General features: G+C 44.2%; 2 protein-coding genes and 1 pseudogene across 4 annotated transcripts in view; all 3 read right to left on the minus strand.

The window, feature by feature from the left end:
- Positions 1–22,443, minus strand: part of cracr2aa (calcium release activated channel regulator 2Aa) — a 106,304-nt gene extending 83,861 nt beyond the window's left edge. The window contains exon 1 of the mRNA XM_078567715.1: positions 22,325–22,443. The gene's annotated coding sequence lies outside the window, so the exon portion shown is untranslated. The remainder of the gene's footprint in view (positions 1–22,324) is intronic.
- LOC144696442 (small ribosomal subunit protein eS7 pseudogene) lies at positions 11,204–11,862 on the minus strand (annotated as a pseudogene).
- Positions 22,444–35,408: 12,965 nt separating the features above from the next.
- parp11 (poly(ADP-ribose) polymerase family member 11) lies at positions 35,409–54,462 on the minus strand. Of its 3 annotated transcripts, XM_078567706.1 has the most exons (8): positions 54,211–54,462; positions 50,089–50,234; positions 45,766–45,886; positions 42,160–42,235; positions 37,821–37,893; positions 37,610–37,740; positions 35,917–36,068; positions 35,409–35,796 (listed from the first exon to the last, which is right to left on the minus strand). In XM_078567706.1, the coding sequence occupies exons 2-8, from the start codon at positions 50,206–50,208 to the stop codon at positions 35,471–35,473; spliced, it is 999 nt and encodes a 332-aa protein (XP_078423832.1). In that variant the 5' UTR covers positions 50,209–50,234; positions 54,211–54,462; the 3' UTR covers positions 35,409–35,470. The 3 variants fall into 3 exon arrangements, with proteins under 3 accessions (XP_078423832.1, XP_078423835.1, XP_078423833.1); XM_078567709.1 differs by lacking the exon at positions 45,766–45,886 and having other exon boundaries at positions 54,211–54,301; XM_078567707.1 differs by lacking the exon at positions 54,211–54,462 and having other exon boundaries at positions 50,129–50,234.
- Positions 54,463–60,948: the final 6,486 nt, after the last annotated feature.

Genomic DNA, 60,948 nt, shown 5'->3' on the forward strand with positions numbered 1-60,948 from the left:
CATTGGGAGCAGCGAATGCAGTAGACTAAATTGAGGGAAGTGCAAATGAAATGCTGCTTCACTTGAAAGGAGTGTTTGGGCCCTTGGACGGTGAGGAGGGGGGAAGTGAAGGGGCAGGTGTTGCATCTTCTGCGGTTGCATGGGAAGGTGCCGAGGGAGGGGGTTGAGGTGTAGGGGGTGATGGAGGAGTGGACCAGGGTGTCCCGGAGGGAACGATCCCTGCGGAATGCCGCCAGGGGGGTGAAGGGAAGATGTGTTTGGTGGTGGCATCATGCTGGAGTTGGTGGAAATGGTGGAGGATGATCCTTTGAATGCGGAGGCTGGTAGAGTGATAAGTGAGGACAAGGGGGACCCTATCATGGTTCTGGGAGGGAGAGGAAGGTGTGAGGGCGGATGCGCGGGAGATGGGCCGGACACGGTTGAGGGCCCTGTCAACCACCATGGGTGGAAAACCTCGGTGGTTGATAGGGCCCTCAACCGAGTTTTTGGAATGCATATTTGGAAATCCCAATCAAAACTTTAGTTTGAACACTATAGAATTCACTAAAACCTCAAATCAGAAGTTACATTCGTGCCAGGCAATGACCATCTCCAACAAGAGAGAATCTAACCATTGCCTCTTGATATTCAATAGCATTACCATCACTGAATCCCCCACGTTCAACATCCTGGGGGTTACCATTGACCAGAAACTGAACTGGCCTAGCCATGTAAATACTGTGGCTACAAGAGCAGGTCAGAGGCTAGGAATCCAGTGGCAAATAACTCACTTCCTGACTCCCCAAAGTCTATCCACCATCCACAAGGCACAAGTCAGGAGTGTGATGGAATACTCTCCACTTGCCTGGATGAGTGCAGCTCCAACAACACTCGAAACTTGACACCATCCAGGACAAAGCAGTCCATTTGGCATCAGTCGATTATGGAGTGTTTGCCAGTTGTGAAATGGATTTAATGAAAATTAGCGTGTCAAAAGAATTTCTGGCACATCAGGTGAAGTCACGACTGAATCTCCTCTTGAACGATGGCAGCTGTGCAGTCAGAGAAGGGCCAAAATACTACATGTTCACGATCGCTGAACGGCAGGCTTACTGTGGAGGGGAACTCCTGGTAAGAAAGAAAAACTTCCAAAACCATTTTGAGAGATATGTGATATGATTATCAAGACTGATCTAATTAAATTTTGTAATAGCTTGAGTTGGATATGGTTTTTTAATTATTTGTTTATGGGATTTATTGCCCATCCTTAATTGCCCTTGTTCAGAGGGTATTTAAGAATGCTGGTGGACATGTAGACAGATTCCCTTCCCTAAGGGGCATTAGTTTTTATGACAATCAGCAATGGTTTTGTGGGCATCATCAGACTTTTAATTCCAGATTTTTATTGAATTTAAATTTCACCGTGTGCTGTGGTGGGATTCGAACCCTGGTACCCAGAGCAATACCCAGGTCTCTGGAACACTTACTGAGGTTTTCCACCCACGGTGGTTGACAGGGCCCTCAACCGTGACCGGCCCATCTCCTGCGCCTCTGCCCTCACACCTTCCTCTCCCTCCCAGAACCATGATAGGGTCCCCCTTGTCCTCACTTATCACCCCACCAGCCTCTGCATTCAAAGGATCATCCTCCGCCATTTCCACCAACTCCAGCATGATGCCACCACCAAACACATCTTCCCTTCACCCCCCCGGCGGCATTCCGCAGGGATCGTTCCCTCCGGGACACCCTGGTCCACTCCTCCATCACCCCCTACACCTCAACCCCCTCCCACAGCACCTTCCCATGCAATTGCAGAAGGTGCAACACCTGCCCCTTTACTTCCCCCCTCCTCACCGTCCAAGGGCCCAAACATTCCTTTCAAGTGAAGCAGCATTTCACTTGCACTTCCCTCAATTTAGTCTACTGCATTCGTTGCTCCCATTGTGGTTTCCTCTACATTGGAGGGACCAAACGCAGACTGGGTGACCGCTTTGCGGAACACCTTCGGTCTGTCCGCAAGCATTACCCAGACCTCCCTGTCGCTTGCCATTTCAACACTCCACCCTGCTCTCATGCCCACATGTCCGTCCTTGGCCTGCTGCATTGTTCCAGTGAAGCTCAACACAAACTGGAGGAACAGCACCTCATCTTCCGACTAGGCACTTTACAGCCTTCTGGACTGAATATTGAGTTCAACAACTTTAGATCATGAACTCTCTCCTCCATCCCCACCCCCTTTCCGATCCCCCTTTTTCCAATAATTTATATATATTTTTCTTTTCCCTCCTATTTCCATTATTTTTAAATGTATTTCCATCCATTGTTTTATCTCTACCTTTTAGCCCATTTCGATCCCTTCCCCCCACCCCACCCCCACTAGGGCTATCTGTACCTTGCTCGTCCTGCTTTCTACCCTTAATGTCACCATTAGCACATTCCTTAGCTAATACCACCACTGTCAACACCTCTTTGTCCTTTTGTCTATGACATCTTTTGGTTATCTCCACCTATCACTGGCCCTCTATCCAGCTCTACTGGTCTCACCCCCCCTTAAACCAGCTTATATTTCACCTCTTTTCTATTTTTCCTTAGTTCTGGTGCAGAGTCATATGGACTCGAAACATTAACTGTATTCCTCTCCGCAGATGCTGTCAGACCTGCTGAGTTTTTCCAGGTATTTTTGTTTTTGTTTCGAATTTCCAGCATCCGCAGTTTTTTGCTTTTATCCAGGGATTTAACACTCTCCTCGTTCTGAATTAGAATGTCGTGGGTTCAATCCCATTCCGGAGGCTTTGGTACAAATTCTAGGTTGACTCAGAGAGTGCTGCACTGTCGGAGGCGCTGTGGATCAGATGTTAAAGGCGAGGCGAGGCCTCATCTGCCCTCTCCGGTGGATGTAAACGATCCCCTGGCATCGTCAAAGAAAAGCAGGCAAGTTCTCCTCCATGTCAATTTATCCAGAGTCTCTAGTTGTTATCACATTGCTGCTTGTGGGAGCTTGCTATGTGCAAATTGGCAGCTGTGTTTCCTATATTACAAGAGTGACTATGGGTGGAATCGTGTGCCATCCCCCCTGGCGAGTTTGGCAAGGGGGGGCATTAAATCAGGCATGAGGGGACCCCACTGCCTTCCACCTCCACCCGGATTAAATGAGTGGCAGGAAGGCCCACAGACAGCCTTCCTGCCCTGCCGCCAATTGAGACAAGTGGGCAATAAATGCCCCACTTAAGGGTCTCATCCTGCCGCTGCTGGTATTAACCCAGTGGTTGGCGGGGGACGCGCTATGCAGGAAGCATGACAAGCAAACTCCCGTTGGAGTTCCTACCAAGCTCCCGGTGTTGGGGTGTGGGGACATAGGCACTCAGTGGCTGATCGAGGGACCCAGCATAGGAAAGGGAGGAGGGGGGGTCACTGAGAACCATCCCCTGCCCTTGCTGCCAAACACTCTCCCCCACAACCCCCACCCCATGACCACCCTCTCGTCATCACTCACCTCTGGCCTGGGGTCCAGTGATGATCCTAGGCCTCAGGGTCGGGGGTGAGTGGGCCATCACCTACAGCAGCCTCGGCTTCCCTGGTGGTTCAACAGAGCTGCCGGCCTCTGATTCCCTGACAGCTCTCAGCAGGCGGGTCCTGCCCCCGTGCTCCATGGTCCCGGGTGAAGGTCCACTGCTGTCCAGTTAAGTGCCTGAGTGTAAAAAAGGTGCAGCGGGCCATCCTGAAACAAGGCCACCCTGGGCTCTCACAGGCTCCAGCCGACAGCCGGGGCCCTCGATGTCCCCACAAGGCTCCGGCCTACACTCCAAAAGTACTTTATTGGCTGTAATGCACTTTGGGATGTCTTCAGGGCTTTCTTTCTGCATGTCGCTGGGTATGTTTTTAAAAATTCAATCAGGGTGCCACATGCCCAGTACAGGCATTTAAATATTACACATTTTTTAAAAGCTATTTTTAAAATCCTCATTTTTAAAAGACTGCAAAAGATGGAGTTCAGGGATCATCAAAATTCTCCTGTGGATTGAAATTACCCTGTTGCCAGTGAGAACAAAAGGGGTACATTACTGACGGATGTGACATGTTGTAGGTCAGACCAAAAGGTATTAAAAGCCCTTAGACACCTCATTGTAATATGGCCTTCCCTTCAAACACAGAGGCCTTTGGCTGTCTGAAACCACAAACGTTAAAAACCACAGCCCAAAATGCTTTTCGAACTGACTCACCACCTTATTTGGACAATGACTCTACACTTCACAAAAGGTCACATAGCTAAGGGTGGTCATCTTTACTCCCTGCGGTTGAAACCTAACAGCAGACATCAACTAAGCAGCCAAGGTACCCAACAGCAATACCTTGAAAGAGAAAGAAGGCTTCTCTTTTATCCTGTTCCAACTTCAAGTTCACCAAAGAGATCAACCACCTGGCAGATCAACTACAGGAACCTTCACAGCTTCTGAGAAACCTCTGCCCATCAAGACTCCAGCCAAAGCATCAACTCAACTAACATCAGGCCTGCAACAAAAGAAAGACTGAGATAAATTTCATTTTTATAACTACTGTTTTTACCTTCATCAGTATCTAACTTGTGTGTGATAATCAAGTGAGAGAGAGAGATGGCATTTTTGTTAACCTCCAGGGCAAGTGTGTGAGAAATAAAACAACCTTCCTCATGTTTAAATGCACAATACCTTGCGGCTGGAAACCATTTAAAATGGGGCAAATCACTCTAAGGGTAAGAAAATTCACACACCTCACACATTAAACAAAAGCTTTAATCACGGGACAACAATAAAATGCACAAACCCTGTCCATGACAATGGGATGCGGGCGCAACTGGCAAGGCCAGAACTTATTGTCGATCGCTAGGTGCTCTTGAGAAGATGGTTGTGAGCTCCTCCCCTTGAACCTCTGCAGTCCATGATCCAGCAACAGTGAAGGAATGGCCGATATAGTTCCAAATCAGGATGGTGTGTGACTGGGAGGGTAACTTGCAGGTGGTGTCCCCGTGCATCTTCTGCCCTTGTCCTGCTAGATAGTGAAGATTGCAGATTTGGACTGTGCTATCGATGAAGGCCTTGGAAAGGTCCCTGCTGTGCATCTTGTAGATGGGTCACACTGATGCCACTCTGCCCCTGTAGTGGAGGGAGTGAATTTTAAGGTGGGGGGCATGAAGTGCTTTATCCTGGATGGTTTCGAACTTCTTGAGCGTTGTTGGAGCTGCATCCAGGCAAGTGGTAATGTCGCTGAACTAGTAATCCAGAGACTCAGGCTAATGCTCTGGGAACATGGGTTCAAATCCCACCAAGGTAGCTGGTGGGATTTGAGTTCAGTTAATAAATTTGGAATATAAGACTCCTCAGCAATGGCAAACATGAAACTATCACTATCATGAAAATCCATCTGGTTCACTACCTTTAGGGAAGGAAATCTGTCAACCTTACCTGGTCTGGCCTACATGTAACTCCAGGCTCATAGCAATGTGGGTCTGAAATGGCCAACCATGCCACTCAGCTCAAGGGAAATTAGGGATGGGCAAAAAATGATGGCCCTGCCAACAATGCCCACATCCCATGAAAAAAAAAATTCCATCACACTCCTGACTTGTGCCTTGTAGATGGGGAGTCAGGAGCTGAGTTACTCACCAGGAATCCCAGCCTCTGGCCTGCTCTCGTAGCCACAGTGTTTATAAGACTGGTCATGTTCAGTTTCTGGTTGATGGTGGGGGATTCAGCGATGGCAATGCTGTTGAATAGCAAGGGGAGGTGGTGAGCTGCTTTCATTGGAGATGGCCATTGCCTGCCACTTCTGTGGCATAAATGTTACCTGCCTCTTATCCTAGGCTTGGATGTTATCCAAGTCTTTCTTCATGCAGGCATGGTTAAGGGATTACAAATCGAATTAAACACTGTGCAATCAGTGAACATCCCCACTTCTGACCTTAATGAAGGAATGAAATAGTAGAAGTTACATTTTGGAGACAGATCATTTAGCCCAACATGTCTGCCTGTGTTTATCCACCATGCAATGCTCAAATGAGTACTTTATCTTGAGTTTTTTACTAAAAAGCATGGCATGGAAATGAAAGCGTAGGGTAAATAAAGATAAGGAAACAATGCTGGGGACCAATGTGGACAGGGCATTGTGTACTGACAGTGCTTTCAGGCAAACAGTATCAAAGTTTGGCAGATGACACAAGATAGGAAGCATTGGGTAATTATGACGAGGGTTAAAAGAGACTTCAGGGCAAATAGATGTCAGATGAAATTTCATGTGGAGAATATATTGAGGTAATAAATTTCAGGAGGTAGTGCAATGGAGGTAGACACTACGGACTAGTGACATTAAGTTTCATAAATAACAGCAGTGTACAAAAGCAAAGCAGTAACGTTCAACTTGTCTACATCATTGGCTAAACCCCAGTTAGACTATTATAATTTGCATTGAACATCCTATTCTAGAAGGAGGCTTTATGGTGCAGTGGGTAGCGTCCCTGTCTGAGCCAGAACCTTCGGTTCAAGCCCCACTCCAGGGCTTGATGGTCAAGGAAAGTGCAGTTATAATGTGGCCAAACAGGTTGAGTATCAACCTGAAAACCCTTTCGATGGCAGGCGATAAGAGTAGGAGAGATTCCTGGTCAGACATGTCATGGGAAGAATGTTGGAGCCTCTACCATCACTATCCATAGCTCCAGATTACAACATGCATGTAAAAAGTGCACATTACGACAGCAACTTGGACTCCACAAGTGAACTATAACACACCACCCTATTTTAGGAGGACATCAAGGCTATGGGGAGAATGTAGAAAACATTCTCTGAGATGAAACAGGGTTTTGTTATGTAGAGAGATTAGAGGAACTAAGGGAACAAAAAAGAGGAGGCCTGACAGAGGTCAAACAGACCCATTGACTCATGGGAGTCCCTGGCTTGTGACTGACCAAAATGGAGAAGGATCATCTGGGAAGGCACCAAACACATCAAGAGACTTGGTCAGGAACATGCTGAGGGGAAGTCAAGGCATCGGAGGGACTTCACAAACCTCCAAATAACCCATCTGCCCAACCCTCCCAGCACCACCTTCCCCATATTGACAGAATCTGCAGATCACCCATTGGACTTATCAGCCATTTCAGAACCCATCGAACCCAGATCAAAACACGTCATCTTCAATCCCAAGGGACTGCCTAAGAAGAGGAGGAGAATTTATACCAGCTTCTCAAAGGGAAGAGGAAAAGCATTTGGTGAAAAAGATTTACAGGGCTTGAAAACGGGAGTAAAGGGATTGCTTTTCAGAGACCTGGGACAGGCAAGATGGACCGAATGTCTTGGAAAATTCCATGAGTCTATGGATACAGTACAAATGATATATACTACATACATTCACTATGCTTGTGTAATCCAAGCAACAATGCTACACACCCTAAAAAGATACAAAGATCATTAGTTTTAGACGTATTTGGTGCCCTTTTTGTTCACACAAGTTTGGTAATAAAAATCAGATACCGTTCTGCATGTTACCAGTGTCAGCTTTCAAGTTAATGACACCCAAGGCTTTTGTGGTGGAAGATCATCTCATTATGCTATTATTGTTCTCTTTTGTCTGATAATCTACATCCTGTTTGTTTTTTAATTATGCCTGTTGTACTATTGAAATAGTATTTGCCAGATGGCTTATTCATGAATTTATTATAATCCCAGCCAATTCTTATTAACATAGTAAACATTTGCAGAATGAAAGAAGTGTACAATTGGACTACTGGAACAAGTATGCTGTCACCAAGGCAACGCATCTTTCTGTTCGCCTGACTTGACCAGCAAGTTTCTCGAGGAGTTTCTAACAGATGGTTTGGACTTTGAACCACTGTGCTACTTTATTCATTGGCATCACTGGCTAGGCCAGCATTTATTGCCCATCCCTAATAAGAGTCAACCACATTGTTTGTGGGTCTGGAGTCACATGTAGGCCAGACCAGGTAAGGACAGCAGATTTCCTTCCCTAAAGGCCATTACTGAACCAGGTGGGCTTTTACAACAATCAGACTTTTAAGTCCAGATTTTTATTGAATTCAAATTTCACCATCTGCTGTGGTGGGGTTTGAACCCAGGTTCCCAGAGCATTACCCAGGGTCCCTGGAACACTAGCCCAGTGATAATACCACTACGCCTCCCTCAACCTAAACAAAGAGAAACCTACTGAATTACCAATAAATACATCACTAAAGCAAGGCAGCAGATTTTTCTTTTTACTCGTTCATTGGATGTGGGCGTCACTTGCTCGCCAGCATTTATTGGCCATCCCTAATTGCCCTTGAGAAGGTGGTGCTGAGCCACCTTCTTGAACCGCTGCAGTCTATGTGATGTAGGTACACCCACAGTGCTGTTAGGGAGGGAGTTCCAGGATTTTGACCCAGCGACAGTGAAGGAACAGCGATGTAGTTCCAAATCAGGATGGTATGTGACTTGGAGGGGAAACTTCCAGGTGGCGGTGTTCCTATGTATCTGCTGTCCTTGTCCTGCTAGGTGGTAGGTGTCATGAGTTTGGAAAGTGCTGTCAAAGGAGCCTTAGCGAGTTGCTGCAGTGCATCTTGTAGGTGGTACACACTGCTGCCACTGTCTCAGCGGTGGAGGGAGTGAATGTTTAAGGTGATGGGTGCGGTGCCAATCAAGCGGACTGCTTTGCCCTAGATGTGTCAATCTTCTTGAGTGTTGTTGCAGCCACCCTCATCCAGGGAAGTGGAGAGTATTCCATGACACTCCTGACTCATGCCTTTAGATGGTAGACAGGCTTTGGGGAGTGTTTTTTAAGATAGTTAAAGGAGAAAGTTAAAGCTGAGCAGACAAACAGGCGGCATGGGGAGGGTGGTGGGGAGCGGAGCGAGTGGTCAAACGAGACAGTGGAGAAGTCAAACTGGAGGTTGTCACCATACATGTGAAAACTTACTCCATCTCTCCAATTTACTAGGGGTGGGGGTGGAGTGGAGGGAGATATGGTGTAGAGGGGCTCAAGGGTTGGTTCTTGGAGTACTCCGGAGATAATGGTGCATGGGTAAGATGATGTTTTCTTGATGATTGTCTTCAATGGAAAGTGGAAATCAATGCCAAGACATCATTATATAATAAATCAATGCCAAGACATCATTCCCAGCTTGTAACACAGGAACATGGCCTGATCAGCCATCTGTTTATGCAATTCTTGAATAGCTACTTGAAGGCAAGCAATAATGCTCTATGAAGTTTCCTATCCCTGTGATGTATTCCCAAATTACACTCTGCATCTGCTCAATAGTAGCACCAAAATTTGGGTTCAGCTCATTGGCAGTGGCAGGGTTACACTCCCATTGAAGACTCAACACTCAAATTTCAACATTCATAGATCATTTGATCTTTTCTTGACAACAAGCTCAGCTGTTCCCCACTCTGCATCTCCCGTTCTGAGAAACTCAGTATGAACCCATCTGGTTCACTAATTTCCTTTAGAGAAGGAAATCTGTCGTCCTTACCTGGTCTGGCCTATATGTGACCCTAGACCCACAGCAATGTGGTTGACTCTTAAATGCCCTCTGAACAAGGGCATTTAGGAATGGACAATAAATGCTGGCCTAGCCAGCGACACTCACATCCCATGAATGAATTAAAAAAAAACTTCCACCCTGTGATTTATTTCTCACATATTTCAACTAAACTTATTCTTGTTGGAGTGAAACTACTTCTTCCAAGCACATGAATTGGAGGCAACCTATTGGCATGGGTAAGGAATTAGTTAGGAGGAAAGAGACAGATAGTAGGGATAATGTACATAATTTGGTAGGATGTGACTAGTTATGTCCCCCAGGGATCTGAATTAGAGCCTGCGATTTTCACTAGGTTGATAAATGATTCAGATGAAGGAATGGGGAGCCTTATTCCCAAGTTTGCTGACAATACTAAGTTAGGTAGTGTAAGAATGGGAGTAGAAGGTTTCAAACTGAGTTAAGTGATTGGACAAAACTATGGCAGACCGAGTTCAAATGTGGAGAAGTGTGAGGTCATTCACTATGGACCTAAGCAAGGTAGATCAGAAAATTTCCTAAAACATGAGGACCCAGGAACCATGGAGGGAAAGAGAGATTTAGGGCTCCTTTTACAGAAATCATTAAAAACTAGTGGGCAGATGTAAATGGCTAATGGAATGTTGGTCTTTCTCTCCAGGGGGCTGAAAATCACAGGGGAAGAAGTTATGTTCCAGGTGTACTTTCTGGTTAGACCACACCCAGAGTACATTCTCCATTCAGTTCTGGGCACCACATCTCAGGAAGGATAAAAATACCTGGCAAAACTCAGCAGGTCTGGCAGCATCTGCGGAGAGGAACACAGTTAACGTTTCGAGTCTGAATGACCCTTCAACAGAACTAAGTAAAAATAGAAGAGAGGTGAAATATAAGCTGGTTTAAGGCGGGGGGTGGGGTGTGTGTGTGGAAATGATCAGGAAGGACATACTGGTCTTGAAGGGGTTGCAGCGCAGATTCACTAGAATAATACCAGGGGCTAAAAGGGTTAAATTATGAGGACAGATTACATACCTGGGTTGTATTCCTTTGACTATAGAAGATTAAGGGGTGTGGGGAAGCACCAAGGGAAGTGAGAATCTGGAACATTCTCCCTCCCCAAAAAAACTGCTGAGGTTTGGATCAATTTCATTATTGAAAAATCCTGGAACTCCCTCTCTAACAGCACTGTGGGTGTACCTACACCACATGGACTGCAGCGGTTCAAGAAGGCGGCTCAGCACCACCTTCTCAAGGGCAATTAGGGAGGGGGGGCAATAAATGCTGGCCTAGCCAGTGACACCCACGTCCCGTAAATAAATAATTTTTTTTTAATGGATTGAACTGAATGATAGAACAGGCTTGAGGGAAGAAGCCACCTTCATCCTGTACCAATGATTCATTGAAACATACTTTTACAAAAATACTTTTAATTACTTAAACTAAAATAGCCAACATCGGGATCACAACACAAAGGTAGGAGTTTCTTCAAGTCAAAGGTTCGCTATTTGATATTAATTCAAAATATAACTAAAATGAAATGTATTTTTTCTCCATTTTATCAATTAATTGATCAGTAATGCTCAGTTAACAAACATGCCAACAGTTGTAAATGGCTCTACTGCAAGAAACGATCCACTGTCCTTTGTAATAAACGTTAACAATTAAAATTAGGAACTGCGTCCTAGGTCCATGTAAAAGCATCAATTTTTTTTTCATTTAAGCCATTCTGTACAATTTACAGTTGGAACTCTGGGAATTCGTATACAACATCTTTGCCAGTTAGTTTCTTGTAGACAGCAGAAAATGTATCCACTTTGTGTTCTACATTGTTCTGTTGTGCTTTGTCTAAATGAACTTTGATGAGCCTTGTACCATCCAGTTTCACACGAATTCTCTTGCCCACAGTTTCACTAGGGAAAACCAAGTCTTCAAGAATAGCATCGTGCAGTCAACGTGCGGCTTCTGGGACGCTTCTGCTTGTTCTTGTTTCTACTTTTTCTGGTTGGTTTTGGCAGAATTCTCCTCTGTGCAATGAAGACAACATGTTTACCACTGAATTTCTCTTCAAGCTCTCGCACAAGTCGCACTTGGATCTTCTGAAAACTCTTCAGTTGGGGTACTGGCACAAAGATAATGATTGCTTTTCTGCCACTGCCGACTTCAATTTCCTTAGCAGCTGTAATGTTCAGCTCCCGTAACTGAGCCTTCAGGTCAGAGTTCATTTCAAGTTCCAGAAGAGCCTGGGAGATGCCAGACTCAAATTCGTCTGGCTTTTCGCCATTAGGCTTCACGATTTTGGCGCTGCTACTAAACATGGCCCATCTCTGAATGAAGAGCGGCCGAGAAATGAGCACTCAGCAGGAGCACAGTATCATCTTTCAGTTCACACATTGTGTCCATTAATCAATGATCATGGGTAGTTTCACTATATTGGATATTGCTCCAAAAGAACATCCACAGTCTATGTGACTTGGAACAAATGATAACCATCTCAAGATCACCCTAAGTTACACATCTTACAAAAGTCATGTATTAATGATGTAACTATTCTCTGAAAGCCAACATTCTGATCATTTTCAGTGTCAATAATACACAAGGTTTTACAGATTCCGTTGCCAATATATTTGATCACTACTGATTACTTAAGTAATGAACAAAGATTTGGCTTTCGATATTTTATTTTCTTCACACTGATTGCACACAAGTACCAACTGTCAAGAAATGTGGCAATCTTCAAACATTGTTAGATGCACACACGTTAACTATGTTTTATTTTGGGTGGGAGAAAGTGCACAAATGGTCCCAGTGCCGCCATTATCTTTCTCACACGAATTTTCTCCCCTCTTTGCACTGAACCTGTTGGCTTTCTATGTTCCACACGCGCTTCATGTCTTCCAGAACCTCATTTCAATAGACATCATTCATCTGCGATCCTTAACAGTGGCAATAAAGCTATATATGTTATGCCCACTTCTATCCTTTGCCCACAGGCACTCAGGGGTTGCTGTACAGTGATAAGAGTGAAGCCTGGATAATTTTCCCTGCCTCAAGCCCAAGGGTGCAAAGGTCAATAGCGCCCTAACCTTCAAGACCAGCTAATCTTGGACCTAACCCTAATATCACAAAATCTGTGAATGGACCCAAGAATTCCTCACCTATATAATGTTAGCTGCTCAAAGCATAAAGCTTTGCATCATTGAGGAATCCCACAATACAGAATTTTAGAACTATCCCCTAACTATTCTACAATTTCTGCCTCATTTTACTAAATTAATGGGTTTGTATATCACTGTTCAGGAGAATGTATTTAACCTCTCTCTCCCAGAAAATGATATTTTGAGATCCAGTAATTTGAGACATGACGTGTGCTTGGGAGGAATGTTTGGGAGGAACAGATGACTTTCAGCCCATGGCTCCCAAAACTCTACTACACGGTTGCCTTGTGTAATTTTTGGGTGTTGTAGACTAATTGATAATGGTTAATTGCAATGATTAGTTAACAACTCCATTATGGTATCATGTGACTACCAGGATGGTGGAGAGTGAACTATATGGGCCTTGGTCTGCGTTCAACGAATCCTGTCTCCCTTCTCATGCCACCGTTCATTGTATTATCCATAGAAATTCCATCAGCCTTGTGCCATCCCGCTCTATTTTACCGCCACCCTTGACAGCCTACTTATCCACCACATCATGAGAAATTTCAATGAGGGGAAACAAGGAGTCACCTTATCCGTTTTCTGCCAAAAGACTCTTGATCTCCAACTCTGTCCTTCCCAGTTGCTTGTTCAGGCTGAACTAGAGATTCCTGTTTGACCCTGAACTCAGCTTCAAATTCCACATCCTTCCAATCACTAAATTCCATCGCTAGATCACTGTTAACCTTCATGCTGCCTTGCCCTAACTGCACATGCAAGCATCAGCAACACTTTTGTTACCTCAAGACTCAAATCACCAATCCTGCCACCCCCAGCTCCATATAACAAACTTCTTGCGAAACTCAAGGTGTCATTATGCGCTGTAGTCAAACTTGGCATTCCTATCCACAAAAACCCCTCCATACCACTGCAACCTCTCCAACCCTACAGGCCAGACCAAACTTCAGTCCTCTGAATCGAATATCCTTTTAATTTCCTTATCCCCCATCCTTTTGCTCTCAGAATGAGCCTTCGGTCACCTAACCCTACTCTCTGGAATTCCTTTCCCAAACCTCTCAATGTCGTTTCATCTTTAAAAGTCTCGTGAAAACCTATCTTTTCCACCTTGTTCTGGTCAATCCCCAACTTTTCAGCTCCCTCTCAATATTCATGCTTCCTTATGTAAAGTGGCTGAGGACATTTCTTACAATAAAGTCATTATATGAGTGCGAGTTGTTTGCATTTAATGGTAAGTCACTAACAGCCCAATCACTCTGGATTTGGTTTGCTTCGTCCCAGTTATTTGCAGCTGGACACACTTTTGTATTGTTAACAAACTTTAAACTGCGAACTCTCTGCCCCTTCTCTAATTTACAGCGTGAAGTGCAAAATCTTTCGTGAAAATCTAAAACCAGCATCCATTCAGTCTCACTCATCCACTGGGTTCATAATCTCCTCAAAAAAATCAAATGTATTTCTAGATGAGTGACAAAAAGACATGGTAATTCTTCCAAATTATTCGATATTACTTGGAATTGTACACACCAAAGTGGGTTAGGAAGCCCATTTGGTCAATGCCTCATGTGAACCTCCTTTTGCCCTATTTCACCTCAGCCTATATCTTCTCCTTCCTGCTTAACTCGCTACACCTTCAATGTATCTATTCCTCTTGAAGTTTCCCTCCTTCAGACGGCCTCCAACTTTGACACGATGTAGATGTCGGATCTGGATGTGCTCCCCACAGGTATCCCTAACCCTCTTTTTATGAATTATTGTAATGTCTGTCCTTCACCAATCTTTGAGCAATATTTCAGTTTCTAACAAATTCCTAAATGTGTCTGATAGTTTGCGACTGATGTCCGATGTAATTTGCTCGCCTCGCACCCGCGTCCGTCTGCATTGTGTTCCCCCTCCTTCGAGTGCTCGCAACATGTCACCTTCTGAATTGTCATTTTTAACATTATTAATATTTGCCTGCCCCAGAATTGCTATCTCTGCGATGGAATGGCCGATAGTGGTTTCCTCTGTGGAGACACCCACATTCAGGTCTAGAAATAGTTTAGGATAAGGGCCCTTTTTAACACTATGTCATTCACTTCAGGGGGAGAATTTTCTGCCTGTCGGGCGGGCCAGTTGGGAGCAGGCGCGGGCGGGCGGGGAGCCAATCGCCGCCCGTGATTGGCTGCACGCCGCCATTTTACGTGGGCGGGCCAATTAAGGCCCGCCCAGCGTGACGCACAGCCGGTAGTGCTCAGCACAACCTGTGCAGGTGGCGGGGGAGGAGGGAGAGTCGGGGCCTGCGCTTTTTCGCGAAAGAGCGCAGAAATCTCCCTGAGGCACAGCGCTGCCTCAGGGAAATTAAGTTCAGATTGAAGGTTTCGAATAAAGAAAGATTAAAAATGACCTCGACATGTCCCCTCCAGTGAGAGTGTTGCATGAGCTGGGACATGTTTATGAATTGGGGAAAAAATATTTATTTATTTAATAAACCTTTCATGAAACCTCGTCCCGCCCGTGGTTGGATGGGCAGTGTTGATAATGAGTTTAATTGGTTTATTAATGGCCTTAACAGGCCTTTGACAGTTGTGCCCGCGCGCAGCCGCCTCTGGGGGCGCACCTGCAAAACGAAATGTCTGAATGACCCGCGGTGACATCGGGACGCACGCCCGATATCACCGCACGCCATGTTATATGCCCGCCAACATTAAAATTCTGGCCCAGGTGTCCTTCTGCTTCCCCCCCCACCCCCACCCCCACAGTTTGTTCCAAATATATATTTGTAAAAGCCTTTCAGCATGGACTTGATGGGTTGAATGGCCTCCTTCATTGTGTCTCTATGACAATGCACTTTATCCTCCCACAATCTTAGCCTCATTTTCTATTTTAGCTTTTCTGAACAGTCTCATTAACTTCTTCATATTCCATTGAATTGTACTTCATGTCTCCTTGTTTTAAGAAGATCCTTTTACCTCAGGGTGCAGCACCTGCATCTCCATCTGAACGTTGCTGCGTTTAACTCAGAGACCAAGGTTCACGCTCTGTTAAACCCTGTCAGGATTGGAGGCAAAGAACTTGCAGAAGCAAGAAGGTTGAAGAGGAACAGCAGGTTGTAAAACACATGGGGGGGAAAAAAACGGCAACAACCGCATTGTGCAGGAAGGTAGAAAGAAAGAAGAGCAATAAATTAAAAACAAAACCACAAGCAGAATTATGTGCTGGCTTTCAGAGATTCATGGCCAATCAACTGCATGCAACTAACAGGTCATCTGATTCATCACCTTCGTTTAACTGCATTCTCTTTCATGGTTGCTCATAAAACAATAGTGTGGGCCAGGCGGTCGCCCTCCTTTCTTAAAATAACTGTGGTGACTGAGCTGGAAACCAACTCATTCTCTGTGAAGCATTGGATGAAGGTGTGAATAATGTGATAAAACACTTCATAAAGGAAAAACCTTTTTTTTTCTGTCTACCGGTCAGTGGCGCAACAATTTTAAGTGTTTGAGTATTGCTGAGAAAGGAGACATGTCGAAGGTTTTTGTCTTACACTCATCAGGACACTTTTCAAGAATATGAATATAAGGGGAGAAACAACAGTTTGTACTGCGTGAGAAGAGAGTGCTGATTGGTTGACAAGCGGACTCTGATTGCCATGGAGAGATGCCTCTACAAATCAGAGTCCACTTGCCAACCAATCAGCACGCTCTTCTCGTGCAGTACAAATTGTTGTTTCTCCCCTTATATTCATATTCTTGCAAAGTGTCCTGATGAGCACAAGACGAAAAGCTTAGATACATCTCTTCTTTCAGCAATACTCAAGTTCTGTACTACCAAATGATTAATTTAAGTATTGTTAAGGGTAAGGGGATAGCCATTAAAAGCAGATAAAGCAGCACAGCATAGTTTATTACAGTTTGATTTTATCACAGGATATATTCAGGTCATCAATCTGAAAACGTTAACTCTTGTTTCCCTCGCCACAGATACTGCCTGACCTGCTGAGTATTTCTAGCATTTTCTGTTTTATCCAAAAGAACATAATTGTTTTCAAACAAAAAAAATAGAGAAAGCAAACTTTGGCTTGCCAATAGAAATGAATTATTATAACATGAAACATTGAAAAGGTAAAATAATTTAGCTCTGGCACCCAGGCAATATTTACTTCAGCATTCCATCAATACAGCACAGGCCCAAAATAGGGCAGAAGGTCACCACAGGAAACTGGACAGTGCTTGGATATATCACATGTAACATCGAATCATACAACACAAAAGGAGGCCATTCAGCCCTGTGCTGGCTGTTTGAAAGAGGTATCCCATTAGCCCCAACCCCTGCTCTTTTCCCTTAGCCCTGTTATATTCTCCAATTCACTATTTATCCAATTTATCTGCTTGCATCTGAACCAACCTTTTAGGCAGTACAATCCAGATCAACTGTGCGTGTGGATAAAATTCTCATCTCTCCCCTTGTACTCGTGTCAATTATTTTAAATCTGTTTCCTCTGACTACTGATCCACCTATCAGTGGAAACAGTTTCTTTGTATTTAGTCGATCAAAACCTATCATTACCATGAACACCTCAATTAAATCTTTCCTCAGTTTTCACTTAAATTTCTGTGGTGTTAAGGGGTGCGACCCCAGTGTCTCTAATCTCTGCACTTAATTGTAATCCTTCATCCTTGGTGCCAAATCTCCTCTGCACCTTAGCCAAGGCTTTGTCACACGTTCCAAAACATGGTGTGCGGAATTGGAGAACAAGACTCCAGCTGAGGCCTAGCCAGCGTTTTATGAATGTTTAGCATAACTTCCATGCTTTTGTATAAAAATTCTATTTATAAACATCAAGAATTTAATTTGCGTTTTCAACCTGTCCTGTCACCTTCAAGTTTGTTTATGTGAAGCTCCAGTTCTCTCCACTCTTGAATCCCTTTTGGTTAACTTTGCTGCCCTTAGCCTGACCCACACCAAGGGTGGGATTTTCCATACCTGCCCACCATCACGATCTTCCAGTCCCGCCGCTAGTCAATGGGCTTCTGGCTGGGGCACCACCTCGCCCACGGTGGGTCCTGCCCATGACAGGGTCCGGAAAATCCCAGCCTTAGTCCTGTTCACCCATCACCCTCTGAGCTCACTGACCTACACTGGATCCTGTTCAGGCAGCGCTTCAAGTTCAAAATTCCCATCTTTTGTCTTCAAATCCCTCCATGGCCTCACCCCTCCCCGTCTCTGTAATCTCCTCCAACCCCAAAACCCTGCCAGATCTCTCTGCGCTCCTCTACTTCCAGTTTCTCGAGCCTGCCTGAATTTAATTCCTCCTCCATTGGTCAACGTGCCTTCAGCTGCTGGGGTCCTAAGCTCTGGAATTCCCTCCCTAGACCTCCCACCTCTACCTTCCTTTAAGACACTCCTTAAAATCTCTCTCTGTCACCAAGCTTTTGGTAATCTGCCCTAATATCATCTTGTGTGGCTTGGTGTCATATTTTGAATGATATTGCTCCTGTGAAAAACCTTTAAGTTTCTATATCAATGCAAGTTGCTGCTGATGGATGAAATCTAACACACAAGAAAACATGGAAGACTCGCATTTATGTAGCACCTTTCATGACCACCAGGCATTTTAGAGCACTTTACAGTCAATGTAGGTAGGCGATGGCTCAGTGGTATTGTCCCTGGACTGGCAATCCAGAGGCCCAGGGTAAAGCTCTGGGGACCCGAGCATCTATGAGGCGCTGTGGGCCATCAGCAGCAGCAGAACTGTACTTGAAAACAATCTGTAACCCCATGGCCCAGCATATCCCCCAGTCTACCATTACCATCAAGCCAGGGGATCAACCCTGGTTCAATGAAGAGTGCAGGAGGGCATGCCAGGAGCAGCACCAGGCATACCTAAAAATGAGGTGTCAATCTGGTGAAGCTATAACACAGAACTACTTGTGTGCCAAATAGCATAAGCAGCAAGTGATAGACAGAGCTAAGTGATCCCACAATCACAGAATCACAGTGCAGAAGAGGCCCTTCGGCCCATCGAGTCTGCACCAACCAACAGGTCAGATCCAAGCTCTGCAGTCCTGCCACATCCAGTCATGAATGGTGGTGGACAATTAAACAACTCACTAATACCTCCATCCTCAATGATGGAGGAGCTCAACACATCAGTGCAAAAGGTAAGGCTGAAGCATTCACAACAATCTTCAGCCAGAAGTGCTGAATGGATGATCCATCTCAGCCTCCTCTGGAGGTCCCCAGCTTCACTAATGCCAATTCAGCCAATTCGATTCACTCCACATGATATCAAGAAACGGCTGAAGGCACTGGATACTGCAAAGGCTGTGGGCCTTGACAATATTCCAGCAATAGTACAGAAGACGTGCTCCAGAACGTGCTGCACCCCTAGCCAAGCTGTCCCAGTACAGCTACAACACTGGCATCTACCCGGCTATGTGCTCAGGTATGTCCTGTACATAAAAAGCAGGACAAATCAAACCCGGCCAATTACCGCCCCATCTCCATCCTCAGTAAAGCAACTTGCTTAGCAATAACCTGCTCACTGACACCCTGGGCCACTCAGTTCCTGACCTCATTACAGCCTTGGTTCAAACATGGACATAAGAACTGAACTCCAGAGATGAGGCGACAGTGACTACCCTTGACATCAAGGCAGCATTTGACCGTGTGTGGCATCAACAAGCCCTAGTAAAACCGGAGTCAATCGGAATTGGGGGAAAACTCTCCACTGGTTGGAGTCATACCAAGCACAAAGGAAGATGGTTGTGGTTGTTGGAGGTCAGTCATCTCAGCTCCAGGACATCACTGCAGGAATTCCTCAGGTTAGTGTCCTCGGCCCAACCATCTTCAGCTGCTTCATAAATGACCTTTCTTCCATCATAAGATGAAGTGTGGATGTTCGCTGATGATTGCTTTAAGGGGAGGTGATGGCACAGTGGTATTGTTGCTGGACTAGTAATCCAGAGACCCAGGGTAATGCTCTGGGAACCTGGGTTGGATTTGAATTCAATATAACTCTGGATGTAAAAGATGACCATGAAACCATCGTTGATTGTTGTAAAAACCCGTCTCGTTCACTAATGTCCTTTAAGGAAGGAAATCTGCCGTCCTTACCTGGTCTGGCCTAGATGTGATGTTTAACTGCCCTCTGAACAACAGCAATTAGGGGTGGGCAATAAATGCTGGGCTAGCCAGTGACGCCCATGTCCCATGAATGAATTAAAAAAAATGTTCAGCGCCATTCACGATTTCTCAGATACTGAAGCCGTCCATGTCCAAATGCAGCAAGACCTGAACAGTATCCAGGGTTGGGTTGACAAGTGGCAACTGCCAGGCAATGACCATCTCCAACAAGAGAGAATCTAACCATCGACCCTTGACGTTCAGCAGCATTACCATCACTGAATTCCCCCACTATCAGCATTCTGGGGGGGTTACCATTGGCCAGAAACTAAACTGAACTAGCCATACAAATACTGTGGCTACAAGACCAGGTCAGAGGTTAGGAATCCTGTGACGAGTAACTCACCTCCTGACTCCCCAAAGCCTGTCCACCATCTACATGGCACAAGTCAGGAGTGTGATGGAATACTCTCCACTTGCCTGGATGAGTGCAGCTCCCAGAACACTCAAGAAGCTTGACACCATTCAGGACAAAGCAGCCCACTTGATTGGCACCCCATCCACAAACATTCACTCCCTCCACCACCAATGCACAATGGCAGCAGCGTGTATCATCTACAAGATGCCCTGCCAGGAATTCACCAAGGCTCCTTCGACAGCACCTTCCAAACCCACGACCATTACCACCTAGAAGGACAAGGGCAGCAGATAGTTGGGAACACCACCACCTGAAATCCCCCCTCCAAGTCACTCACCATCCTGACTTGGAAATATATCGCCGTTCCTTCACTGTTGCTGGGTCAAAATCCTGGAACTCCCTAACGGCACTGTGGGTGTACCTACACCACATGGCCTGCAGCGGTTCAAGGCGGCAGCTCACCACCACCTTTTCAAGGGCAACTAGGGATGGGCAATAAATGCTGGACCAGCAATTGACCTCCCCCACATCCCTTGAATGAATAAAAAATAAATACACATGTTTCATTGCTGACTGGATGCCGATGTAAATTGGAGAGCATGGGGTGATGTGTGAATGGGACTTGGTAAGAGTTGAGATACGGGCAGCAGAGTTAACGAAAAGTGATGCAAGAGCAGGGAGACCTGGGGCTTCACACAAAAAATTTTGAACTTGGCAGGACAAGTTGAAAAAGAGCTGTCAGTGCATCGAAATCCTCGAACTCCCTTCCCACTGAGGGCAACTAGGGATGGGCAACAAATGCTGGCCTAGTCAGTGACGCCCACATCCCATAAAATAATTTAAAAAAGCAAATTAAATACTTACTTTTATTTTAAAACGTTTTTAAATCATATCATACAAAAGCAATTAAGTACACTGTAAGGCTCAACTTTCATGTCAAACCTGGAATATAAATGATGAGTTATATATTGAAACCCAGCTTGAGGTCATTTTCTGAAAAGGATTTCTCACCTTGTTTAAATTTTGACTCTATTTTAAGAAATAAAGGAAAGAACAACTATGTAAACAGTTCTCACCGTCTCGCTGCCCTCCTACCCTTTAAGACACTCCTTAAAATCAACAAATTGCCACATGAAGATAATTGAGGAATTCTTTGTCCAATTTAGTTAATTCAGTGCATTCGTTGCAATGTTTTGTGTTTCTATAGACTGAGGATAGTTAAATCAAGATCAGTATAACTTTTCTTCAGTTTTAATGATCCAGTTACTGATTAATAAATGTCAGTTTATAAAATAACCCATGGCTTACGTTATGTATTTACCCAACTGTTTTCTGAAGATCATGTGAACTGACAAGTGCAATAGATTTTTTTTTTAAACAAATGACCGATTTTATGCTGGGAATTCAACATAGTGCGTGTGAGTTTTCCAAAGACAAGTGATAAGTTGTCAGAACAGAGGCTTGTATCCAAAATTTGAGACTTAAGGATTGTAGCAAGATGCTCCGACTGGGGGATTGGAGACTAGTTGAAAGTGTGCTGAGGTGTTACAAAAGTAAAGGGAAGGTGTGACACAAGAGCAAAAGCGACAAAGGCAGCGCACATAATGGCAAGAAGATTCATCTGTCACAATAGTCGATCAATCCTAACCATGCACACAGAGGAGAGATGCAGAGTAGATTCAGACAGAGTTAAAAAAACAAAAAAGACTTGTATATAACAACGCATTTCCCAAGAACTCTCACAGCGCTTTACAGCCAGTGACGTACTTTTGAAGTATAGTCACTGTTTTAATACAGGTGTAGGCTGGAGGACTGGGGATAAATCGGACCGAGGTGCCCAGAATTAATTCAGTCACCGTTGTACAGTCACACAAACTGTCCTTTAATATAATTTAAGCTTAAAATAAGCAAACATTAAACTTGCTACAAAGTTTCTTTCCTTTGTATTTCCCACATTAGAAATGTGCAATAAAAAACTTGTTTTTGAACAATGTTGTAGGCAAGAAAAGATCGTGTGGGCTTCGATCTGTAAAACTTCAATAGTGTAACTTCGTCAATTTAAACAGACCTCCCGCCCTCGGGGTTATTCACCTAATTTGCATCAAATTTATAAGAAACTGAACTAAACTTAAAGAAACTTACCACCGCGCGCCGCGGGTAAACGCAACGAGTCTCAAGAAACTGACAGACAGTCTGATCCCGCGGAGCCTCCTCCTTCCACCACCGCACAGTCCGATCCCACGGAGCCTCCTCCTTCCACCACCGCACAGTCCGATCCCATGGAGAGTCTCGGAACTTCCTCCTTCAGCTCGAGGTGCAGAAACTCTCAGCCCCGAACCCGATACTTCCGCTCTCAGGAAATCACAAGGTTGTGGGGGGGAAAGACTCCGGGCTCCCGCGGGGGGGGGGGGGTTCCAAGGGGGGGAGGGGGAGGTCCAGGAGGGGGGGAGGGGGAGGTCCAAGGGGGGGGGAGTTCCAAGGGGGGGGGGAGGGGGAGTTCCAAGGGGGGGGGGAGGGGGAGTTCCAAGGGGGGAGGGGGAGTTCCAAGGGGGGGGGGGGGAGCTCCAAGGGGGTGGGGGGGGGGGAGGTCCAAGGGGGTGGGGGGGGGGGTTCAAGGGGGTGGGGGGGGGTCCAAGGGGTGGGGGGTCCAAGGGGTGGGGGGGGGGTCCAAGGGGTGGGGGGGGGGGTCCAAGGGGTGGGGTGGGGGTGGGGTCCAAGGGGTGGGGGGGGGGGTCCAAGGGGTGGGGGGGGGGTCCAAGGGGTGGGGGGGGGTCCAAGGGGTGGGGGGGGGGACCAAGGGGTGGGGGGGGACCAAGGGGTGGGGTGGGGGGGGGGACCAAGGGGTGGGGTGGGGGGGGGGACCAAGGGGTGGGGTGGGGGGGGGGGACCAAGGGGTGGGGTGGGGGGGGGTGACCAAGGGGTGGGGTGGGGGGGGGGGACCAAGGGGTGGGGTGGGGGGGGGTGACCAAGGGGTGGGGTGGGGGGGGGTGACCAAGGGGTGGGGTGGGGGGGGGTGACCAAGGGGTGGGGTGGGGGGGGGTGACCAAGGGGTGGGGTGGGGGGGGGTGACCAAGGGGTGGGGTGGGGGGGGGTGACCAAGGGGTGGGGTGGGGGGGGGTGACCAAGGGGTGGGGTGGGGGGGGGTGACCAAGGGGTGGGGTGGGGGGGGGTGACCAAGGGGTGGGGTGGGGGGGTGACCAAGGGGTGGGGGGGGGGGTCCAAGGGGTGGAGGAGGGGGGTCCAAGGGGTGGGGGGGGTCCGGGGGGGAGGGGGGGGGAGGGGGAGGAGGGGTGGAGGGGGGGGAGGGGGTGTCCGTGGGGGGCGAGGGGGGTGTCCGAGGGGGGCGAGGGGGGAAGGGGGAGGGGGGGGTCCGAGGGGGGAAGGGGGAGGGGGGGGTCCGAGGGGGGAGGGGGGGTCCGAGGGGGGGAGGGGGAGGGGGGGTCCGAGGGGGGGAGGGGGAGGGGGGGTCCGAGGGGGGGAGGGGGAGGGGGGGTCCGAGGGGGGAGGGGGAGGGGGGGTCCGAGGGGGAGGGGGGTCCGAGGGGTAGTGGGGAGAGGTCCGATGGGGAGGGGGAGGGGGGGGTCCGAGGGGGAGGGGGGGGTCCAAGGGTGGTGTTATAGACCCCGGATCTGGGAATGGGGTCCAGACTCTTGGGCGGGGGCGAAAGAACCGCCCACTCCTGATTCCTGGGAATTGCTCCATTTTCACCCGAACTCTTTATTGACCAAAGGCTCTGCCCTGGTCGCCAGCCAACATTCAGCTTTTTATTCCGTAGCTGCTGAGGTGGAATGAGAAATCTGGGAGGCAATAACCCAGAGAAAGAAGCTGCTCTGGGTATCTCCTGCGGGCAGATTGAAGTTAATGCCACGTCAGGGTCTAATACTGACTGAGGGTTCACTCACAAATCGGAAACAGTGAATAGAAGCTGGCCATTCTTCTGGGACAAGGTTAGGGTTTTGGGGCCACGGTTAGTTCTGGTCCCCAGAGCCAGTTCCTTTGCTGACAAATCCATAATGTTATCCGGCACAACACCCTGTTCAACAAAACCTTCAACCCACCATGAGTAATGACATGGGAAAACTTATAGAATCACAGAAGAGCCAAAAGGAGAGCATTTGCCCTATTGAACCCCCATGCCAGTTCTCTGCAAGAGCAGTTTAGCTGGTCCCACTACCCTGACATTTATTAATAATCCTGAAAATTTTGTTTTACTTTCAGTTGCTTGTCCGATACTGAAAGCCATGGTTGGGACTGCCTCCGGGCAGTGCATTGCAGGTTGTACCGCTCGCTGCACAAAAAGGATTTTCCTTGTGTTGCTGTTAAATCTTTTGCCAATCATCTTGAATCCGTGCCCTCTGGTTCTCGACCCTTCTGCCAAGGCGAGAAGTTTCTCTCTATCCACTCTGTCTAGGCCTCTTGTGTTTTCTATTTATTTACACTTAAATTATACACTTTGTTTAAAATTGTGTCTACATCGTGCTAACATACATCTTGTAACACTTCTCGATCACATTTAATCAAAGTTAAAGCTTTTCATAACCACATCCTCATTTGATGGATTTCTAGTCTCCACCACATCGACTACAGCAGTTCAAGGAGAATGCCCATCATCAGCTTCTCATAGGCCACGAGGGATGGGTAATAACACCGGTCTCGTCAGTGACGCCGACATCCTGGGCATGAAAAAAAATCAAGGCAGAAAACACATCTTCAGATTAGCAGCAGAATACTATATTGTGCATCATCCAATTCATGCGAGCAATGCCACAGGAGATCCCATGTGATCTGAGAAAGGAAGATATTTTGATTTATGTAGCACTTCCTAAAAACATTACATCTAGCATGTCTTACATCAATGTTTGTTATAAAATTAAGACAAATTGGGTCTCAGTTACTATAAATAAAACTGGACCGAATGCTGAATTTCAAGGATTAATTTCAAGAATACAGAGAATTGGACCTGGTAGTCTTAAAGGGATACGCTTTTACACTTTAGTTGCAAAATAATACCTTGGTGGGGATCTTACGGTCCCTCCCGCCCGCCCGGCAGGACATTACGGTCCCACCAACTGAATGGAGATTTAAATGGCTCAGCACGTCCACGAGGGGGGGGATACACACCATGGTGGGGTCATAAAATCCTGGCCCTTGTATATTTAAGGGGAAGCAGTGGTACTTTCACCAGACTAGTATTCCAGAGACCCATGGTAATGCTCTGGGGACCTGGGCTCAAATCCCACCACAGCAGATAGTGAAATTTGAATTCAATATAAACCTGGAATTAAAAGTCTGATGATAACCACAAAACCATTGTCGATTGTTGTAAAAACCCACCTGGTTCACTAATGTCCTCATGTCTACATGTGACTCCAGACCCCACAGCATTGTGGTTAACTCTTAAATTCCCTCTGAACAAGGGTAATTAGGGATGGGCAATAAATGCTGGCCCAGCCAGTGACACCCACATCCTATGAACGAATAAAACAAAACATAATGACTGCATTCTTGACTCACCATTAGCAAGACAATGTGAAATCCTGTAGTATATATACGTCCTATATGCATGTAATTCCTCATCACTACACTTCAGAAAGCTAGTATCGCCTAATGCAAACTCCTTAGAAAGGAGCATAAACCAATAAAATTATTCAAAGGATTTTTTGAAAACATTTCATTGGCCATGAAACATCCATGACCTCCAAGTTACTAATCATAGGAACCTAGGTCTTAGGAGCAGGAGTAGGCAATTCGGCCCTTCAAGCTTACTCAGCCATTTGATAAGACCATGTGTTATGACACAGCAGTTGATAAAGGCTGAGTTATTTAAAATCCCAGAGGGAAACTTTAATCAACTGTCATAACCCATATTTTCAATTGGTATGTTTGAGATGCAGCTCTGAATTCAGAATTGAAACCACAAAGAGGTTTTTCCATATAAATTAAATTAAACATTTATTAATTTAACAAGAAATTAAACACATACACGTCTACAAGTTACTACCATAATAACTATTAAACAAATCCCCAAATTAATCACTCCCAGGTAAATCTTCCCCCAGGCAACAATAACCCATAGACTTAAACAGATACCAGGCAAAGCACATTTTATCTTACAAATTCAAAATGAGGTTTCTTTCGATTTGGTTCCTTTGCATTGTTGTAGGTTTACAGGTGGCTTAGATCTAACATGCACCTCTGACCTACCCACACAAAACTCTTTTCTGTATTTACCTAGCCTTTCCTTTGAATGCAAATTCTCATTGTATCGCCAGGCCCTTTGAACTCTACCTCTTCTAATAATAAAACACCTTTCATAGTACCAATTTTATTAGTAATGTGAACATATTGCTCGGTGTTTCTTAGCTAGGTGCAAGATTTCACCCCCCAGTCTTTGAATGGTTTATTCAACAAAATCCAAATGTACCCTCTACCCTACTGTTTAACATCTCAAAACTACTATACAACAAAGCACCCAGACTAGCTGGGTGTCATCCTCTTGTAACAGTACAGCCCCAATGCCTATATCGCTTGCATCAACGGCCAACTTGAATTGGGTACTGCCAAAACTGGTTTCATAGTTAATACAGTTTTCAAACTATCAAATGACATCTGACACTCCAGTGTCCATTGAAACATCTTGTTCTTTTTAATAGTTCAGTCAGTGGAGCAACCACACTGCTAAAACTTGGTATGAATTTCAAGTAAAACCCACTCATGCCCAGAAATCTTAAAACTTCTCGTTTTGTTGTAGGCACTGGGAAGTCCACGATAGTCCTGACTTTCGCATCCCTCAGAGCTACCCTCTCATATCCAGTGGTCTAGCCTAAGATTCATAACTTGCGCTTTTGCAAATTCACTTTTAGCCAAGTTCATCATCAAATTAGCTTCTTGTAATCGAGAAAATAATCCTTCCAGGTGCTATAAATGCTCCTCCCATGTAGGATGAAAACGATTAGATCATCAATATAAATGACACAATTGCTTAGATCTGCAATTACTTTGTCAGTCTTTGAAATGTCGCAGGTGCATTCTTCATACCAAATGGCATGACTTTAAACTAATATAGTCCACTTGGCGTTACAAAAGCCTTTGCCCTCTCCGACAACAGTAGCTGCCAATATCCTTTTAGCAAGTCAACCTTTGTGATAAATTTCGATTGTCCCACTTTCTCAATGCAATCTTCCAACCGTGGTATAGGACATGAATCCGCTTTTATCACCACATTCACCTTTCGATCGTCCACACATGGTCTTTGTGTTCCATCCGGTTTTGGTACTATCACAATAGATGAACATCACTTACTGCAACCAGACTCAATGATATCATTTTCAAGCATGAAATCAATTTCATTTTGTATTTGTGATAACTTTGCCAGATTTATTCTTTGAGGATGCTCCCTTATTGAAGATGAAACCTGTACAGAGACATCATGTATAGCTAAACGTGTCTTCCCCAATTTATTCCCACAAATAGGTTTGTGTGACTGCAATAGCTTTTCCGAATCACTTTGACACTTGTTTGGAAGGTAATTCAATATTTCATTTAAATTTTCAAGCACTGCCTCATCACTCAAGTTGATTAGAGGAAAATTAATTTCAGAGTCCTGCACTTCACAGAATCTTAACGGCAAAGAAGGGGGCCATTCAGTCCATCGTGTCTGCACTGGCTCTCCAAATGAGCATTATGACCTAGTGCCATTGCCCTGCCTTTTCCCCATATCCCTGCACCTTGTTTTTAATCAAATCATCATCTAATTCCCTCTTGAATGCCTCGATTAAACCTGCCTCCACCACACTTCCAGGCAGTGCATCCCAGACCAGAACCACTCGTTGTGTGAAAAAACTTTTTCTCATATCACATTTGCTTCTTTTGCAAATCACTTTAAATCTGTGCCCTCTCGTTCTTGATCATTTTGCGAGTGGGAACAGCTTTTCCCTATCTACTCTGTCCAGCCACCACATGATTTTGAAACCCTTTCATCAAGTCTCCTCTCAGCCTTCTCCTCTCCAAGAAAAACAGTCCAAACTTCTCCAATCTATCCGCATAGCTGAAGTTTCTCATCCCTGGGACCATTCTTGTAAACCTCTTCTGCACTCTCTCCAATGTGTTCACATCCTTCCTATAATATGGTGCCCAGAACTGTACACAATATTCCAGCTGAGGTCTAATGAAGGTCTTAAATAAATTCAGCATATCCTCCCTGCTTTTGTGCTCTATGCCCCTATTAATAAAGCCCAGGATACGATATGCTATATTAACTGCTCTCTCCACCTGTCCTGCCACCTTCAATGGTCTATGCACATATACACCCAAGTCTTTCTGCTCCTGCACCCCCTTCAAAATTCCACCCCTTATTTTATATTGTCTATGTGCTTCCTACCAAAATGCACCACCTCACACTTCTCCACATTGAACTTCATCTGCCACCTATCTGCCCACTCCAACTTGTCTATGTCCTCTTGAAGTTCCACACTGTCCTCCTCACAGTTCACAACACTCACAAGCTTTGTATCATCCGCAAACTTTGAAATTGTCCCCTGCACACCAAGATCTAGATCATTAATATATATTAGGAAAAGCAAGGGTCCCAATATCGACCCCTGGGAAACTCCACTACAACCTTCCTCTAGCTTGACAAACATCTATTGACCATTACGCTCTGCTTCCTATTTTTCAGTGTTGCTACTGTCCCTTTTATTCCATGAGGAATAACTTTTCTCACAAGTCGATTGTGTGGCACTGTGTCAAATACCTTTTCAAGGTCCATGTACACCATATCAACAGCATTACCCTCATTGACCTTTTCTGTCACCTCTTCAAAAAACTACAGCAAGTTAGTTAAACACGATTTCCCCTTTATAAATCCATGCTGGCTCTTTCTTATCAATCCATGTATTTCCATGTGACTACCAATTCTACCCCGAATAATTGTTTCTAGAATCTTGTCCACCACTGAAGTTAAACTGACTGGTCTGTAATTGCTGGTCTTATCCTTTTTTGAACAGGGGAATAATGTTTGCAATTCTCCAGGCCTCTGGCACCAGCCCTGAATCTAGGGAAGACTGAAAGATTATGGCCTGTTTCCCTGCAATTTCTACTCTCGCTTCCTTCAATATCCTTGGATGCATCTCATCCAGACTCAGTGCCTCGTCAACGTTAAGTGCTGACAGTCTATTCAACGCTTCCTTCTTATCAATTTTGAACCCTTCTAGTGACAGAGTTTCCTCGTCTGTCACCATGGCCTGGGTAGCATCTACCTCCTCGATAAAGACGGATGCAAAGTATTCATTTAATACCTCAGCCATGCCCCTTTGTCCATGTGTAAATTCCTTTTTAAGCCCCTAATCGGCCCTACTCCTCCTTTTACCACCACTATTTATTCTACCTGTTTCTCATCATCCACCATCACCAATACCTCTTTTTGTTCCTCTTCCCTGTCAAAGTACTTTTTAAGCATATTTACATGACACACCCTCTGCTTCTTTCTTCTAACTGGAGTATTTATTAAATAATTTACTTCACTCAATTTCTTTTTAATCCTGTAAGGTCCGCTAAATCTTGCATTTAATGAATCACCTAATACTGGTAATAAAGCTAATACTTTCTCTGCAGAAACAAAGCTGTGAGCTTTAGCTTTCTTATCTGCCCTCACTTCCATCGCTCACTATGATATCTTTAAATGTTCCCTAGTCAACACACATGCTTTGTTCAATCCTTCCCTGAAATTTGATATGTAATCCAAAGAATAGTTTCTAAATTTTGACCCACCAATTTCTCATGAATTAATTTCAGTGGTCCCCTTACCTCATGACCATAAACTAGTTCAAAAGGGCTAAAACTAGTCGATGCATTAGGTCTGTCTCTTATAGCAAATAACAGGAATGGAATTCCTCTTATCTCAATCCTGTGGGTAATCCTGACAGTACACTCTCATCATAGTTTTTAAAGTTTGCTGCCAGCTTTCCAACGCTCCTTGTGACTCCGGATGATAAGCTGTTGACTTAAAACGTTTTATCCCCAAACTGCTCACTACTTCCTTAAACAGCTGTGACGTGGGACAGAATTTTCCCGTCGGCGATTTGGGGGCGGGGCCCGCTCGCCAATGGGAAAATGACGTGGGATGACGTCGGGAGGAACCCCCGACATCATCCCGGTCCATTTAAATATTGAGGAAGGCGGGCGAAATCAGCTGTCCACCCGCCGACACGTCAATGGCCAAGTCAGGCCATTGACAGGATAGTTAAGCTTGTTAAATGCCCTGCCCGTCCAACCTTAAGGCTGGCGGGCAGGCCAGGAGCCCCAGCGGGCTTATGATAATACATGAAACTTCATCCACTGGCAGGATGAGGTTTCATGTCCGTTTTTAAAAACTTCAATAAAGTTTATGTGCTTCTTATTAACATGTCCCATCTCGTGTGACATTGTCACATGAGGGGGACATGTTAATAATTTTAATATTTTTCTATTTTTAAAGATTTTTATACTATCAGTAATCTCCCTGAGACAGCACTTAGTCTCAGGGAGATGTGCGCTCTTTTGTGCACTTTGAAGCATAGCGCTTCCTGTCGGGCAGGCCGCTGGGTGGGCCTTAATTGGCCCGCCCACTCAAAATGGCAGCAGGCCCCGTTTCGGCGGCGGAGTTCGGCTGCCCGCCCGCCGCCGAGCCGTTGGGGCCCGCCCATCAAGGCAAAAATTCTGGCCATGAAATTTGACCTCTGATCTGATTGTATTTCCTTAAGTAAACCATATCTTGTAAAAAAAAAATTAAATTAACTCCTCCACAATCTTCTTAGTTGTAATATTTCTTAAAGGTATTGCTTCAGGAAACCTGGTAGACACATCCATTATTGTCAGTTAAGTACTGAATTCCATTTTTAGTTTTAGGGAGGGGTCCTACACAAATCAATCATGACCCTAGTAAAAGGTTCTTCAAATGTTGGTATTGGGATTAAAGGCGCCGGCTTAATCACTGCTTGTGTTTTTCCTGTTACTTGACATATATGACAGGTTCTACGGAATTTGACTACATCCCTATGCAATCCTGGCCACAAAAAAACTTCTGTATCTTTTCCTGTGTTTTTCCTAATTCCTAAATGTCCCCCCATTGGAATTTCATGAGCAAGCCTCAGAATCTCATCTCTATACCCCAATGGGATAACAATCTGATGCACCTCACTCCGGCTTTCCTTTGCTGAGACATGATCCAACCTCCATTTTCTCATTAAAAAATCTCCCTTAAGGTAATAACATACTGCAACACATTTTGCTTCTGTTTCTGAATAAGCTTTCTGATATAAATTTAAAATAATTTCCAGTAACATTATATACACTAACATATTCATGACATCATGGATGATCTGAATGTGGTCTCAGCTCCACTTTCCTGTCTGCCCCCCATAACCCTTGACTCTCTTGCCTGTCAAAACTCTACCTCAGCCTTGAATAAATTCAATGATCCAGTCTCCACTGTTTTCTGGGGAAGAGAACATATTAACAACTCTGAGAAAAGAAAATTCTCATCTCCACCTTAAAAGGAAGATCCTTATTCTTAAACTGTGTCTCCTAGTTCTAGTCTCCCCCACGAGGCAACATTCTACCGGTATCCACCCCATCAAGTCATCTCAGATTTTATGTATTTCAGTAAGATCAGCTCTCATTATTCTAAATTCCAATGGGTATAGGCCTAACCTGTTCAACTTTTCTTCATAAGACAAGCCCTTCATCCCAGTAATGAGTCAAGTGAACCACCTCTGAACTGCTTCTAATGCAGGTATATCCTTTTTCAAATAAGGAGACCAAAACTTTACACAATACCCTAGATGTGGTCTCACCAAGGCCAGGTACAGCTGCAGTAAAACTTCCCTACTTTTATTAAAAACAAAATACTGCGGACTCTGGAAATCTGAAATAAAAGGTGCTGGGAAAAATCAGGTCTGGCAGCATCTGTGGAGAGCCCTGTTCACTCGGTTTATCTTTCCACAGATGCTGCAAGACCTGCTGATTTTTTCCAGCATTTTCTGTTTCCCTACATTTATATTCCATTCTCCCTGCAATAAATGCCAATTTTTTGTCAATCACCATAAGCCCAAGCCTTGTTTCTTTTGAAAAAGTATTATATTTGCATAAACTTCGTGACTACAAATCTTACTCCTTGGTGTCCTATGTCAACTTTCCATTATAATTTATAACGACAAGAACCCATGTAAATTGTAATTGCATTACGTTGCCACTGAGCAGTGCTTTCTGAAAACTTTTAACTACCAATATTTTTTCTCAGTGAATAAAATTTCTAATGTTCAAAACAAGGGTTTAGACTAAACAGAAGACTTGAGTATTTATAGCTTTCACAAAAACGTGATTCAATTTATCAACTGATTTATTTTTGTGTCTTTTAAACGTCAACTCTAATTTTCAGCTGAGAGCCCCAAACTTTCTCAAAAGCCTTGGCTTGTGACTTCATGCCTTTGCTCAGAGCTGAGATGCAATGCAACCAATTTGGATCATCGGTCTGAACTCGTGCACTGTGCACAATTTCATAGTATGCATCTGTCTTATTTAGTGAGCTGCGTTGATGGGATATTCTCGATTAGTGTCTCTGTTTTCTGCCAGTGGTTTTTCACAATAATCTGAAGAGAATACAGAGGATTAATTTTAGAAGCTTTATTTGAGGAAAGTTGATGGAGTTTTTTTTTTAAACTGTGTGTTTGCATACGCACTTGTACATATGAGTATACAGAAAAAAATCCTGTACTCATTACACACCTGTCGTAGTTCTTTAAATTCACAAAATATGAGGCCAAAGAGAAAGGCACAGGAAGAAAAACCAAGAAAGTCTTGCCTTTCTATATGCTAATATTAGTTCAATTTTCAATAAAGTTGAGTTTTGAAGCTACCCAATTAGCTCACCTACGTTTTTTTTCACATTTCACATTAAATGCTAATAGTTTCTATCTCTTAAAACGCATCTGTCCCAGATTATTGTTTCTAAAAGCTATCCCAACACCAAGATCAAACTGACTGGCCTGTGGTTGCTGGGTTTACCCTTATACTCTTTATTGAAGAAGATGATGTTGAAAGATGGGAAATAAGCTCTATCCAACCCCCTTGACATTTATCATGTGCCTCTTTTTTTGATACTCGTAAAGAATATAGATGCTGAGCATGAGGAGGGAGGTAAAGAGAGACTATGAAAGAAGATCAGCACCCAAAATATTGAAAAAAAAACTTTTAAGAAGCACATTAAAAAGCCAAAGAATTGATAGCTTAGATGTGGGATCACTTTGGGATGAAAAGTGCCAGCCTGTATTTGAGATTGAGAGATTGGTGAAGATTTTTTTTAAAAAATAAGTATTATGTCTTCAATGGGATTGTAGGAGCCAGTTAAACAGGCACTACTGGAAATAAGGTTTTACAGAAAACGATATCAAAACATTAATGAATTTAAAAGTAGATGATCAGCATCCAAGAATACTGAGGGAGATTGAGGTGGATTCAATGGAGATACTAGAGTAATTTTGATTTAATCTTACTGTCCAATCTCTCGTACTGTCCTAGGTTCTTTACACTGGAGCAGAGGTGGCTAAGGTGAGTTTAATAGAAGCTTTTACAATGATGAAGGGTTTTAATGGGGTGAATAGGGAAAGGTGATTCCTCTTGGCAGTGGAGTACAAAGGGTCATCAATATAGAAGTGAAGAAGGGGTGAGGAAAAGTCATTATACAGTGCTGTTGGACTGTGGAATGCTTTGACACAGAGGGCAAGTGAGTTGGGGCTGGTAAGGCCAGAAATTGGGGTTGGGGTGGGAACATGAGGCCAGTGGCGGGGGGGCAGGTGAGGCACAGGGCAGGTGAAGCCTGGGTGTGAGCAGGTGAGGCAGAAACTCTTGCAATTTTTTTGAAGGAAATTTGCATAAATATAAAGCATATGACACCAAGAAATGAGGATAGAATAGGGCAGTAGGATTCATTTAAAATTACACTAGTACCTCGGTTAAGTTGACCCCAATCTCCCTAACTATTCTTTGATGCCTACCAGCCAAGCCTGCTGACGTTTCTACTTCTAGTTGCATTGTTTCGTAATGATAGCAACAAATATGAATTTATGCTTAACGAATTTATGAATATGGTGTGGTTACTGGTGAGCACATCAAGAGATTTAACCAGGATTCCCTATTACTTTGATTCAAGGGTTAAAGGTTGAATTTTTTTCCCATGGGACTATCAAACAGGTGAGGCGGTCACTCGAGGTGCAACCGAGTTCTGAGAGCCAGAAAGTTGTGGGGTTCAAGTCTCACTCCAGAGTCTTGAGCGCAAAATTCAAGGCTGACATTTTCATGCAGTACTGAGGGAGTGCTACAATGTCAGGGGGGCAGAAGTGAGGGTATGCTGCACTGTTAGAGTTTCTGTCTTTTGGATGAGACACTAAACAGAGGCCCTATTAGCCATCTCAGGTTGATGGAAAAAAAAACCCACGGCACCATTTGGAGGAAGAGCTGGGAAGTTAACTCAGTATCCCAACTAATATTTATCCTTCAAACAACATCAATAAAACAGATTATCTGGTGGCTATCACATTGCGGTTTATGCGAACTTGCTTTGCACAAATTGGCTGCACATTCCTCACATTGTAACAGTCACTACACTTCAAAAGTACGTCATTGTCTGTAAAGTGCTTTGAGACGTCCTGAGGTTATGAAAGATGATATATAAATACAAGCTTTTTTTTTTCTTTCCTGGTCCATCAAGATCCTGGTCCATTGTGAGGGGTTGGGTCATTGTAAACAGATGCAAGTGTCCCAATGCAGCGCGCCCACTTTGGAATAGCAGGGATCCCAGAGAATGAGCTAGTCAGAAAAGAGGTAGGTCCAGGGTGGGGAATGATCTCACAGGGAGGGGGAAAACGCAGGAATACCACCGCTCTTGGTCCTGCAAAGGGCCTTTTCTCCCATTCCTTCAAGCTTTATTAAGCAGGGTAGAAGGTCAACGTCAGATAATCTGCTCAACTGGCTTTCGCAATGTCATCAGGGTCTCATGTATGTGGTAGGGTGTGGATTTACTCAGATACTTACGGCAGTTATGACCTTGACCATAGGGCAGATAGTGCATGCATTCAGTCCAACACCTCTGCAATCACTCACTGCCACCAACTCTCTGAAAGGCTGGGATGTCGACATCAGCCTCGACAGTTCAAGAAAAGGTTATATCTATAACATCATTTCATTGAAGTATCTAAATTAGTTTTTTTTATTTGTCTTTCCTGCTTCTTTAAGCAGTAATTTCGTAATTTTAAATTAAGTGAATTCAATTAGGTATTCTGGATAAATATGGTTCGAATCAAATATTACAAAAATCTTTGGATTCCATTTGTTGTCGACACAGCTGTCATACAGGTTCACCAGACTTCCATCTTTTGAAGGAGGCCGAATATATTTGGGGTCTCCAGTAGTATAGTCGCCCACAAGAACTCGAGCAAGGAACATAGTCTTAAATTGCGACCTCCACCGATGTGGTGCAGATGGGGACAGCGCTGTGCCCAGTGATTGCAAGGACGACTCATTTGTTTCATTGGTGCGGCAGTAGCGGCTGGAGTACAAAGAGTCACGTGCAAAATAGGTCCCTGTGAAAAGATTCAAGATGTACTTCAGTACACTCCGAACATAAAATTCCGTAGATTATACAACTTTACTTGGTAAAATGTAAATCCTTGTGAAATTGCCCTGATATAACTGCTACTTGCCTTTTCCATATACTGTAGCATGTAATCCATTTATTCTCCAGTCAAAATTCTGTGAACATATTGCTTCAACAAATTCATTGCCTGTGCCATGAAACAGCATTCTCTCATTCAGTTCTATCCCATTTCTCATCTTCTTCAAGTGAACTTTTTTTCTGGAATAGGAAAAGTAAAAGTCAAAACAATTTTGCAAAAGACCAAGACCCAAGACATGGTTGTCTGCATTTACACTATTTTACTCAACACACACACGAGCATGGATGTTGGGCTCCGTATTGGGCTGGTCTAAACCACGGACACATCAGACGACAGAATATAATTCATGCGGTAAAACATGTTAACAGATTGCGGCACAACAAAGTTAATTACAATTTCGCAAAAATCCATAAAGCAAGCTCAGTTAGTAGGCATTCAGAAACGCATGAGTTAGTCACAGATTTATCAAAGGCAAGTTGCACATGCCAAATTTAATGGGATATTTTGAAGTGACCAATTGTAGAAAAGGATTACAGTGGACCTGGTGCATATGGATTTTCAGATGTTCAACAAAGTGTCTCACGCCTGGAGTAGAGTGTACATTTTTGGTCTCCTTACTTAAGGAGGGACATACTTGCATTGGAGGCAGTTCGGGGAAGGTTCACTAGGCTGATTCCTGGGGTGAAGGGGTTGTCTTATGAGGAAAGGTTGAGCAGGTTGGGCCTATACTCGCTGGAGTTTAGAAGAAGCAGAGGTTATCTTATTGAAACATACAAGATTCTGAGGGGGCTTGAATGGGGAGATGCCAAGAGAATCTTTCCCCTCTTGGGGGAATCCAGAACTAGGGGACACAGTTTCAAAATAAGGGGTCTCCCAATTAAGACAGTGATGAGGAGGATTTTTTTCTCTCCGAGATGCCATTCGTGTTCTCTTCCCCAGAGAGCAGTGGAGGCTGGGTCATTGAATATATTCAAGGCTGAGTTAGACAGATTTTTGAATGACAAGGAGTCAAGGGTTGTGGGGGCAGGCAGGAAAGTGGAGTTAAAGCCACAATCAGTTTAGCCTTGATCTTACTGAAAGGCAGAGGGGGTTAAGGGACCAAATGACCTATTCCTGCTCCTATTTCTTATGTTCTTAGGCCCGAGGCTCCAAATACATGCAGGTTATACAACTGCTTTAGGTACAGCAAGATCCAAAGTCACGATTTTTGGCGTTTGTTTTTTTTTATTTTTCCTTATTGACATCGCACTGTATTTTCTATATCCAAATACTTATGTGCAAAATTAAAAAGGGGAAAAGCTTCTACAATCCAATTTTCTTAAATATGCTCTGTTTAACATACATAAATGATGGTTCAAAAATTAATTTCCATATCAATCAGATATAGGATTAATGACAGATGGAAAATGCCCTCAGGCCTTCATGTTTATGTTGATTTACCCTCATTTTACACTGACTCTTACTTTCAGGCTGATGAAATTCTCAGGAAATTTTCACGTAAGCTGCCATCGGCAAGATCAGCATTGAAACTGGCATAAATGTTGGTGTAAGACAAATCGAGGAAACTCTAGGCCAGAAGCATTATTTTTACTTTTACGCACATTCTTATATTTAAAAAATACTTCAACCTATTCTGATGAAGCCGAGGCAGGTAGATTTCTCTCATGGAGAAATGTTATAACAAAGCAAACAAGCTGATAAGCTAGTTCCTGTGTATTACCTGCAATAGAACTCCCACAAGTCTAAATTCTGAATTCTTTGAATTTTCTTGATTCGATTCTGATCCATCGTTTGTCCAAAGAGTTTTGCAACTTCCAGATATTCATTTGAAGCTTTGTGCAATGGACTGAGCTAAAACATAGTTGATAATTTAATTTGATAGATTATGAAGCATACATGTCTTCTGAAATAAGCTGCCTGAACTGACTTACCTGATAAGGTTTGTCTCGGTCTATATTGTCCCAATGTAAAGGGATGGGGATTTCTTCATTTCCGCATATAAAACTTTGAAAAGATGTCATAACAAACAGACATTAAAAGGTTACCACTCAACAGGATAAATTAATAAATATAAAATACACATATTAAACACACAAACATCTCACTCTACAGGCAGAATTTACTGTCCTCCTCATGAGGTGAGTTGTGGGGGGTGGGTGGCATTTAATCAGGCAGGCGGATGCCAGGTGGAGACCCAGTCACCTTCCTGCCTCTGCCACAATTAAGTCTGGGGTGGGAACACTCATGGCCAGTCTTTCTGTCCACCGCCAAGTGAGGCCCTTTAAGGGCCTCATCCCACCATCGCTGGTATTCACCCAGCAGTAGGTGGTGTGTCGCCATGCGGGACTCGAAAAGCAAAGCCTGTTGAGGTTGCTTGTGGGCTCCCGGTGGGGGTGGGTTTCATCGTTATCAGGCACTCAGTGCCTGATCAAGGGACCTGGCATCAGAAAGGGGAAAGCGCGCTGAGATTCTCCTATCTGCCCTTGCTGCCTACCCACCTTCTCCCCTGAAACCCCCACCCCACGACACCCATTCCGCCCTCACTCACCTATAGCCTGGGACCCACTGCGATCCTAGGACTCACCCTGGGTAAACTGCTGGCAGCTGCCACTGCTCCCTTGGGTCGGCTGTCTGCCTCTGATTGGCCAGCAGCTCTCAGGGGGTGGGATTCCCACCACTGGGGTCATTGATCCCCGTGGAAGAACTACTGCTGGCCACAGAAACACCGAGCAGTTACAGCACTAAAAGAGGTCATTTGGCCCATCGTGTCTATAGGCTTCCCAAAGGAGCAATTTACCTATTGCCATTCCCCTACCTTCTCCCTGTAACTCTGCACATTCTTCCTTTTCAGATAATAATCCAATTCCCTCTTGTATGCCTTGACTGAACCTGCCTCCACCACATTCTCAGGCAGTGCATTCCAGATCCTAACCACTTGCTGCAGTAAAATGATTTCCCTCACGCCATCATTGCTTATTTTGACAATTACCTTAAATCTGTTCTCAATCCTACCACCAATGGGAACAGTTATTACCTATCTACTGTGTCCAGGCCCCTCATGATTTTGAACACCTCTATCAAATCTCCCCACAACCTTCTCTTTCCCAAGAACAGTCCTAACATCTCCAATCTACATAATACAGTCGAGCCTTCCCAAAAGTAGGCGATGTGGAGTACTCACCAGCGCTCCAGCCAGTTGGCTATGGTCCCCCAGTCAGCTGCACTAAATACTGCCCTATATCTTACTTACTTAGATGGTATATTTGAAAAGAACACTCTGCATTTGTATATAAATTAATGCTGCTAGAGATTAAAGCTGTTTGTTGCTTAAAAAGCAAGAATATTTCAATGTGAGCTTGGCTCGGTCAGTAGCACTGTCACCTCAGTGGCAAGGGTCCCACTCCAAACACACAATTTAGGTCAGTGTTTCACAAACTGGAGACCGGAGACACTTTCCAGAAGGTCTGTAAAATAGTTAAGCAGAATGTGAGTGAGTGTCAGCTGGGAGTGGAGTGCAGCTGAGACATGCAGAGTGGGCTGGCTGTCTCACCTTGGAGGGGAGCATGCATGGAGCAGCATGGAAGATCGCTAGGTAGACCCATAGTTACCAAGGCTTTGGGGGCGGGGGGTGCATTATCATCAGGTTCAAGAGAGGGGCATTCTTTTCTTAAACTCAAACTTATCTTAAACTCAAAGAAAGGGTGGCCAAAATACAAACTTGCCCAGGTAATATAATTTACATGGGTGGTGGTCAGGGGGGTGGTTCTGCAACTACCAATCCAGTTGAGGAGGGGTCGTTCAACCAAAAAGGTTTGAGAACTACTGATTTCAGCTAACACTCCAGTGTAATGACAAAAGAGATGTTATACTGTGGCCCAGTTTACATGTGCTGATGGATGTTAAAGATCAGAAAATTAACTGATCAGTCAACCATTGCTGTTTGAGAGATCTTACTATATGCAAAATGATTGCCAACTTTATCTACAAAGTAATAGACCCTAATCTCCAAACATTACAGCATAGATACAGACCAATCAACTCTACACCTGATTTTCTGCAAGTGCTACCTAGTCTAATCCTACATATCTCTAACACCTTTAATATTCCACTTTTTCCAAGTGCCACATTAAATTCCCTTTTAAAAGAAAATAAGGACTCTGCTTCACAATGGTTTGTAGGAGAGATTTTGCATTCCAACCGCTCTCAATGCAAAGACATTGTTTCTAACCTTTCAGGTACCTTTGTGTTATATAAAAATCCTGACAGTAGGGTGTGTTAAGTCACAGATGTATTGCCCTCTCGTGTAGAAGAAGGAATGAAGGAACCCCCTGATTTTAACACAGCAAGCTGGGGTTCAGAAGCGGATAGGGATGTGTGTGTTTGTATTCTTAATTGTTCAAAAGTAACAAACATTTCACTTATATTTGTGCCCTCTGAACACCATTTTACAACATGCAGGCATACTTTATCAGAGCCTCTCATAATCCTGGAAACACTCTTCTCAACTCTACTGGAAAACCCCAAACTTCCCATATATCTCAAGGTTATGGGGAGACAGAGTGGGGCAGTGGAATTAATTTAGGATTGGTACAGAGCTATGGGGAGAGCATGGGACAATGGGGTTAGTACTGAATTGCTCAAGCAAAAGGCCACAGACATGATGCCTTACAAACTTCTATGGTTTTACTACTTGGCTTTGAATAAGAACCTTTAACTGTTCCACACGTACAGAATCATATAACACAGAAAGAGGCCATTCAGCCTATCATGTCTGTGCCATCTCTTTGGAAATGATTTCCAAATCACCCCAATCTCATCTTTCCCTATCAGCCCATAAATTTTTCCCTACAACTATTTATCCAATTTCCCTTTGAAAGTTACTATCGCACCTGCTTCCACCGCCTTTTCAGATCGTGAATTCTAAATCCTAATTGAGTATTTTATTTCCTCATTTACCCTCTGCATATTTTTTCCAATTATCAGAAAGGTGTGCCCCTCTGGTTAAAGATCCTCCTGCCAGTGGAAATAGTTTCTCCTTATTTACTTTGTTAAGATCTCTCAGGTTTTGAACAACTCTGTTAAATGCCCCTCTTAACCTTCCCTGCTATAAGGAGAACAACTCCTGCATCTACAGTTTTTCCATGTAATGGAAGTCCCTCGTCCCCGGAACCATTCTCATTATTCTTTTCTGCTCCCTCTCTAAAGCCCTCGTAACCTTCCTAAAGTGTGGTGCCCTGAATTGAACACAACATTCCAGTTGAGGTCTAACCAATGTTTTATAAAGGTTTAGCATAACTTCCAAGGGGCCTTTGTACACTAATTTATAAAGCCAAGGGTCTTGTATGCTTTTTTTAAACAGCCTTCTCAACTTGTCCTGCCATCTTCAAAGATTCCTGTGCATAAACCTCCTGGTGTCTCTGTTCTTGGGCCCTTTAGAAACTGTGCCATTTCATTTATATTGCTTCGCCATGTTATTCCTCCAAAATACATCGCTTCATACCTCTCTGAAATTGTTGGGTCAGGATAATAGGAAAACTCCCAGCCTTTTTTGTTTTAGTCATGCCACAGCTTGTTTTACATCCCCTGAACAGGCAAATGGAATACTGGTTTAACACTGCGAACCAATGATGGCACCACTGACAATGCAGCATTCCATCACTGCAGGTTTCAACCTAGAATATGTGCTCAGGCCCAGGAATAGGGCTTGAACTCTGAACCTTCCAATTCAAGGACTAGAGTGCTGCCAAATAAACTGAAAATACACTCACCTCTAGTTCTAATACTTTGTTTCACTTTGAAAGCTGTGTTCTTAATTTCTACGCTATTCCTTCATTTTCTACAAGCTTGTCCTATCATCCCTTGGTAGCCCTAACCTTATCTTGATTATCTTTTTAATACTAATGTGCCAACAGAAAATCTTTTTATTGCCCTTTACGTTTTATGTAAATTTTTCTCATATTCCCTCTGTCTTTCAAGTTTCCTTTTCTGTTTTCCCAACTTTGTTAAGATTTGCCTGGCCTTCGTTTTTAATGTTTGTCTTTTGTGTCTTCATTAAATATGTTAGTTTGTACTCTTCTCATCTCCTGCTGATCTGTGGCTCTCTTCTATTTAACCCGTAGCCTCCTTTGTTACTTATGGGTGACAATATTCACTTAAAGAGCCTGAAAGACTGAGAGGCCATCACTGTAGATTTATCAGTAAGTCAGTAATTTGCAGCCAATTACTAGGAAATGTTCACATTATTTCTTCTTGCCGTCAGGTAACACCAACCTGAAAGCAGTGACAGAGAAGGCCGCACGTTTCACTGGCCGCTGCTTCCCTGTTGCTGTATTGGTTTGTTTCATTGCTGTAACAGAAACACATTCCTATCACTGACACTTGTAATTTGCCAGCCCAAACATGACAATGAATATAACAGGTCTACTGCCAAAATCACAGGCTGTCTAAGAGACAAAATGAAGGAAAGCTACTTAAGAATAGGCAATCGTGTAACTTGTAGATTGGGTTAATCAGGATAAAAAAAAACTAGGGATAAATGATCATGTCCTTTAATTCTTTCGCTATTTCAATTACCTCTTACATTTCCAGTCAGAATTTGGTACATCAAATGCAAATGCATTAGTCACTACTTTGCTTTCCCTGGTATGAAGCAACTTTGAAAAATTCTAGAATAAAAACAGAAAATGCTGAAAAAACTCAGCAGTTCTGGCAGCATCCGTGGAGAGAGGCACAGAGTTACCATTTCGAGTCCGTATGACTCCTCTTCAGAACCTGCTGAGTTTTTCCAGCATTTTCTGTTTTTATTTCAGATTTCCAGTATCTGCAGTATTTTGCTTTTATTTGAAAAACTCTAACTGCAGAGATAGAAATGAGCAGCTGGCCAAATGATCTGTAAAAACATTACATAAAAGTATGAAAATCATTGAATGAAAGCAGAAAATAGTCAGGTCAGGCAGCATCTGTGGAGAGAGGAACAGAGATAATGTTTCAGCTCAACAGCCTTTCATCAGAAATGGAAAAAGTGAAGAGATATAACAGGTTTTGGGAGAACAAAAGGGAAGGATAGAAGGTGGGAGGGATGAAATGAGAAAAATTCATCAGCAGCACTAAGAAGCATATTAACACAAATAAACACGAGACACTACAGATGCTGGAAATCCAAAATAAAAACAGGTCAAAGACCCTTCGTCAGAACTGGATCTAAAGTAGCGAAACTTCAACTGTTTCCCTCTCCATGATGTTGCCTGACCTGGAGTACTTCCAGCATTTTCTGTTTTTATTTCAAATTTCCGGCATCTGCAGGACTTGGCTTCTGTAAAATCATGGGATAGGTCTGAAGAAAAACAGAGGTAAAATGTAGGGCACATCAGGAGAGAAGCAACATAGGAGGGGATCCAATGTGAAGAATTCGAATTGGAGTTCAAGTATGCAGCAAGTGAAGTGGTGGAATATGGTGTGCACAGTTATATTTTTTGAAGAATTTGCCTTGTGGAAACTAGTTTCTATCTTGCAGAAGGAAAACTGGCAGAGGCAGGAAAAACCAACTTACCCATCTATCAGGAAAACAGGGATTTAATTCTACTTCTGGAATCTCACTTAAATTTGTAAATCATTTTAGCTGTGTTTTGACAGCAGCTTGTCAGCATCAGAATTCACTTTTTGGCCCTTCCATGGCATCATGAAGTTTATGCATAAAAATATGTGCATCTCACACTCAGTTACTTAGGTGCTCACTCAGAACCATAGAAAAGTTACAGTGCAGAAAGAGGCCATTCAGCCCATCATGTCTGCGCCAGCCAAAGAGAGGAAAAATAAAGTAGCTGCTCATTTTAATCCCACTTTCCAGCACCTGGTCTGTAGCCTTGCAGGTTACAGCACTTCAGATGCAGATCCAGGTACCATTTAAATGAGTTGAGCGTTTCAGCCTCAACCACCGATTCAGGCAGTGAATTCCAGATGCCCACCAGCCCCTGGGTGAAAATGTTTTTCCTCATGTCCCTTCTAATCCTTCTACCAATCACCTTAAATCTATGCTCCCTGGTAATTGACCCCTCAACTACGGGAAACAAGTCTTTCCTGTCTACCCTATCTAGGCCCCTCATAATTCCATATACCTCAAATGGGTCACCCCTTAGCCTCCCCTATTCTAAAGAAAACAACATTAGCCTATCCAATCTCTCCTCATAGCTGCAATTTTCAAATCCTGGCAACATTCTTGTAGATCTCCTCTGCAATCTCTCCACAGCAATTATGTCCTTCCTGTAATGTGGTGACCAGAACTGTACCCAAAATTCCAGCTGTGGCCTAACCAGCGTTTTATACAGTTCCATCATTACATCCTTGCTTTTGTATTCTATACCTCGCTCAACAAAGAAAAGCATTCCATGTTTTCTTGACCACCTTGTCCTGCCATCTTCAAGGACCTGTGGACATGCACTCCCAAGGTGTCGCATTTCCTCCACCCCTCTCAATAATTTCCTGTTTATTGAGTATTCCCTTGCTTCATTTGCCCTCCCCAAATGCATTACCTCACACTTTTCCTTGTACTGAAGTAGCAAGCCATCTGATACCTTGTTCATTTGGGCTCCATCCCTCTCACCGGTTAATGGGACTGAACCAGACTGTTTGCAACAGACCTCATCCTATTGTCCTGGAGCCGCCCTCCAACCCCATATCCACCACCTACATCCTCCTCCAAACATGACCTGTCTCCACCCCACCTCAGCTCATCTGCTGCAAAACCCAGTGTCTTTGTTACCTCTAAACTTGACTTCCAATGCACTCCTGACCGACCGCCCCCATTCTACCCTCTGTAAACTAATTCAAATTTTGGCTACCTGCATCAAGTCCTGTTCACCCATCACTCCTGTGCTCCCCCTGACCTACACCATCACTTGGTCCAGTAATACTCACCTCAAACTTAAAACTGTGTTCAAGTCCCTCCATAGCATCATCCTTACCTATCTCTTTGACCTTCTTCAGCCTTACAATCCCCCCAAGACCTCTGCATTCACCCCATTCTGGCCTCTTGTACATCCTGGATTTTAGTCACTCCTTCACCGGCGAAAAGTGCCTTCAGCTGTGCAGGCCCCAAGCTCTGGAATTCCCTCCCAACACCTCTCACTTCTCCTTTAAATGCTGCTTATAACATCCATCTTCCACCAACCTTTTGGTTATGTGCCCTAATATCCCCTCACATAGTCCAGTGTCAAATTTTGTTTGGTAACACTGTTGTGAAGAGCCTTGGGATGTTTTACTACGTTAAAGGCACCATATAAATGGAAGTTATTCTTGGATTATGTGGGAAACTGGACTGTGAATACTGACACTCTATATGGCTGTGCAAGGTGTCACAGCAAGCTAAGTTCTGCCCATACTCAACATTCACACACAAACATTTCTCAGCAGAGTGACTTGAGAACAATCAGCAGCGGGAACCTGAACTGTTTTCCTATCCTCAGCCCGGCAATTGTTCTTCCAGAAAATGCTGCAAACACGCAGCAGGTCTGGCAGCATCTGTGGAGGGAGAAATGAGAGTTAACGTTTCAAGTCAATGATTTTTCATCAGAACAACCGACCTGAAACACTGACTCTCATTTCTCCCTCCACAGATGCTGCCATATCTGTGTGCTTCCAGCATTTTCTGTTTTTATTTCAGATTTCTAGCATCCACAGTAGTTTGTTCTTCTCCTGTCAGCCTGCATTCGTGCAGAATAGAGATTAAACTGGGACCTTGTCAGGCTATTCCACACTTCAGCTTGATTTCGCAGCATGTTCCATTTCAATCACCTTAAATTGGCATTGAATCAATTTTTATGCGCACCAGCCATTAGTGCACTTCATAATGAAGCAAATCCATTAGACAAGGAATGTTACCTTGGAAATCTAACATGTAGTTGTATTTTGCAGTGGAAAATGAGAGACCACCTTGTGGATTCATCCTGTAAATCATTTCAATATCTTCGCTGCTCACAGAACATGAAATATTGGGGTCCCTCTGAAATAAACATAGAGATGCCTAAGAAAACATAATGGATATTAAGGCCTCACTTCAGTCAGCACCATCTGAGTTATCTTTGGGAAAGCAGATAAGTGTATCAAGAATAATTCTTTCTGCAGTGACGTCACTTTTCAAATCTGTGCCAAGTGATTAGCAGAATTGAGCTTGAGCTAAAGCTCCCACTGTTAACATGTATATCAAAAGAAAAGTAAGCACTTTTTAAATTTATTTGTAGTAAGGATTTAGGATAGTTAAAAAAAAGTTGAAATGAAAATAAATTCATAAGTGGAACACAGAAAATGACAGAAGAGGCAATTTCCTCTCCTGAACTTACTGGCTATTGCTAGGGTACAGTGCCACAGGTCCAGGTGTACTGGCCCTTGCTGGGGTACAGTGCCACAGGTCCAGGCGTACTGGCCCTTGCTGGGGTACAGTGCCATAGGTCCAGGCGTACTGGCCCTTGCTGGGGTACAGTGCCACAGGCCCAGGCGTACTGGCCCTTGCTGGGGTACAGTCCCGCAGGCCCAGGCATACTGGCCCTTGCTAGGGTACAGTGCCACAGGTCCAGGCGTACTGGCCCTTGCTAGGGTACAGTGCCACAGGTCCAGGCATGCTGGCCCTTGCTGGGCTACAGTCCCACAGGCCCAGGCATGCTGGCCCTTGCTGGGCTACAGTCCCACAGGCCCAGGCATGCTGGCCCTTGCTGGGCTACAGTCCCACAGGCCCAGGCATGCTGGCCCTTGCTGGGCTACAGTCCCACAGGCCCAGGCATGCTGGCCCTTGCTGGGGTACAGTCCCACAGGCCCAGGCATGCTGGCCCTTGCTGGGGTACAGTCATACATGTTAATTGTATCAACTAACATTAAGTACATAGAGGTGGAGGGCGTTGACTGGATGGTTGCTTGCGCACACATAAAGAGATACTGACACAGGAGTGAAGTAGAGTCAAGAGCTATATACATATGATGTTTCACTGAACAAATCTATTCCAAGTAAAGACTGTATCTAATTTCCTCCTTCACCAGCTGCTTTTCACACAGGCGCCAGGGATACGGACCCTTGATAGGGTAGCCCCACGGGCTCCTGTGATACTGACCCTTGCCGGGGTACCCCAGCAGCTGCCAGCTGTACCTCATTATGTGCCATTCTTTATGTACCTAAACAGTAAGTGTTGGCAAGCTAATTGATTGTCTGGTACATCACTACCGTGATGGACCAAAAGAGCCTCCTTCTATGCTGTCTGATTCTATATAGTGCATCATAGACATACCCAGTTCTGTTCTCTCAAAGCATTAGTAATTCAGCTAACTCACCATAGGCCAAGTATTGAATCAGACATTTTTAAAAGCTGTTTGTAGTGTCTACATTAATTTTTAAGGTCCATAACATCAGAAATGAAGCTTCTCACAATGAATATTTCACTAAGTTTAATATTGTTTCGGCATAATGATGTGTAAACTGAAAAACAATAATCAGCCCGAGGAGATTTTTATGTCCCTGATCTAATAGCAGCTCAAGGATTAGGCAGAAATATTACAGATGTTTTTGGAACTTTTTTTTTGATTATATATTAACAAGCTTTGCAACTCAGAACCATAACATTTCATGAAATGAAATTTCCCTTTGATGACGTGAAATCTGGTGTTGCTGGATGCTAAATGGAATAATTCTCCAATCATTTGGACAACTCATTTACAGTGAAATTCCATGTGTATAGTTTGACCTACACAAAGCACAATGAGATGTGATTCACAAATCAACAATTTTGCGACACCAGTAACTCAATCTCCCATTGTCCCAATTTATTCAATAACCTGGTCAGTAAAACTCAGTCTGCAACTGCAATTATCTTGAAATTGTGTGAAAAAAAATGTTTTGCCCCCCCCCCACAAGGAGTTTCACCAACAGGAACAGTGAGCATATTTAACATTGAAAACACGAACAGAGAGGTTAACAATTGAGCAATATATACATCCAAAAGCCTTAAAAAATTACATAAATACATCTTGAAGTGGAACATAATGTAAGTTACACAGAATTTACATGGAAATTATAAAATTGAAACAGGCATCTCTGGCCATCAAGTCTATATTGGTGTTTATCCTCTGTAAGGGCAGTATCCTCATTCCAGGTACACACCTCTTTCCTAAATTCCTTTATGCTGTTTCCTTCAACACCCTCTTTACCTACTCTTCAACGTGACATAGTATTTACTTCAATCACCAAATCTGGGAGTGAATTCCACAGCCTCACAACTATTTACGTACAAGATTTCTCCTGCCCTCTGTCCTAAATCGCTTATTCTTATAACTGTGTCCTCACATTCAAAGGTCCTTTGAACATGGAAACAATCTGTTTCTACTTACGCTGCCCCATCTCTTCCTAATTTTAAACACCTCTATCCAACTATCCCTCAATGACATCAGTACCATAGCATGATATTGATTGATTTTGTGGGGGGAAACAAGACTAAATCGGCAACGACGTTTCTAATCCTAACCCAATCATAAAGGTTACAAGAAAGCCAGCTGTGGGAAATGGGACAATTCAAGTTTTTGGCGTTGGATAGGTGCTAGGAGGTTTTGTTAGTTTGCACCATTGGGGCAGGACACAATAATCCACCCAACATTGAACCTTGAACTCCTCGATGTTCTCATGTGCAAGAACCAATGTCCCCACATTTTTGGTATGTATTAGCAAAATCAAATATATATAGAAGCAATATGAAAGATAACATTCTATTTAATTGGATTTGCCCATGTCCATTAGTGCATTCCATAGTGCCTAAATTTTTAATTTGACATAAGATGATAGTTTTAAAAGAGTCTCCTAGCCTTGAAAACAGACCAAGCTTACCCACTGAAAAGGCTAGGTTAAAGTACTAAACATGAAGTTATCACAAGATTAGTCTGCCCTAACATTAGGCAAAATGCTCTTTAATTTCATTAATCAACCTAAAGCACCATACTTTAGGAAGGATGCAGAAAGGATGGTACCAGGAATGAGTGACTTCAGTTTCAAGGATAGATTGGAGAAGTTGGGGCTGTTCTCCTTGGAGAAGGTTCCGAGGAGATTTGATAGAGGTGCTCAAGATCATGAGGGTTCTGGGCAGTCTAGATAGGGAGAAATTGTTCCCGTTGACAGAAGGATTCAGAACCAGAGTACACCAATTTAAAATGGATGGCAAAAGAACCAAAAGCAATATGAGGGAAAACCTTTTGTTTACATGGTCAGGATCTGGAAAGCACCACCGGAGAGTGTGGAGGAGGCAGGTTCAATCATGGCTTTCAAAAGGGTATTGGATAATTATCTGAAGAAATAACAACTTGCAAAGTAACGAGGAAAAGGCAGGGAGTGGGACTAGCTGAATTGTTCTTTCAGACAGCCAGCATGCACACAATGGGCCAAATAGCCTCCTTCTGTGCTGTAATCATTCTATGATTCTTCCTGTCTATAAATGCAGGTAAACTGCATGACGTGTTAAATGTGTAAGAATTGAACAACTTTGGAAAAATTGGTTTTTCATTAGCTTTACAGGAACAGAAATCAGAATTTCTCAGCTGAGAGACGTTTTTTGTTTGGCGCCTTCAGCATAAAAAAAATGTTCCAACGCACTTCACAGGGACATTCTAAAACAAAGACACTGAGCCACATGAAGAGATATTAGGTCAGATGACCAAAAGCTTGGTTTTAGAGGTAAGTTTTAAGCAGTGTCTTAAAGGAGGAAAGCGAGGTAGAGTGGCGGAAATTTAGGGAGGGGATTCCAGAGTTTAGGGGTCCTGGCAGCTGACGGCACAGCCACCAATAGTGGAGTGTTTAAAATCAGAATGCTGAAGAGGCCAGAATTAGATGAGCATGGATATCTCAGAGAGTTGTGAAGCTGGAGGAGTTTAGAGAGAGGGGGAGTGGTGAGGCCCTGGAGGCACTTGAAAACAGGATGAGAATTTTAAAATCAAGTTGTATTGACCTAAAGTGAGCAAGGAGGTCAGTGAGCACAGGGGTGATGGGCAAATGGGACTTGATGCAACTTGAGACACAGGTAAAGTTCTGGATGAGCTCAAGCTCATGTAGAGCAAAATGTGACAAACCAGTCCAGAGGCTGGAATTTGTTTTATGATTTTCAATCTCGCCAATTGGCCCACATATCAATTTAAAATCATTACACGGTAAGTAAGGAAAGCAATAAAATAATAGCACACCTCAAAAATGTGCCATTTTCCACATTCACCCAAATAGTACCAGTTCCACTGTGTATCAGATGTATCCATTTCCTCCACATTGCCTTCCTCCATCATTGAAGCATATTCCTCTCCAGCCATTGTTTAAATTAAGGTTTGGCTGTTAGCTGCAATTCAAATAATGAAAACATTACTGAGCTATTTAAAGAAGTCCTAACGTCACAGCTTGGTTCAGTTGAATTTGGTGGAGGAGGGGGTGGGAGGTGTGGGGGTGTTATTTCATAACCATCTATTTAGTGCTCTAAGATGGGGGCCAGGCTTCTGCATTTTCCCTGAGTATCTATTACAGTCCAGGTCTGTTGAAAGTGCAACCAATGCAGTTTTGAGTTGAAAGCAAAATACTGCGGATGCTGGAAATCTGAAACAAAAACAAAAACAGAAAATGCTGGAAAAACTCTGCAGATCCTGCAGCATTGTGGATTGAGAAACAGAGTTAACATTTCGAGTCTGTATGACTCTTCTTCAGAGCTCTGAAGAGCCATATGGACTCCAATCATTAACTCTGTTTCTCTATCCATAGGTACTGACAGATCTGCAGTTTTTTTCTATTTTTATTTCAGATTTCCAGCATCCGCAGTATTTTAGGTATGTACCTGGGGTTAATTGTAATAGATTGCTGTTGGGCTGTTCTTATCTCTATCTGGTTGAGGCAGCTGCAAAAAGTGTAGGGATTTCTTGGGACCCTGAGGGTCACAGAGGGGCCTGCACAAACCCTGCAGCGAGACATGCTGCTGAGTCTGAAGGATCAAGAGGAGGAAGAACATCGAGTGGAAAGACCTGCAGCTGCAGTAAGGTGAGGCTGAAGAAGAGGGCAGGAAGTCTTACCCCACATGGGTTTACAGGACTTCCTGTTAAGCTGAAGAGCAGGCAGTCTGGCTGCTCTGCTTCACCAGGAAGGCTGTCACACCAGGTGTTTTAACACCGACAAAGCTGCATCAAAGACTGTGGCCCTCAGTTTCTACACCTTCAGGCCACTCGAGGTTGCAACATTGACAACGTTTAATCAACTTGTGGTGGATACAAGCTAACAAGGTCATGAAGGGGCTCTTTGCCAAAGCAAGTAACTTCATCTCCTCTATGGAGCCAAAGTAGGAATACAGGCTCTGCCTTTGGTCAGGATTGTCCGTTTTCCCCCAGGTGCACAGTATCACTGACTGCACCCACACAGCCTTGTTCCATATAAAGCTCCCAGAATTTTCATAACCAGGAAGAGCCTCAACACACTGAACTTTAGCCCATCATGGAAGTCTGTTTCTGAAGCTCAGGAGATTGGTATTGCAGGCAAGTTCCACGCTGTAGTTAATTCTGACCCAGTAAATGGGTATGCTTCCAGTTTCTAATCAATTCATCAATGTGTTTTCTTTAAAACTCTAATTTTAATTTGACCTGTTCAATTCTTTACTCATTCATTTGTTCCAATAACATGTCACAGATTACCATCCTGCTAGGTTCCGACCAGTTTTACCAATGCAACAAACCAAAATATTTTTTTTTCCCGTCAGAGTCTTTCATGAACAACAAGTTAACAGCAGCACAGTGTAGCAGGAGCACATACAATGAGATACAGTACCAGGATGTATCCAGGTCAAACAAGCAAACATTTAATCTTCAAATCCAGCCTGGATTGAGCTGCGTCACAACTCCAAATCCCTTATCTAAAAGTATCTCTACAGCGGTGAGTGCAGTTATTCAAGATGTTATTTTTCCACAATAATGTCAATTTAAATGTCAAGATTTCTGAAGGACTGTATATAGTTCTGGGCACCGCAACTTAGAAAGGATACACAGATGTTGAAAGGAGATTCAATTCAGCTTCACTCGAATGCGACCAGGACTTCCAAGCGTTTGGTTATGAGGGCTTACATAAGCTAGGCTTGTATTCACTGGAATATCAAAGGCATAAGGTGATTTGATTGAGGTTTTTAGGAGTTTGAAAAGTATGGGTACAGTTGAAAGAGAGATTCTTTTTCTGCTGGTGGGGAAGTCTAGGACATTGGGGACATAACCTCAGAATCAGAGCCAGGCCATTCAGGAAAGAAATTAGGAAACACTACTTCACACAAATGGTGCTGGAAGTGTGGAACTCTCTCCTATAAAAAGCATAAGATGCTAACTCAATTGCTAATATGAAAGCTGAGATTGATAAGATTTCTTGATAGCCAAGAGTAATAAAGAACATGGGGCCAGGGTGGATGAATGAAGTTACGATAAAGACTTCAGGAATTGTCCTGGGACACTAAGCGCAAGCAATTGTTTGAGAAGAATGAAGAAAACATCTGCCATCTTCTCAAACAGAAACAGTTTGCACATGCAGCCCCGCAGTCAACAATCACGCATCAAGCCTATAAAAATGCTATAGCTCCAATGTACATTAAAGGGAGATGCTGAATGACTGGTGGAATGCAAAACCTGATGAGCTGCAACATCCAGCTGACAGGCCTGATCTGTGCTTTTACACTGAAGACTGCATATGGCCCACCCAACGTAACCTTCGCTCTTATCCTATCAGGAGATAGAAATGAGCTGTCATGGAAAGGTGGCATGAACAGTTTGTGAACTCAACAGGGACTCCATCTCACCAGATTGCCTGCAACAAATTGAGCATTGTCTGGGTAAGAAAACCTGTCTCTTCCTCCTTCCACTGAAGAGGTGATAAAGGCAATTAAATCAACCAAAGACGACAAAACCCCTGGCCCAGACAGCATTCCAGTAGAGATTTGGAAGTGTACTAGTACAGAGTTTGTGAACAAACTTATAACCATCTTCAAGAGTACCTGGGATCAGGAAAAGGTTCCACAGGACCTCAAGGTTGTCAACATAGTTAACATCTGGAAACAGGAAGGATCCAAAAACATATGCAGCAACTACTGAGGAATAAGTCTTCTCTCAATCGCAGGTAAAATCCTTGCAAAGATCCTGTTAAACTATCCACAAGTCACCTTCGTAGATGATCCCCCCCCCTGGAATCGCAGTGTGGTTTTAGGGCTAATCATGGGACAGCTGATATGGTGTCTGTAGCAAGACAGCTACAAGAAAAGTGCAGAAAGCAACATCAGGATCTATCTATGCTATTCAAAGACCTGACTGAAGTTTTTGACAGTGAGAATCAACCTGGTCTACAGGACTTGCTCTCAAAGCTAGGATGTCCTAACAAGTTTGTCAAAGCCCTACATCTACTGAATGATGGCATGGTTGGATGTGCTTGTGCCTGCGGCAAGATGTCCGGTACCTTTGCAGTAACCGGCAGGGTAAAGTGAGGATGCATCGTGGCTCCCCAACTCTTCAATAACTTCTTTGCTTTAAGGAACAGCACTTTGTTTGATTCAGGAAAGCTCCTCAATCTCTCCAGACTGCATGCCTCCACCAAAGTCACCGAGGCAGCAATCAGGGAGCTTCTGTAAGTAGATGATGGTGTACGAGCTGTCCACAACAAGGAAGACTTCTGGACTAGGGCAAGCAAATTCTCAAGTCCTGCCAAAAACACTGGTCTCCAAATCAGTGTCTCCAAGATCGACCAGCCAGCACCAGACATAACTGTCAAAGGCACAGGTCTCAAGGTGGCAGAAAAATTCCCATACCCTTCCTGGTGTGATCGCTAGGGATTCTGCTACTGATGAAGACATCAGTGCACACATCCAGAAGACGAGTTCGCCCTACAGCCGACCCTGTGGTCCTGTGCGGAAGCAGCCCAGCATTAAGCTGAACACCAAAATCAAACCCTACCAAGGCATTTTCCTTTCGGCACTGCTCAGCAGTGCAGACTCCTGGGTCTGCTACAGACATCACGTCAGTCAGTCAGTGGCGATCCCCTGTCCGTCTCTTCAGTCATGGCAGGAGCCAGAGGAGGCGGTGAAATCATTTACAGCTTGGGCAGACTGAAATATCCAGGAATCCCATTGAGGCTGAGCAGACTCCACAGCCTCTCCCTGTGTTGGGAGAGGGCTCCCTCCGGGCTCGGGAGTTTCTGCCGTCCACAGAGAGGGAAGGGGGATTTCCTCCTCCCCCCACGCCCCCCGCCCCCCCGGCCTCAATCTCTGCGAAGGTGGCTGAGGGGCCTCCAACCTCTTCCACTCACTCACTCACCCTGAGCTCGGCCTCTCCCGGCCCGCCAGGCCCGGGCTGGAGGGGACAAACCTTGAAGACTGAACCCGGGCCCGAGGCCCAGCTCGGCTCCCCGCACGGTGCCCATGGGGCGGGCACATTCCGGCGGTTACACTCCGCACATCAGCTGCCCGGCTCCGCTCCTCGCTCGGCCCCAGTAACTAACCCACAGGCGGGGGCCGGAGGCTGCAGCCAGGGGCCTGAGGATGGGGGCCAAACACAGATGCCGCCAACAGACTTCCGGTCCGGTTGCCCGGGTGACCCTCCACAGTCTCCTAGATGTACCGGGAGGGGACTGTCACTCACCGTTACGTCACAATCACCATGGGGCGGAAATCCCCCCGTAACCCCGCCCCTCCACTGATCACGACCTTCCCTGAGCCCCGCGTCCCCAACCCCCATGGTCGACGCCCGTTGACCGGCCCCGCCCCGCGCTGGCCTCGCCCCTCCCCGCGCTGGCCTCGCCCCTCCCCTGGACAGGCGTCCATTGGCCCCGCCCTTCATTAGCCCCGCCCCCTAGTGGCCCCACCCTCCAATGGCCCCCCTCCGCAAACCAGCGCCCCCGCCCGACTCGGTTGTTCTAGAAGTTTTCGGGATGAAATTTTCCCGCCTGTGAATCGGCGACCGTTTTCCACAGACAACATTCCGGCAGGTGGCTCAGCTTCAGCTCCTCAGGATTCAGGTTAAGGTCTTCACTTGGGGTCAGCTACAGGTCACTTCAGTGTTTGGCTTCAGCTCCAACTCCCCATGTCCCAGCCTAGGGTTCAATCAGATTCCTCATCCCTCACTTACTAACCGCTTTAATCATAGAGTGGTACAGCACAGAAACAGGCCCTTCGGCCCATCATGTCCATGCTAGCCATCAAGCACCTATCCTAATCCCATTTTCCAGCACCTGGCCCGTAGCCCTGTATGCTCTGGCGTTTCAAGTGCTCATCTAAATACTTCTTAAATGTTGTGAGGGTTGCTGCCTCTCCCACCCCCTCAGGCAGAATGTTCCAGAGTCCAGCAGCGTCCAACCACTCTGGTGTGAACATTTTTTTCCCCCTGAAATCCCCACTAAACCGCCTGCCCCTTACCCTAAATATATACCCCCTGGTTATTGACCCCCCCCCCACCACTAAGGGGAAAAGTTTCTTCCTGTCTACACCCCTCATAATTTTGTACACCTCAATCAGGTCCTCCCTCAGCCTTCACTGCTCTAAGGAAAACAACCCCAACCTGTCTAAAACAAAAATACCTGGAGAAACTCAGCAGGTCTGGCAGCATCGGCGGAGAAGAGCACAGTTGATGTTTCGAGTCCTCATGACCCTTCAACAGAACTAAGTAAAAATAGGAAAGGGGTGAAATATAAGATGGTTTAGGGGGAGGGAGTGGGGGGGGATTGGGACAAGAAGAGCTAGGTAAAGGGCCAGTGATAGGTGAGATAACCAAAAGATGTCAGACAAAAGGACAAAAAGGTGGTGATATTATCTAAGGAATGTGCTAATTAAGGGTAGAAAGCAGGACGAGCAAGGTACAGATAGCCCTAGTGGGGGTGGGGTGAAGGAATCTAAAAAAGCTAAAAGGTAGAGATAAAACAATGGATGGAAATACATTTAAAAATAATGGAAATAGGTGGGAAAAGAAAAATCTATATAAATTATTGGAAAAAACAAAAAGGAGGGGGAAAAAAACGGAAAGGGGGTGGGGATGGAGGAGAGAGTTCATGATCTAAAATTGTTGAACTCAATATTCAGTCCGGAAGGTGTAAAGTGCCTAGTCGGAAGATGAGGTGCTGTTCCTCCAGTTTGCGTTTAGCTTCACTGGAACAATGCAGCAAGCCAAGGACGGACGTGGGCATCAGAGCAGGGTGGAGTGTTGAAATAGCAAGCGACAGGGAGGTCTGGGTAATGCTTGCGGACAGACCGAAGGTGTTCTGCAAAGCGGTCACCCAGTCTGCGTTTGGTCCCTCCAATGTAGAGGAAACCGCATTGGGAGCAACGAATGCAGTAGACTAAGTTGAGGGAAGTGCAAGTGAAATGCTGCTTCACTTGAAAAGATTGTTTGGGCCCTTGGACGGTGAGGAGAGGGGAAGTGAAGGGGCAGGTGTTGCATCTTCTGCGGTTGCATGGGAAGGTAACGTGGGAGGGGGTTGAGGAGTAAGGGTGATGGAGGAGTAGACCAGAGTGTCACAGAGGGAACGATCCCTACGGAATGCCGCCGGGGGGGTGAAGGGAAGATGTGTTTGGTGGTGGCATCATGCTGGAGTTGGCGGAAATGGCGGAGGATGATTCTTTGAATGTGGAGGCTGGTGGGGTGATAAGTGAGGACAAGGGAGACCCTATCATGTTTCTGGGAGGGAGGAGAAGGTGTGAGGGCGGATGCGCGGGAGATGGGCCGGACACGGTTGAGGGCCCTGTCAACCACGTGGGTGGAAAACCTCGGTTAAGGAAGAAGGAGGACATGTCAGAGGAACTGTTTTTGAAAGTGGCATCATCAGAACAGATGCGACGGAGGTGAAGGAACTGAGAGAATGGGATGGAGTCCTTTCAGGAAGCGGGGTGTGAGGAGCTGTAGTCGAGGTAGCTGTGGAAGTCGGTAGGCTTGTAATGGATATTGGTGGACAGTCTATCACCAGAAATTGAGACAGAGAGGTCAAGGAAGGGAAGGGAAGTGTCAGAGATGGACCTTGTGAAAATGATGGAGGGGTGGAAATTGGAAGCAAAATTAATAATTTTTTCCAGGTCCCGTCCTTCCCTTAATTCAGGACCTTTATTTCTGGTCCATCTTTGCCCTTTTCCATAACTACCTTAAATCTTACAGAGTTATGGTCACTTTCCTTGAAATGCTCCCCACTGACACTTCTACCACTTGCCTGGCTTCATTCCCTAAGTTTAGGTCCAGTACCACCCCTTTTCTTGTAGGACTTTCTTACATGAAGACTCAAAAAGCTTTCCTGGAATGCACTTTAAGAATTCCGCCCCCTCTAAGCCTTTCACACTAAGACTATCCCAGTCTTACTACTATTATTACCCTATTATTTTTACACTTCTCTGAGATTTGCGTACACATCTACTCCTTTATCTCCCCCTAACTGTTTGGAGGCCTATAGTGCTTTCATTTCTTGACATTATTCCTCCTGTGACAGTTAGAAGTATGTCTCTCTCAAAGATTAGAATTGGAATGTGCAAGCCATGGGTGATCATCCCCTCTTGCTTTTATTGACTCATTTCTTCCTTCCTTTTGTTTCACTAATAGTTACCATTTTTGTTTGGCTCATACTTTCCGTTTGTCCAATTTCATTTTCCATTATCCATCGCCATCTGGGGTTTTGGTTCAAGGAATTTGTTCATTTCTCATAAGAGGGCTTTCAAAAGGGAATTGGATAAGCTCCTGAAAAGAAAACATTTTCAGGGCTACAGCAAAAGGGCAGGGGAGTGGGACTACCTGAGCCACTCTTGCAGGGAACTGGCATGGACGCTACAGGCTGAATAGCCTGAGCAGTAATCATTCTATGATTCTATAGCTTCTTCCTCCTTCAGGCACCATGCTCTAAGAGAACATTGGCAACCATAGACTTAAATTGAATTGAGCCATGATTATGCTTGGCAAAGTACTATAGTAGTTGCTGTTGCCTTGTACTGTATGGCTCACCAGGAAACTCCCCCACTCTTAGTGTCTGCCATCAGGCATATTGGACAGATTTACAGGCTGATAATCAACCTGTTTGGCCACATTTTGAACCCACCTTCCATGGCCAAGGGTTTTAGATTCGGATTCGGGTTCTTAAGGTTGGGGTCATTAGGGGTTGGTTTGTTTGGAAGTGTTAATTTATCTAATTTGGTGCAGATAATAATTTTTTTTTTGAATGGTGAGAGACAAGGAAATATTTACATTCAGAGACATAGGATTTAGGAGCAGGGGTAGGCAATTCAGCCCTTTGCACCATCTCCACCATTCAATAAGATTATAGCTGATCTGGTTGTTGTCTAAACTCCACTTTCCTGTCTGCCCACCATAACCCTCAATCAAAAATCTGTGTGTCTTTGTAAATGAATCACAAAAAGTTAACATACAGGTTCAACGAGTAATTAGGAAATCAAATGGTATGTTAGCTTTTGTCACAAAGGGATTGGCACATAAGAGTTAAGAAATCTTACTACAATTAGTAGTGTGTGAGGCCACACCTGGAGTATAGTGTGCAAATTTGGTCTTCTTACCTAAGGAAGGATAAACTTGCCCTAGATGGAGTGCAATGAAGGTTCACTCAACTGATTTCAGGAGTGAAGGGATTGTTCTATTAGGGGAAATTGAGTAGACTAAGCCTAAATTTCCTGGAGTTAGAAAAATGAGTGATGGTCTAACTGAAAGATGTAAAATTCCTAAGAGTCTTTATTAAATGCTGAGAAAATGTTTCCCCTAGCTGTGGACAATTGGCTGATTAGGGAGCAAAAAAGGGATTTACACATGGAGGCAGGGTGCATGGCTGAGGTGTTAAATGACTGCATCTGTCTTTACCAAGGAAACAGATGCTATCCAGGCCATGGTGACAGAGGACGAAACTCTGTCACTATAAGTGTTCAAAATTGATAAGGGGGAGGTATTGCATAAGCTGTTGGTACTTAAAGTTGACAAGGCACTGGAACCGGATGAGATGCATCCAAGTGTCATGAAACTATCATATTTTTCATAATAGTATTGTGGGATATTGTAAGGTAGGCTTATGTACGTGTGTGTGGTTCTGTGGGTGGCTGATTTAATTGAATTAGAGTTGGATAGACTGCAAGGTTGAAATTATCAAAAGAGTTAGGTGTAAAAAGAAATGCTGATGAATGAGCTAGGGTAAAAGTCTCAGCAGATAGGGTGTGAATGAAATTTGCATTTTAAGATAAGTGGAGAGGTGTTTGGATTTCAAAGGAACATGATAAAGTTTTATAACTGACAGGATAAATAGGGCAAGGTTACTACATTTATTTTTCCCAAAAGGAAAAGGCCATATTGACAACATGAAAGATTTTTATATTATGGGAAAAGTAAATTACAAAGACATATGGGAACGATGGGATTAACAGATTAAAGCGAGAGAAATATATGTAAAGAAAGATGGAAGGTTGTGTAAGATCAAAAAGATACATCATGTGAAACAGACTTGGGGGAACAGCTTATAGCTACTTTGCAGAAGTCCGCTGTTCCTGTAACCAAAGTTATGTTAAAAGCCTTTGGAATTCCACTGTCAAATGGGTGCTAGATTGCCTATCTAAATCTAAAATCTATTTTGGACTGTTGCCTTAAAGGGGGTGTAGTTGGGAGTCAGGGTAATTAGGAATTTTGGGGTTTGTTATAATATTAAGTAATGGCGTAACTGTAATCTTGTGTATATGCTTTATTCCTTTCTTTTGTTAATAAATGTTTTAATTTAGTTTTTAAAATCTCTAAAGGTGTTAGTGGACTTATTACTCCTGAATTCAATGCACAAACCTTCTCATAATAAACACAAATTGCAAAACTGTTGTGATAGCCTGACCAAGTTTCCCTTGTGGATTTGGTCAGCCTGGCAAATACCACCTGCTGTGTCATAACACATGGATATTGAAGAAGTGAGAGTGGAAATTGCGGAGGAACTAGCCATAATCTTTCAGTCTTCCCTAGACTCAGAGGAAGTGCCAGAGGACTGGAGAATTATAAACATTTTTAAAAAAGGGTTGTAAGGATAAGCCCAACAATTACAGACCAGTCAGTTTAACTTTGGTGGTGGGCAAGCTTCTAGAAATAATTTTTCAGCATAGAATTAATAGTCACATGGAAAAATGTGTGTTAACTAGGAAGAGCCAGCATGGATTCCTTAAGAGAAATTGTGTTTAGCTTGCTGGAGTTTTTTGAAGAGATAACAGAGAGGGTTGATGAGGGTAATGCTGTTGATGTGGTATACATGGAGTTTCAAAAAGCACTCAATACAATGCCACACAACAGACTTGTGAGGAAAGCTTTAGCTCATTGAATAAAAGGGACAGTATCAACGTGGATATAAAATTGGCTGAGTAATAGGAAACAGCGAGTAATGGTTAATCAATACTTTTAAGGCTGGAGGAGGGTTTGTAGTGGAGTTCCCCAGGGGTCAGTATTGGGACCCTTACTTTTCCTGATATATATTAATGATCTAGATCTTGATGTGCAGGGGACAATTTCAAAGTTTGCGGATGATACAAAACTTGGAAGCATTGTAAACTGTGAGGAGGACAGTGTAGAACTTCAAAAGGACATAGACAAGTTGGTAGAGTGGGCAGATAGATGGCAGATGAAGTTCAATGTGGAGAAGTGTGAGGTGATTCATTTTGGTAGGAAGAACACAGAGAGACAATATAAAATAAGGGGTACAACTAAAGCATGTGCAGGAACAGTGGGACCTGGGTGTACATGTGCATATGTCATTAAAGGTGGCAGGACAGGTGGAGAGCAGTTAATAAAGCATACAGTATCCTAGGCTTTATTAATAATGGCACAGAGTACAAGAGCAAGGAGGTTATGCTGAACTTGTATAAGACACTAGTTAGACCTTAGCTGGAGTATTGTGTACATTTCTAGGCGCCACACTTTAGGAAGGATGTGAAAGCATTAGAGAGAGTGCAGAAGAGGTTCCAAGAACCAAGAATGGTTCAAGGGATGAGAAACATCAGTTATGAAGATAGATTGAAGAAGTTGGAACTGTTCTCCTTGGAGAGGAGAATGCTAAGAAGAGAT

Source organism: Cetorhinus maximus, chromosome 22, assembly GCF_964194155.1.
Source record: "Cetorhinus maximus chromosome 22, sCetMax3.hap1.1, whole genome shotgun sequence".
In the NCBI taxonomy this organism is placed as follows: domain Eukaryota; kingdom Metazoa; phylum Chordata; class Chondrichthyes; order Lamniformes; family Cetorhinidae; genus Cetorhinus; species Cetorhinus maximus.

What these genes read in the sequence shown, in the direction of transcription:
- parp11 (XM_078567706.1), bottom strand. Translation starts at nt 50,208, where the DNA reads ATGGCTGGAGAGGAATATGCTTCAATGATGGAGGAAGGCAATGTGGAG. An exon ending in TTCTCTGTCACTGCTTTCAG is followed by an intron (nt 37,894 to 42,159) that starts GTTGGTGTTACC and finishes ATCTTTTCAAAG; the next exon opens with TTTTATATGCGGAAATGAAG. An exon ending in TTGTGGGAGTTCTATTGCAG is followed by an intron (nt 36,069 to 37,609) that starts GTAATACACAGG and finishes TTCCTATTCCAG; the next exon opens with AAAAAAAGTTCACTTGAAGA.